Source organism: Sorex araneus, chromosome 4 (assembly GCF_027595985.1).
Source record: "Sorex araneus isolate mSorAra2 chromosome 4, mSorAra2.pri, whole genome shotgun sequence".
In the NCBI taxonomy this organism is placed as follows: Eukaryota; Metazoa; Chordata; class Mammalia; order Eulipotyphla; family Soricidae; genus Sorex; species Sorex araneus.
Window position 1 is genome coordinate 111934402 of NC_073305.1, and position 72089 is coordinate 112006490.

The 72089-nt window shown below is 38.9% G+C and overlaps 1 protein-coding gene across 1 annotated transcript; it reads right to left on the minus strand.

Moving 5' to 3' along the window:
• Window positions 1–13631: 13631 nt before the first annotated feature.
• On the minus strand, window positions 13632–41813 carry TBX18 (T-box transcription factor 18). Its single transcript, XM_004605636.2, has 8 exons — window positions 41493–41813; window positions 40137–40338; window positions 37837–37938; window positions 34706–34877; window positions 27167–27334; window positions 24449–24513; window positions 16678–16772; window positions 13632–14357 (listed from the first exon to the last, which is right to left on the minus strand). Exons 1-8 carry the CDS (start codon window positions 41791–41793, stop codon window positions 13633–13635), a joined length of 1830 nt encoding a protein of 609 aa, XP_004605693.2. The 5' UTR covers window positions 41794–41813; the 3' UTR covers window position 13632.
• Window positions 41814–72089: the final 30276 nt, after the last annotated feature.

Sequence of the window (72089 nt, forward strand, 5' to 3'; positions counted from 1 at the left end):
TTCTATGGATGAAAAACAATCAATCATAAATAGAACAATCAATATGTAATAGCCAATAAGACATTGATGCATTATTGAAAATGTATAAAATCTCTTAGCAAGCTAGGAGTAAACACCATTTCTTAATCTAGTAGAGGGTAATTATAAGCATTATGATAGAGCGCCTTACTCAATGCCATGTCCTGTCCTTTAAAGAAGGGGATGGTTTAATTTTTAGCAACAAATAGAGCTTTGCATCACCAGTCACGTTAAATGAATATTATGCAATTTCATCAGCCATCACAAGATACAAGTTTTAAGTAAGTAGAATTTTTCTTGACCCAATGTCAGTAAACTTTGACATGAGGTAAATTTTTACTTCAAGAAGAAAATTTATATTCTTTTCTTGATACTCACTATCTCAACAAACTGTCATTTCTATTAATAGTAGTGGAATATTTTTCTCAGCTAGAGAACTCATTATTAGAATGTATTTTTCATAGCTTTTTTAGGTTTACATACATATCTCCAGGGTAAGCATAAGAGAAAAAGCTTAGAGTTTCATTTCATAAACTCTATTAAATTAAATGAGGAAGTAATTCAACTGACTTGACTCTAACTCTGTGGCAACCCTATATAAGGAAACCAAGCATTTCAGCCTACAATTGCCTCAAGATACAAAGTCAAAGAACATCCGAACAATACCAGTTAATAGGAGGAATTGAGATAGTCAATCGATAATTTTGTTTACTTTGTCCACTTTCTCTATGTAAGTCTCTCCTAATGCTTGTAACCATTTCTGACTTGGTGCTTCTTAGTATGAATAATTTTTGTTCAAATAAACTAGTGAATATCTTTTTTAATTATTTTAAGAACATTTAATATAACCAAGGCATTTCCACTGATGGACTACAACTCTAAATCCTTTAGTTACGGTCCTGTTCACTCCTAGCTTTGTGCTCAGGGTTCAGTCCTGGTAGTACTGAGGGGCTATATGTGGTGCCAGAGACAAACTAGAGTTGGTCACATGGAAGGCCAGTGTGCTGTCTGATGTATTATCTCGCTGGCCCCCAGACAACCTTTAATCCAGCAAGTCAATAGCAGGTACTACAAAGAATGAAGGAGAAGTAAGACAAAGACAAGGGGGCCAGAGCAGAGCAAAGACAGAGTTTCTTCAGTTAGGAAGGTACTCACTGGTACTACAAGCATTCTTTCCTGTTTCAGAATAGTAACTATTGTTCTCAAAACAACCTTGTCAGAGGGAATTACAGTGTGTAAATTTCCCTTAAGATATGTTTGAGCCTCTAAACAGAGTAAAATTAAATGAAGGCCTGGCGCATCACTGAATGGTTGTATAAAAAGAAATACTGTGCAGGAAGAGTGTGCAATTGCTAAGTAAACTTATATATAATGTATCACCTGGAAGAGTCATATAGCACCAATCAACTTTCAATGACTACCAGTTCACTTATAACTATAATCCACACAGTGTGTAGGCTACCAGATAAGAAAGCTATTCTCATGGCTTTTGTTATTCATAACTCTCTCAGTAGAGTCATTATTCTTGCTTTACAAAAATTTCAAGAGCTTCACTGTCAAACACTATACATATGTGGATTTTTTTTTAATAAATGATACAATTAAGTAGCACTGCACTGTAGCACTGTTGTCCCATTGTTCATCAATTTGCTCGAGCGGGCACCAGTAATGTCTCCATTATGAGACTTGTTACTGTTTTTGGCATTTCAAATATGCCATGGGTAGCTTACCAGGCTCTGCGATGCAGGCAGGATATTCTCGGTAGCTTGCTGGGCTCTCTAAGAGGGATGGAGGAATTGAACCCGTGTCAGCCACGTGCAAGGCAAATGCCCTACCTGCTGGCTATAGCTCAAACCCCATATAATTTATTTCTTATCTTCACAACTTTCTTTGGTTGTTTCCCTCCTTCAATATAATGCTCCCATAGCTCTTGGTACTATCTATTTTAACATTTACTACGTTGGGCAATGACTATGTCTTTACAAAGATGATCCTCTGATGTGCTTCTGAAAGCTGCTTTAAAGGTTATCTCAACCTGGGGCTGGAGCAATAATACAGCGGGTAGGGCGTTTGCCCTGCACGCGGCTGATCCGGGTTCGATTCCCAGCATCCCATATGGTCCCCTGAGCACGGCCAGGGGTAATTTCTGATTGCAGAGCCAGGAGTGACCCCTGAGCATTGCTGGGTATGACCCAAAAGGCAAAAAAAAAAAGTTATCTCTACCTTTTCTGTAACAAAATTGAGCATATGGCTAGTGCTCAAAAAATGTTAAATGCAGTAATGAATGAATCATTGACTTTGTGTAAACAAGCAAACACATGCAATATTTGCTCTGATTATTATTAACACCATGACTCTGGGGTTTTGACAAATGCTATCAAACACATATGGAAAATTAAAATAAATAAAGAAAATACCATTGAATTCATTGCCAGATACTTGGTGCTGTTAAAGCAAAGTTATTGCAAAAGATATACTTTGTAGCATAATACCTTGAAGGGGGGGGAATAGAAAGAGAGAGACAGAGAGAGATAGACAGGCAGAAACAGAGACAGAAAGAAGGAGAGACAGACTTGGGGAAGGGTAGCAGGAAGGAAAATGGGACATTGATTTGGGAAATGTACACTGGTGGAGGAATAGGGCTGCAACATTGTATGACTGAAATCTGACATGATTAGTTTTGTAACTCTGTATCTTATGGTGACTCAAAAAATAATAACAATAAATAAATATTATAAAAAGAAAACATATATATATACATACTTTGTAAACTTGGTGGTTTCTTGCTTTCAATGTACACCCTTTTACCCAGTCTGTCTCTATTTTACCCCCAATCAAGGAAAGTATAGTCAAAGGTCTCCCCCATATTCTAGAAAAGAATGGACAGACACAAAGTGGATCACATGTGCCAAAAATGTATGTAAGCTTTATTGATTTATACTGCTCGTCACTAACATGGCACCAACTTCATGGTCAATGACCAATGGTACAATTTTTCTTAGATCAAATGAGAATTATTACAAAGTATTTTTGTCTCCACCAGAGAGAAAATAATTTTTCTTGGTAGATAAATAATCGTTCATGGAATTTAAAAAGATATCTCGGTCCTCTTCTGAGAAGCAGTAACTTCGTGCATCAATACCATAACCTTTAACAGTATTATAACAATGTTATCTAAACTTTAAAGAAAATTAATTTTTTTTTTGCTTTTTGGGTCACACCCAGCGATGCTCAGGGGTTACTCCTGGCTTTGCACTCAGGTATTGCTCCTGGCAGTGCTTGGGGGACCATAAGGGATGCCGGGGATTGAACCCGGGTCGGCCGCGTGCAAGGCAAACGCCCTACCCGCTGTGCTATCACTCCAGCCCCTAAAGAAAATTAATTTTTAAAAATAAAATAAGACCCTTTTTCAAGTGAGAAGACATTTAATGTAATATTAATTCAAAGAGATACAACTGATAATCTAGAAGTAGTCCTTTAAGTAACCGACATACAAAGATCTCTTTATGACCACTGGGCCCACCTAACCAAAAGGATATAATATACCTGCCTCTTATGACACTTAGGTTTCTTTATCATCCTAATGGCATCACTGCAATGACAACACATGCATGGTATTATGGATGTAGAATGTCCTGGAATGGGAAAGTCTCAGTTTCCTCCTATTATTGCTAGACTCTAGGGGGTGCCTGCAACAGAATGTCAATTCCTGAAATTACAGCTGAATTGGCTAAAATTCCCTACGATTGGAAGACTTCCAAATTGCATGTAATATGCTCTTCTCTTAGGAACATTTTCCCTCTAGATTTAGATAACATTCTGATAACTTTGGAAAATATTAATGATAAAATAGTTATAATTTTGGAAGGAACATCTTAGTTATTGGCCACAATCATACATTCTTTTTTTTTTATTTTATTAAATCACCAAGTGGAAAGTTACAAAGTTCTCAGGCTTATATCTCAGTTACAAAATGCTCAAACACCCATCCCTTCACCAGTGCCCATATTCTACCACCAATAAAAACAAAAACAAAAGCAAAAACAAAACAAACAAACAAACAAAAAAAAGGTATAGATCCCACCCTTCACCCCCAACCCACCCCATACTTGAGTGATAATTTCACTTCCTTTTCTTTTTACCTTGATTACATTCCAGATTTCAACACATAACTCACTATTGTTGTTAGAGTTTCAAAACAGACTCACTATTTTTGTTGGAATTTATCCCCTAAGAATACAGCTCTATTAACAGGGAAATATTTGATAATAAGTTTTCCACTGATGAGAATGAAGAGCGGCCGCGCGGTTTACAATTTCTGTATTATAGTAATTAAGTCCGCGAAGATTTAAGTTTGAAAATGAATCATTTCCCTTCCTGGAACAGCATGTAGCCAAAGTTAGTTCACAGTCTCCATACATGGGTGCAAGCACTTGCTGGAACCCCAATTCCTAAAGCTGTCTCTGGTTCCCGCTCGTTCCACATCCACCGGCTCTGCAGAGGCATGGGCCCCCCGGGCCGAAAACCCGGCCGGCCGGAGCCGAGCCACCGGCCCCGGCTGGGGCTGGCCCTGTATCCCCCACAATCATACATTCTTAAGACTCGATTTCACAGGGATGTGAGGGGAGGGAAAGAGATGAGTAAGAGAAAGATACCCTGTAAGGAAGCAATTGTATTTATTTCTCTACTGTTATTGTCAAATTAACAACTCAACTAGCGAAACCTCCAGATCTGGGTTGGAGCGATAGTACCGTGGGCAGGGAGTTTGCTTTGCATGCAGCCAACCTGGGTTCGATACCCTGAGCACCACCAGGAGTAATTCCTGAGTGCAGAGCTAGGAGTAACCCCATGTGCATGGCCGGGTATGACCCAGAAAGAAAGAAAAAAAACTCCAGATCTCCTCCTCACCCCCTTTTATGTGTCTGTTGGTGGCACTCAGGGCTATTCCCTGCTCTGAGTCAAGAGTAACCCAACAATGTTCAGGGGACCCCATGCACTACTTAGGAGTAAATGGTGGCTATGGAATCTGGGGGTCAGCAGGATGCAAGGCAGGTTTCATAACCCCTATCCTATTTCTTGTACCCATGATCAAAGAATTTTGAGATTTCATTTCTGGTCTAGAGAAAGTATCTTCAAAAAAAAGTTCATATATAAAATCCTTCCCTTCCGATCACTCTACCTTTTCTGTAGCAAAAATAAATGAGTGGCCAGGAAGCTATCTCAGAAAGCTAAAGTTCATGCCAGCATACATGAGGCCCCAGTTGATCCCTGGAACTGCATGAATTCCTAAGCATCTCCAGGTATAGCTCTGGAGGTCTCCACTGCATCGCCAGAGCTGAGCTTTAAATGGTCAAGTCCACCTAGCTGAGTGTAGCTAGGAGTGCCTGCCTGGCCATCCCTGAGAATTACTTGGGAGAAAATCCCTATCCCAAAAAAATTCAAATAAAAAATAAATGGCACACAACTCTCTTTCCTGTGCATCTTCTATTGTGGCTGGACTGGAATGACCTACAGAAAAAGCATATATTGAGATCTATTCCTTTAAGAGAAGTAACGCACAAGGTATTATGAAAAATGTTTAGAAGAAAAACTCCTTCTCCTGAGAATTGGTAGATAGAAAAAATTAAAAATCACAAAAGGCTTCCCTGAGGAAAGATTTGAGTAAGTTCTTGAGAAATGATCATAATTGACATAGGGATATAGGTGGAGGGTCTTTGGCACTTTGATGGGGCACGATGTAATAAGTGTGTCCATGAAAATCATAAAAATTAACATGATTGTAATTCTCCTACTACCTAAACTGTAACAATTAATTGAGAGAAAAAATGAAACTGTAGGCCATGCAGGATATTCAGGGCTAAAAGCAAAAAGACAAGCCAGCTTGTAATGAATACATTATGTCATTGGTGGCAGTTAACATGGAATTTGCTATATATTTGCCTAAAGCTTGTAGATGGGTCAATTTATTGCCTCTGAAGGTGACTTACTAAGCCACAAGTTCTCTTACTTGATCTCTGCCAACAGCATGGCTCTAAATTTTTATATTTCAGTATCCCCACCCTCTCCATATTCTCAAGGTAAAGCTGATTAGGTGGCAGACATTGAACATAGATACTTTTTAGTTCCTTTGTTTTCTACATACCAAAGTCATAAAATTCAAAATATAAAATGATCAGAAACCACAAAGAACAAGGTATTATTTTCATTTACTCTGTGCCAAACCTTCCTAAGGCAATGGATTTCTGGAACTTTGTGTCATTCCTTAATATAGGAGTCTCTAAGGGGGGGACTGGAGCGATAGCACAGTGGGTAGGGTGTTTGCCTAGCACGAGGCTGACCCAGGTTTAATGCCCAGCATCCCAAACACCATCAGGAGTAATTCCTGAGTGCATGAGCCAGGAGTAACCCCTGTGCAATGCCAGGTGTGACCCAAAAAGCAAAAGAAAAAAAAAAGAGTCCTTAAGGAATCTCATGACAGTTGCTAAGTGAGAGCTTCTATTTTCCTAAAATATATGGTTCAATTAATTTTCCCTTGAAATTTATGTTGACAAATTAAGAAAAAGGAATCTACAAATCTCTACAATCTATTTTACCAAATATCTTTAAGGAAAATGTTGAAGAGCTTTCCAAAACCCCTAAACAAGTAACATTTTCCCTTCCTGCTATTAATAGAGATATATCTTATTACAATTCTGTAAAAAGAGCCAAAGTGAAAAAAATGCATTTAAGTGATGTTAAAGTTTCCAAAGAAAACCACAAAACAAACTCAAACTTTAAGGCGATAATGCATCACTGTTGTACCTTGGCACAGAAGCAAGCATTTTGCAGTGACCATGTGGGATGTGTAACATCGAATAAGGGTGAGGGTACTAATTCATAGAGAAGTCAAGAGGCAACACTATTTTTCCTGCCAACATTAATATATTGTAGTATCAAGATTTGCCCCGCCCCAACTCAGGAAACCAACATTTCAGCTTTTACAAGGCATGAGAAGACACCAAGAGCTCCTTTTTTGTTGTTCCCCAAGTGTCTAAGTAATATATTTTCAGCAAACATTTATTAAGTAAATTAATATTTAATGTGGAAACCTTTTCCTACATCAATAAAAATTCATTCTTTGATATTCCTTTGGGCTGGAGTGATAGCACATCGAGTAGGGCATTTGCCTTGCACGACGTTGACCTAGGTTCGATTCCTCTGCCCCTTTCTGAGAGCCCAGCAAGCTACGGAGAGTATCTCGCTCCCATGGCAGAGCCTGGCAAGCTACCCATGGAGTATTCGGTATGCCAAAAACAGTAACAAGTCTCACAATGGAGACATTACTGGTGCCCACTCAAGCAAATCTATGAGCAAGGGGATGACAATGACAGTGATAGTGATATCCCTTTATCATACCGTTAGGAAACTGAAGGATGTATAATTATTTCCCCAGTAATTACATTTCAGGTCTGTTGGGAGAAAGGTAATTTATCAAGTATTGTTAAACTTACATATCCAAAAACACTTTTCAAGTGTACTTCTGTTATGGATGCTTCTACTAAGAAAGTAAAAAAACAGATTAAAGAAGTTTACCAAAAATTTTGTCTATATACCCAAAAAACATAAAGCACACACACAAGAAAACAGACCTCAAGAAATTGCAAATTTTGTGATGCAAAGATGGCAATATCAATAGTTAAAGAACTGTAAATAGCTGCACACAAAATGAAAGAACATTTTCATGTCACATGTCTAACAAGTTTCTTGTATCTAGAATATATAAAAAAACTATTAAGCCTGAACAATGAAAAAAAATTTAACTAAAAATAGGTGGAAGATAAAAATCATCTTCTCTTTATAAGAATACATAAGAGGTTAAGAAAGCATCGGTGTTCGACATCATCAGCAATCAAGAAAATTAAAATTAAAAAGCACATGAGATACCACTTCACACCTACTATAGTAGCTACCATTATCAAGTAACAACTATTAGGATATGGGGAAATCAGAATCGTCACATGTGGTTGGTAAGGATGCACAATGGAATAGCAAGTTTGAAAAACAGTCTGGAAGTTCCTCAAAACATAACAAGAGAATCCAGAAATTTCATTTTTAAGCTTATACGCGCAAGAAATAAAAATATTTCCACACACACTTTTACACCAATGTTTTTAGCCGCATCAGTCCTACTAGCCCCCAAATGGAAACATCTCAAATGTCTGTCTATTAATTAATGATAAATGCAATGTGGCAAATACCTGTAATAAAATACTATTTTTAATGAAATTCTAATGCATGCTACAACATGAACAAACCTTGAAAACATTACACTATATGAAAGAATCCAATTACAAAGTACCATGTATTTATAATTCCATTTGTACGAAATGTCCAGCCAGAATAGGCAAGCCTATAGACAAAAAATACATTAGTGGCTGCCAGGGTTTGGAGTAAAGAAGCAGTGAAAGAGAAATGGGTATGACTGTTAATGGGCATGGAGTATTTTTGCAGGCTAATGAAAACTTTCTAAAATGTATTGTGCTGACTTTTATTCAACCTGCAATACAACTATCCAATTGCTCACATAGATGAAAAGTATGCTAATTGAATTATATCTCAATAAAGTTATTTTCAGAAAAAATGCTTGGTCTTAATGTTATTCTAGTAGGCTGACTAATATCACATAAAACATGACCATATGATATTTATATTGATCCAGGCTTATATAAACTCAATGAACTCCATAATAATCAGCTGTTATATTTATTGTTTCTGAGTCTCACAATGAATAGCCCTTCAAAAAAAGTTGCAATGTTTTCATAATAAAAATTTTTATGTTTTGAATAGATTTTAAATTATATATTGATATTTTACAGAATTCATACTTAGTCCAAAAGGAAATAATTTTATTTCATAGTTAAGAGTACTGTGGAAAGGAAATTTTATGAATATATTTCATCTTTACTGTAAAGTAAAAACTTCATTTTAAGGAACTTCCTTCAAATACTTAAATACTAGTTCCACTTATAAGATAAGTTACAGGGCACAGACAGACAGCTCAGAGAGCTGGGTTTTATGTATCGTATGTCTCAAATTCAATTCGGCACAGCCAGGTGCAGCCCTGATGCTCTCTGAGCACAACTCCAGTATCAGGGGGTCACTCCCAGGTCCTTGAGCACCACAATAAAAGATAAGTTGTAAATAATCCAGTAAATTAACAGGGGTAGTGGTAGTGTTGTGCTCTTTATAAACATATAATTGTATAACTAAAAATATAGCTACATATGCTCTGGATATAATAATTTGATGCAAATACTTTTCTAAGTTTGAGCGTAATGATATTTATACATGAAGATCATGTAAATTCAAAACTAAAAGAAAGTCAAGATTATCAGTTTAGCTAACTCCTTTCAGATCTAACAACTAAACTGGGTGTGTTTTTGCAGAAAATTGTGATTAGGAAGTGCCTTGGTGAAACCAAGTTTTACATTAAAATCATGCTACCACCAGGCCAAAATTTTTTTAATTGAAAAAATTTGGGGATCAGGAAACAGTGGTTGTGTTTGACCCAGGCTGGATATCCAGCACCACATGGTGCCCGACCAACACTGGGTCTGGCCCCAAAGGCCTTGCAACTCAATCAGGGTCGCCCAAGTTCTGCAACACTGCCAGGCCAGAGCAGCACCACATCTTTGGTTCATGCACTGAACTACAAGTCAGGTGAGACAAGAATTGCCAGCTGGACCTCTGGATCTCTTGAGCAATGTTTGGGCCCCCTCACCAAATAATAAAAATAAAAAATTATTGGCTCACTATATGTGTAGGGATGCCAAGTTTGTTATATTTGATGTTTCCATTCTAGAATAAGTACTGTTTTTTACTTCTCTCTCTGTTAACGTTGGTCACTTTGAGCTTCTAAAATCTTCAATCATAAGCATCTACTATCTATTTACTGTTCACATAGGGAACCTCACTATCACTACCTGAGTACCTATTTCTAAGAACTGGGATCAATAAATTTGAAGCATAACATGAGGGGAAGGTGGGGATGTAGAAATGAGTAGCGTGCTTGCCTTGCACTCAGGTGATTCAAGTTTCATTCCAACATTCCATTTAGTCCCATGAGTTTCATCAGGAGTGATGCCTGAGCACAAAGCCAGGAGTAAATCCTGAGCACTGTCAGATATGGTCCAAATGCAAACAAAAAATTTGAAAAATGAAACACACCATGGTAATAGTTTTATTTTTTTTAAATGTGGTAGGGCTGAAAAGATAATACAGGGGTTAAGGCACTTGCCTTGTGCATGGCTGACCCAAGTTCAATCCTGTGATCACCATCAGAAAAGATCACTGAGCACAGATCTGGGAGTAAGCCCTAGGCACAGTTAGGTGTGGTCTAAAAATAAAATAAAATAACTTTTTAAAATAAAATACATCGTGGTCATAGTTCGCTAAAGTTAATTTCCAGTGGAAGATTTAAGAAAACTTTCATGTAGATGGAGCAATACATTTTCCATGAGGAAACCCAGCACTATTACAGTTTGAAATAAAGAGTACTTTGTAAATCTAATTAGAGATAACATCAGAAATAGCATCCACCAAAACTATACCATGATTCCTGAAAACTGCTCCTGAAATTTTTTGCAATTGACTTTGTACTGGCTTTGATGAGGGATATTTCCTCTTGCCATTCAAAGCTCCTTAAAGTCCCCACTCCAAAATTCATTCTTTCCTTCTAGTCATATTCCTAGCTATCTTCAAAGTTTCTCTGTCTGTTTCCTAATGTGTAAATTCTCAATAGATTAAGATCTTGGGCTGATGTCTTGAATCTTGTCACATTTTAAGTGAGGCTCTTTTTTGGCTCAGAAATTTACTTATTTATGTAGTGAAAGAGAGTGATCTTTTGCAATATCAGCAACACTGTGCTCCAACCTCATCTGAAGGCCACCAAGTCTCTTGACCCCCTACATTCCAGAAATCAGGGGTCAGCAACTGGGTGCCCCGCTTGTGAAAAGCTGTTGACCTCCAGGAGGGAGCTTGTATAGAAGCAAGTGTTAATTTTCAAAATGTGACTGGTTGTGTGATAGCAGCAACCTCATCCCATCACAATGTCCCTTGGAATGTTTTTGAGTCAAGGGGCCGAGAAGTGATCTGTCATCACTGCTCAGTGGTATGAGCAGCTCATTCTTATATCCTTGCCCTTCTCTAGACCCAAAACAAACTCTACCATTCCATCCTTCTCTTCTCACACTAGAATTTTCATATGTTCAACATTTGTCAGGGTTTCACCTCCAATGACGTGACTTGGGCACATAGAAATTATATTTGACACATGAAAAATGAACAATGGGCTCATTTCTCCTTGCTTAGTAATTGAATCTACAGAATTTACATTTGGTGTATGTATGTGAGTGCTTGTTCTTGAAATAGCATTTACAGACACTTTAAATGATTACCCTTCAAAGCCATAAAAGGGTTTAGTTACACACTTTAATATATAATTTCTTAAGCCATTTTTAATAAAATACAGATATATAATTATAATTATCAATGCATGTATGTAATTTAATAAAACAACAAAAGGCTAGCTTTTTAAGTGACTTCATGATTAATATTTACAGTAAAATCTAAGGGAAATAGCACTTGTATAATATTGCTAAATTAAAGAATAAAAGTTACTACTCATATTGTAGTGTCAATTCAAATCACCAACAGTGAAACGGAAAATGCGCTCCTTAATAATACATATTGATCTAAGTCTTTATTTCCCATGTTTTTCTCCAGATGAAAAAACTCTCATTTTTCTTCAATAAAACAAGACTGAGACTAGGATATACTCAAAAGGACTAGTCCCAAATCTTTGTCAAACTGTTAATTCCATAGTCAAATCTTACAAACATCTAATTATTAGAAGTGTTTCATGTCCCTTTATGCTAATCTTCAATTTTAAAATCTAATTTGGTGAACTGTTATATAAACCATGAGAAAATGTGTTAATATCTATAAAATTTCATTTTCTGTGCAAATAAAATTTAAATAGCAATCCTTCTAAATATCTAACAGCCATGCTGCTTTAAAGTTAAAGAATAAAATTGGCAGCTATACCCTTTGCCATCTGGAGATTAAAGAAATTATGTTTACTGATTTAAATGATAATACTACTCGTTTTAAAATATATTAAATAGTCAATGGGCAGACATATTATTTAGTGCCTCAATGGACATATGTCAATGTTCCTTAACCCTTCATAATCATCTCACAATATGCAATCAAAGTAATTGGTTTTGAAATCTCAAACTATGTATACATAGGTTAGGGACTTAAAAATAACACTGTTTTCATTTTTCTAGTTTTGAAACTAGAAATACTAAATTGAGGTTAAAAATTGTATAACTCCTTTATCATAATTAGTATCTTCCTTCTTAGGCTTTGCCCTTTGCTCTACAAGCCCCAAAAGACAGATTGCTGGAGATAACCTCTTGAAATTCCTTACAGCATTATTTAACACCAGAAAGACCTAGAATCTATCAGTTTGGGGAAAGACTTGGACAGAGGGACAAGGCTAAAGGGCAAGAGGTTTCAATTTGTAGGAGTCATGAGACATAAATAAGTAGCATCAATGCCCTCTTCCTTACAACTAGGGCAGGGATCTCAAAGCAAGACGGATAAAGTATATTGAATGAAACCCACACTACAGATATATAAGTGATGGCTAATAACATTATTCCTCTTAATTTAAATTGATGGATATTTTTTATTGGAAGAGAATTTGAGGTGGATATATTTAAATTTTGCCACTTCATTCCTATTGTATATTTCTTTCATTGTGAGAACTAGAATTTAAAGTGTTCATAGAACATCTTTATTTATTTGACAAACTAAATAAAATGAGTAAAAGTCCAGAATACTAGAAACTTATTCTCTTGCAAATGTATAAATATCTCTATCATACAAGGGAAAATGGGAAAATAAATCTTGAGCTCTCCTGTGCCTTTCTTTAGAAAAGAATCTTCATAAATTATGAATTTTTAAAGTCAATGTCATCTAATATATGAGAAAATAGGAATAAACAGGGACACAAAAGTCAATCTTTCATGATGAATACCTCAGAAATGATGTAAGATTTCAACAGGATTTTGCACTTGCGATCTTCACACTATGTCCAAGAATAACAAAACTCAGAAGAATATATGCTGATGCTGGTTACTGTTGGTCATCAGTATTCAAATATGAAACTATGTAGAGTTTTTCTGACAATTAAAATATGTTTTAGTCTGGGCAAAATTTTAATCTTATCATTTAGTTTTATAAAAAAAAATCTGAGAACTTTGGTTAAGCGTAGTACATTTACACCAAAACTCTGTGCAATTAAATGCACTGGTAGGGAAAGCAGAGGGAGAATATGGTTTTGCAAGCTGAAAAACTTCACATACTATAACAGCATCCATATATATCATCAATAATTACAGTCCCACCATAATAAAGCCAAAACATTCTGTGAGCCTTCATTTCCTTTGATATGTACACTTTACACACTACTGATAGTTTCTTTTCATATTGCTTTTTAAAAAAAGTAAGAAAACAAAGGAAAAATCGATTAGACTAATTCAAAGGTAGTTTCCCTTAAAGGCTTCATCAAACCATGTGTGCAGACACTTGAGATGATGACAGCGTTAAGCTTCCTAGGGTCCTAGAGTCAAAGAAACTCTGCTGACCCCCACTGCTAAGAAGGTGCACTCCTTCCACGGGGGGCAACATCTGACGATCCGTCATGGTCCCGCTTGGTGAGGACCCCAAGAAACTTCCTTGAGAAGAAACAATTTTCTCAGGGCTGGCGGCGAGTTTGGGAGATGTGGAGAAGTTATATCCGTACAAGGCACAGGGGCTGTGTAACCTGAAAGTGTTATAGGAACCCTGATGGGTCTGATTAGTGGCAAAGGCATTGCTGGAGGGTGAAGGCATGATGTATTGGAGCTGGGGCGACATCCCCGAAATCTGCATGGACAAGCTGGTCTGCGGGCAGCTGAAAGTGTCCCCATCGGTGGCACCCATGGACATGTTCACAGAGGCACTGCTGCTCACGCCCACATAGGAGGGAGTCCTGGGCGGGGCGAAGGTCTCGCTGGTCTGGCTGGTGAGTCTGTTATAAGTCTCGGCCAAAGAGGTGCTGTAACGGTTGAGGGCGAGGCCAGAACGGGCACAGGCAGAATAATCAGCTGGAGCCAGACTGCACAGCTGGGTGGTATTGGGCCCCAGATGGAAGGCGGGGGACGAGCAAGGGGAGCCAGACAAGAGGTGAGAGTGGGTAGCAGGAACACCATTCCCGGAACCTTGGAGTAAAGAAGAGGAGCTTGCGTTCCCTACAAAAAAAAGTTGAAATGTGAAACGTAATGGCTCCATGGCCACCTTTTCTCTATTTTGTAAACATGAGCTAGACACATCCTAAGACAGGTGAAGGAGAGGGGGTCCAAGATAAAAAAAAATTGTCTGGGCGCTTAATTAATTAGGATTTAACAGAATTCAGACTGGAACATTTTAAATAATAAATACTTTCTCAATATTTTCAAAGTTAAGTCCACATCCCCTCCTCTCCCATGCCCACTCCACCCCAGACTCAGGGAAAATAGTTTCCTTTTTGGCAGAAAATGAGGATACTGGGGCCTGGGGCTATAGTCCAGAGGGTAGAGCATTTGTCTTGCACACAGCTAACCCAGTTTCACCCCTGGCACCCCCTATGGTCCACCTGAGCCTGCCAGGGCTAATCCCTGAACAGAGAGCCAGAAGTAAGTCCTGAGCACCACTGGGTATGACCCCAAACAAGCAAATGAAAAATAAAAGGATATTTCCGTATAGAATTTACATGTTTTCTCCCTCCATCAGAGTCTCAAAGTTTTATTATTCACTATAATATTATTTCAAATACTGACTTTACTGACAACTTTATAAAATAAAAATTTTATCTTACGTGAGAGATAGATAATGAGAGAGAAAGATCTTATGTGGCCTAAGACCTCCGGAGCCTAGCCACAGCCATGCTCAAGGCCCCTCTCTACACATTCGGACAAGCCTCACGCATAAAGGTACTGGCAGAGGAACCCAGGTGTGTGGGACCCGGGGCTGAGACCTCCAAGCCTGCTCAAATCGGGACTGGGCAACCTCCGCCCAGATTTCCCATTTCCCAGTAGCTAGGCAGTCACACCCAGGGACTGCCCCCCATCAACGGCCAGCATCTAGAGACTTAAAAAACAAGCTCCCAGAAGCTTTTCGTATAGCGTACAATCATATATCCTACTTCTCCCTTTGGGAGAACCTGGCAAACCACCAGGAGTTTTCTGCCCACATGGGAGAGCCTCTCAAGGTCCCCATGGTGTATTAATATGCCAAAACCAGTAACAAGCTGGGTCTCATTCCCCTGACCCTGAAAGAGCCTCCAATGTGGCATTGTTGGGAAGAACGAGTAGAGAGAGGCTTCTAAAATCTCAGGGCTACGATGAACGGAGACATTACTGAGACCGCTCGAGAATTCACTGGGATGATGATCTTATGTTGTGTCTTGTTACTAAAATATGACCTTCACCTTTTACCCTTCATTTCTTTTGGGTAAGCTGGTAAGCAAAGCTTACTCAGGTCAATGTACTGATTTATATTGGTGGGGTGGGGGAGGAGCTGTTTATCAAAGTAACTGACCAAAGGAACATCTTGCCTCAACCTATCTGCAGCTCTCTACTGAAGGCCTGCATGTATCAATAACTAGGTTAAAGGGGGAAGGGGGGGCAGGGGCTTGGCTATTGCAATAAAGTGTCTGGAATCTTCTTTCCAATATGGAAACAAGTTGGCGAATTGCATGCCAAGGCGGGAGCAGAGGCCCCACAAATAAACAGTTCCTTGAAGCAGAGAGGGGAGTGGCTGACCCCCCTCTCTGGATTTGCTGGCAGATTGATGTTTGCAAACTTGACAGAACTTAAGGAAATTCCAAGGGGCTGGACAGGTTATAAAACCTTCATGACTCTAGCAACAGTGTTTTATATTGCTTCTCAAAATAATCTAAAAGCCCAATTCAACCAATGATAATTATCTAAAACCCAACAAACTAAATTCTCTCTGGGGAGCTGGGCAGGATCAGGCATAAAATTCTGTCGGTGGGAGTGGCTGAAAGTCCTACCATCCTATCAACAGAAAAGGAAATCGTCTTATCACAGGAGCTCACTTATCAGGAAACACTAGCCCTGGGCTTGTAGGAAGGAGAGGTAAATCCCAGGAAATCTTTCCAAGTGTGCTAACCTTCTCATCCTAAACTCACTGGGAGAAAACCTTGTGGTAGACCAATTCTGTTAAAGAGGGAAAGAATGAAGAAAGGCAAGGAAAGGCAAATTGGGACAGGTATCAGCAATGTGTTGTGAATTTTACCAGTACCAGAATCGATCGGTCCACTTCTACTTTTAATGAGATTTGAGGTAGGGAAAAAAAAGGTCATGAAATATATAAGTAGTCCCAAGCTTCCAAAACATAACTTATGGCCACAACAATCATTTTTTCCTGGTCTGTCCCAAATCCTCACAGAAAATGAAGTCTGTCAGAAGAAGCTGATGGTGATGAGGTTGTCATTTAAATACTTGTTTGTACAATTTTCAGTTAATTGGCAGGAATGGATTATACAGATGAAGCAGGAAACTTACTTACCTTGCTTGGGGATTCCAGGGATATCTTCAAAGGTGAGAGTCCGTAGTGAAGGTCTCCAAAAGGCATATGACTCCACAAGGGCTTCCAGACCCATTCTAAATGGGACATCAGATAAGGAGTGAACAGAAGAAGCCTCATTAGAAGAAGCTGGAGTAATAAGTAGTTCAAAGTAGTTCAGAAAATACTACTGTCATTTACAGGATGCCCCACAATTATTAGTTAAGATCATGAAACAGGTAAAATATGTTTTCGAGGGGCTGGAGCGATAGCACAGCAGGTAGTGCGTTTGCCCTCCATGCGGCCAACCCGGGTTCAATTTCCAGCATCCCTGAGCACCACCAGGAGTTAATTCCTGAGTGCATGATCCAAGAGTAGGCCCTGTGCATCACTAGGTGTGACCCAAAAGCAAAAAAAGAAAAAAAAGTTTCCGAAATGAATTACCATTCTGTTTCCAGGGTCACAGGAGAGTATAAACCAACAAAGACATTCTATTAACATTCTCAGAGAACTGAACTAACCTTGGAGGATGAAAAGTGATTCCCTTAGGCTAAGTACTTGAGCTGAAAAGCATCCCTTCTAACTGATTAGCTCTGCTCTGACCTGAAACCTGTCTTCTCCCCTATAATTACTCTCCCTCTGGTGACTATAGCTTTTTCTATGATGAGAAAGTGCAACTACAAAATATATGACCCTATAAAGCCACCTCTTTTTTTAAAAGTCATTCTGCTCCTTCCTTTGGTGCGTCAGTAGCCAGCTTAGAACACTCATGCAAGAACTGACTTCTCTCTTAGGAACACAATATCCTCCACACCCAGAGCAGGTAGGGGGAGACTCTCCTTCCAACAAAGGGTTTCTGGGAGTGGGGGATATCACTGACCTTTCAGTAAAATATGTGGGAGCATTACACAAAGCAATGTGGGAGCAACACAGGAAGGTAATGGGGCAGAGTAAAGTACATGGAGTTAGCATTAATATCCAACAGTATTTTGAAGTCCCTAAATACCTATAGCACTGTACCACTGTCATTCCATTGTTTATCGATTTGCTCTAGCGGGCACCAGTAACGTCTCCATTGTGAGACTTATTACTGTTTTTGGTATATCGAATACGTCACAGGTAGCTTGCCAGGCTCTGCTGTGGGGGCAGGATACCCTCGGTAGTTTGTTGGGCTCTCCGAGAGGGACAGAGGAATCAAACCCGGGTCAACCACGTGCAAGTCAAATGCCCTACCCCCTGTGCTATAGCTCTAGTCTGATAGAGTAATGGATAAATTAACTGGTTGGTAGATTGAAGGATATATTGAATCATAGGTAGATAGTAAGTGTGTCGATAGAGTAATAGATAAATTAATTGGTTGGTAGATTGAAGGATACATTGAATCAGGTAGATAGTAGGTGTGTCAATAGAGTTATAGATAAATTAACTGCTTGGTAGATTGAAAGATACTTTGAATCACAGGTAGATAGTAGGTGTTTCGACAAACTAATAGATAAATAAACTGGTTGGTAGATTGAAGGATGCATTGAACCAGGCATATAGTAGGTATGTCAATAGGGTAATAGATAAGTGAATCAATAGATTGGTTGATACATTGAATCAAATAGATCTGGAGGGTGTAGACAGATTGATAGACTAATTAATAGTAGATCAATAGTTAGGTTGTTACACTGATAGATACATAGGTTAAGCGATCCACAGAGTGACTGATCTATACTCAATAAATGTGTAGTTTAAGAGAGAATATAATGGTTATGGACAATTTATATAATATATATTAAATATATAACATGTATTTTATGTTATGCATCTTAACACATTATATATTTTAATATAAGGGCAATCAATTTCTATAACTAAGTTCTCTAGATTCTGCAAATGAGACCCTTCACTCAACTAAAGACGTTCTTAATAACTCATCACTCTTCTCTCAACTACCTTACAAACTTAACCAATTTCTTAACTTAGATAAGATGCTTTTCACAAGACAGCTCCATTGTAGGTATTATCCTGCTTCCTGAGTGTCAAATAATACTCAAAGATCTTTTGTGTTATTGAACATAGATAATTTATATTTAACACATATTTTAAAGATAGGGTCTATGCCAATGACTTAGATTCAGTGGTGACCTCCTCTAGTTTTTCTGTACCTCTAAGTCATGAACTGTGACCTATAAATAGAGGACATCACCCCAAATAGTCAGTACCTATGTGACACGATGAAAGCTCTCTAAATATCCATGGCAAATCATCTGTGCCAATAAATCTCTTCACTTGCCCTTCTATTCTATGACATTTGCTTCCTTAGGGTGTTCAGATTACTGTTTCCATCAATTTGATGATTTCTGTCCTGATGCCATGAAGAGCTTGACTTCACCATCTTAATGATAGAAGAAGCAGCTGTGTGTGGATAAGCTTTCATGGATGAACCTTACTCACATGACAATGTGACTAACTCATCTCTTAAATCGGATGTTAGTAAGTCCTGTATGCTTCAGAGATAGTCATTTTTGAAGTTTAGAGGATTGTAAATAAAAACAATGAGATATCATCTCATACCAGTGAGAATGGCATATATCAAAAAATATGGAAATAACTAGTTTTTTGTCTTGCTCAGCCTCTAAGGATAAAAATATGAAGATTTCTCAAAATAGTAAGAATATTAACTCCTATACAACCCAGAGATACCATTTCATGGCATCTACCACAAAAACATTAATTCAAAAGAATATATGCACACCAATATTCATTGCAGTGCTTACAAAGCTAGGATATGAAAACAACCCAAGAACTCAAGAACAGATAACTAGATTAATAAAAAATGGTGTATATATACACAATGCAGCTGTAAGAAATGATAAAATCAAGCAATTTGTCATCACATGGATAGGACGAGAGGGTATCATGGTGAGTAAAGTCAATCAGGAGTAAAGGGACAGATACAGAATGACTGCTGTAATATGAAGGATATAAAAATACACAGTAAGGGAGCAACAAATGCCCAAAGGCAAAAAAACTTAAGAGTTGGTCTACATAACTGGGTTGTTTGTGGTGGCAGGGAGAGATTGGAAGGGAAGGGCCTTTTGGACATGGGTAGAAAGAAACAGGCATTCTGGTGGTGGGTGTGATGTTGGAACACATGCATAAAACTGACTAACAATACTCTAAGTCACAGTACCTAGTAAAGATGGTGACAGAAAGAGAGACTGAGAGACAGCTCTGTAACAAGAACACAAAGATAGCCCCACACAGGTATTTGTACTGGACTGCCAAGGGCAAAGCAGGGGACAAAGAGGACCTGCACGTGTCTGAACTGAGCTTCACTTGAGAAAGAAGGGCAGAGTGTGGCTCATAGGTAGTATGACACGTGCCACAGAGAAGACTACTAGCCAGGCCCTGAAATCAGGGCCAAGAGAACTGAACCATAACCACTATTTGTTAAAACTCATTTTGTGACCTTCTATACCTTTTTTTTAACCTCATTGAACTTCAGTCTCCCACAAAGTAGAGATAAATGAATAGTCTAAAGTTCTGAATTATCTCCTAGTTTTAATCATTTCATAGTGATTTTTCCCAAGCCAGGCAGGGTGTCTGTGGATTATTATAAGCCCGATCCAAAATCACTCCACTCAGTAGTATTTTATTTACATTAAAATATTGATTTGGGAGATTTAGTCAATCTGAGCTCAAATCTCATGTAGCCTACAAGTTGCATATAATATTCAACAATGAATATTCAGAGTGCTAATGAATGCTGAGTGTGGTTTGTTTGATGACCTTATTTTTAGATTATACTAATATAATATTTAGAAACAAGTTTTTTAAATATTAAAGAATATTAGGTCACAGTTTTATGCAAAAACCTTTTTATTAGCACATGAGTAAGTTTTAGTCACTATAATTTCAAGTATTAATGATATAACGGTAGCCATGAAGTGACCTAAAAGGTAATTTACTAAGAACGCACATCTAGTGAACACAGAACCATATTAACTATAGAAATGAACAATACTGCATTATTTACTTTAGCAATGTAAACTTTAAACACAAATCCTTAAACAACTTCTTGGGGAGATATTATTCATGCTCTCACAAATAAATAAAACTGAACTTTAAAGGCATGATGTGAAGGTGACATGTATAAAGTGATCTGACTTAAGAGCTATTGATATTATTCTCGAGGCTGCAGTTTCACACTGCAAGTTCCAGAAAGGATTTCAGATATTTTGCAGGAAACAGTTATAAAATATTTATTAGCTGAATCTGGACTTTTTTAAAAAGCCTTCATTTTCCTCAGTAATGGAGACTTTTCCTGTCTAGTTAAAGAAAAGATAAAAGGCACCTCCTGCAGGAGTGTAGTAGAGGCGATAATTTATACAAGATGCCTTTGAACAATTTCCACATTTTATCACCACCCTAATTTATGCTATCAAATGGCCAAGTTTATTTAGTAAAATGGTTATGTTTTTCCTGAAGTATTTAAAGAGACGAAATTTTTGTACCTTCCTGAGTAAAAAATTTTATAGGGTCAAACCTAAGGCCTAACTGAAGAATGAAACTATTCTCAGCACATAAATTCTCTTTCACATAGCAAATGTCTTACAGGAGAGCTTTTAAGGGTTGAAGCTACTGATTCCTATATAATAGGCTGTAGAACCATAAATATCTAGGAACAGATGTTTTTTAATTAAAGCAAATTATCTAATAAAGTTTTTAAAAATCACAAATTTACATTTGTTTTTTATCCTACTCAATTATTTACTTCTTACATAGAAAAACAAAATTTGTTTTTAAAAAATAATTGCAATTCAGTACAAAAGAACCAAGTATAATAAATATAACAATTTTTCACATGGACTTTCTTCTCTATTAATGATTTAAATCGTATCACCCTCCACCAAGACATTATACCTCGGGTTGCTTTTGAGGGAAATAATATATAAGTTAAATATCATTAAGGCTAACAAACTTTTCTCCTTCATTATAAGTACTTTTTGCATTTATCAATGGAAAATACTAGAATGGGACTTTTTAAACAGGGAATATTTGTATATATATATATATATATCTGTATATGTGTATATATATACATATCTGTATATGTGTATATATACATATGTGTATGTGTATATATATACAAAACATGCTAAAGAGAGAACTAAAGAATATATCTGAAAGACATACATGTAATTTTTAAGAGCCTAAAAATTAGAGTACTCATTTTACTAGCAAAAGCTATGTACAGGTTCGCCATGTTTCACCCTTATAGAAATGCATAAATATTTTGGGTAAAATCAAAAGGTTAAACTTTAACAAAATTTAAGTGCTAAAATTTAATTATTTTCAGTTCAATAAAAATTCAATTAAACCAAGAATTTTCACCATTCTCAACCAAATAGGAGACTTTGTAACTGATTTTCACCATTATCGCTGAATTATTTCACTAATAAACTTTTTAAAACCCAATGCCATTTCTTTATGCGCAATGCCTAAATGCCATATGCCTTTTTTTTTCTTTTTGGGTCACACCCGGCGATGCACAGGGATTATTCCTGGCTCTGCACTCAGGAATTATACCTGGTGGTGCTTGGGGGACCATATGGGATGCTGGGAATCGAACCCGGGTCAGCCGCGTGCAGGGCAAATGCCCTACCCACTGTGCTATTGCTCCAGCCCCCAAAATGCCATATGTCTTATCCTCTAGCTTCTTCTCAGGGAAGGTTTATTCACTATTAAATCTATTCAAAATACATTTTCACAATATATTAATTGTTCCAAAATTGAATGGACAGGGTAAAGGATGTGTGATACTCCAGTATCAAGGGCTGAGGATCTCTGCTAGAACAATCCTCTAGGATGGCTTGCCTGGCTATATGGGTCTAAGTCTTAGTGCTACTCTCAGCTTCAGAGATGTTTGGTACATGCCTTCCCTGCTTGGAAAATAAAGAAAGAACTGAAATTCTTTATGTGAAATAAATGAATGTGAAATAAATACCAGCCTGCAACAATCAAAAACTGCAAAAAGATTCCACCAAAGTATTTGTCAAAGTAGATGAGACATCATTCCCCAAATTCCCCTTCAATCCCTTGATCAGGGACCATCTCAGTTAATACATTATTTAATTTTCAGAAATTTTTCTAGAAAGCAATGTTAACCAGAAGCAAGAACAATGAAGTTCAAACAATGTTTTTCTGAACATTGAAACAGACAACTAGGATGAGACAGATTAATTTCAGAACATCAGACAATAGAGAATCAGAATATCTCAAATTTCCCTGTAGAATGAGGGATTTCAGAGGAAATTCAGGTTACTATTAGTAGCGCAGATCATACATGTGCTAAATTAAAAGCTGTTCTGCTCTCACAACATATTAGTTGCATCATGTAGAATGTAACAATGCTATATCAAGATAAAACTTTCTGAGAAAGGTCTCTGTCTACATCTACCTTGTCCAATTAGTCTATTGAAAACATGAAATATCATGATTGTTTTCACTCTAAAATTCTTCATAAGATTGTTCCTGGGTTGGAGGGACAGTACTGTGAGTAAGGTGCTTGCCTTGCATGCAGCTGACCTGGGTTTGATATGCAGTACCAAATATTGCCCCCTGAGACCTGAGTAGAGAACCAGGAGTAAGCCTTGAGCACACAGCCAGGTGTAGCCCCCAAACAACAAAATGATAATAATAAAATAGTTTCTAAAATAACTGGCAATTGTAATTTCATGTCAATACAGCCTATATCAAGTTTTCAAGGAATCTTTGAAAAATATCTCAATAGCAAAAAAAAAAATATCTCAATAGCAATTGCTTAAATGCTTCTTTTTAAAAACAGAAACGATTTTATAACATTTAAACCAGAAAGTCCTAAAAAGGCATTTCTGAAGCATTAAGTCTATGATTACCCTATGTTACTGTCAACAGTTATTTTAGAAAATGTTACTCTTCTGCACTGGAACTTTGGGGAGTGACAATTACACACACCACCGATGTAGAAAGCTAGACCTATGAAATTATGTAACTATTGAAATACTAATAATAAGGTCAATGAAAAATAAGGAAATTGTTGTTGTAAACTGTATTAAAATAGAAACACATCAATAACCCCCAAAACTTGGCCCACCAACTACTAGGTAATCTGTTTTTTGAAGGCAGATAGGGTAGTTCTCACACTTATTGTAGCTCTCTCACTTCGAACAAACAGCATAAAGCACAAAACAGAAGAAATAAACAAATATGTGGCTGTCCGCAGACCCAAGACAAATTTGGAAACCAAGGAACATTATTTCTTTTGACAATGGGTAATAGTTTTATATTTTAGCTAAAAGACTGCGGAAAAAAAGATACCTGTCCTATTTCAAAGGCAGCATCAACAGTTATGTTCTCCTAAAGCAAATTCTAACCCAAGAATAGGAAAAATAGAATCTAGGGATTTTGAAGCTTTTGGACTCTAAGGACTGGTTTCCTTACGGTGTTTTCTGAAGTACTATGAACTGTACTTCCTCACAACTTCCATTTCCCACACCAACGAAGAAACTCCACTTTAGAAATAAGAAGGCCACACTGAGATATTCCAAATAAGTTAACTCCATAGCCCAAAAGTATTAACAAATTTATTTAGCCATTTTTGTTTTCTTTAGTACTTCCAAACTTAAATCCTTATCAGAAAGTATTTCAATACCATGCTGGCAAATTTAACTACTTATAACAAAATTCACAATAATAAAAATCAAGTATATTTAGCACAGTAAGAATGTTCTCCCGTAAGACTTACCTGTTACGGCCAGAGTCTCGGAAGCCTTTGGCAAATGGATTCCTATCTATCTTCAGGCGAGTAATCTGAATAAAATGAAAATCATATGTAAGTGCTATGATCTCACATCAGATCATATGTAAGTGCTAAATTAAATGGGTTTTAAAAATACAAATTTGGTTTTTGAGGAACTGAAGAAATCCCAGAGCAGAGAGCCAGAAGCTAACCACTGAGCTTCGCTACATGTGGCCCCAAATCCCCCAAAATACTAATTTTAGAACATATACAGAATTAAATAATGCTTCCTTCTTCAAAAATTAGTATCTTATAATTACTCACATCATTATTTTATTACTAATACCACACCAATACTTTGTTATGCTTGTATTCTCATAACCTCATTTAATCCTCATAACAATTTAAGTGTTGCTGTTAATTTATTTTATGTTTTTTTCTTTTAGGCTAAGGCTTAAATTTCCTACAATCATGAAGTTATTAAGTAGTGTAGCTGGGCTAAGACCCCAATCTTCAGAGCCAATACTTGCTAATTATAAGCTGCTTGCCAATTTTTCACAAGATACTCAAAATAGTGGTGGGAAAATTACAGAAATGAGCATAATTTGATTGTATCATTACCATTTCCCTTCAACTAATATTCCATTGTCTAAATTGCTAATATTTGCTAATTGATGTTATTCACCACTATAAGAGCTAAAGCTCCCAATGCATTTCATTGCTGGGAGAAAATTCAGATATAACACAATTACATAATATAGTTATTTGTGCAGGAGGAAAGAGGGGGCAAAAGGGAGAGAAAAGAGAGGGAGAAGGAGAGAAGAGGCAAAGGAGAAGAAAGAAAAGGAAGAAGAGAAAGGAAGAAAAAGCAAAGAAAGAGTAAGGTTCATTAAAAGAAGTAAATGCCTCTACTCTTTTTCCTCATGCATTACTTTTCACTGAATCAATCGTATGCACCTATATTTTAAAACATTTTCATTTCTCCAATGCCTGTAAAAGTTAATTTCATGGTCCTTTCTAAAAGCCAGTAAGGCATGTGAGAGGACAGGATGGCTTCAACTCCAGGGCTTGTGTCTCTGGGACAAAAAAAAGGAACCAGCCTGTCAGCACTAAAGAATAAAACAGAGGTCATGATCCAAAACACCTATATGCTCTAAGACAACAGAAACCACAACAGAAAATTTATAAAGTCTTAAACTTGGGGGCCAGAGCATGAGCACAGTAGCTAAGGCATTTGCCTTGTGCAACTCATCAGGGTTTGAATCCCAGCACCCATATGGTTCCCCTGAGTCTGCCAGGAATAATTCCTGAGTGCAAAGCCAGAAGTAATTCCTGAGCACCTCTGGGTATGGCCCACCAAACAAACAAACTAATAAAAATAATGTCATAAAATTTTAACTAAGATGTATACAAAATATAAAGGAAATTAAAGAAATAATAATTCTGCTGACCAACAAAATAATTTTTTTTATCTGAGATAATGCAGTTATGTAACCTAACATTATCTCAGAGTATGATTTCACAGCTCCTCAAAGTGTATGTTTTGATAATTATCACCAAAGGACAATTACGGCTACTGAAGTATAAAATATTTTATTTGAAATTAAATTTCTACTTTAAATTTAACTAAAAATTGAAAATCAGAGACATATCAGTATCAATTTCAGGCTCTTTCTTATGAAAATTAGCTGAAATTATAGAAATTAATTATTTGCTTCTAAATTAATTCTCTGCTTAATTGATAACATCTCATAGACTAAAATTGGGAGTAAATTAGCAATAATAAATCTATTAAACAAAAATGAAAGACATAACATTATCCATATAGAAGAGACATTTTTTACTTCTTATACTATTTCTAGTCTTTTCCGAAGCAAAATAAGTTTTCATTAAAAGAAAATTACTCAAAGATGTGGAAGAAGAGGAAGAGAGGAACCCATATTCAAGAGAGTACATGGGCTTTTCCAGAGTCGGAAAAAGCAGAGGAGAAAAATACCTGGTCAAGAGAGAATATAGGTTTGAAAAAACAAGCAACCCCAATTTCTCCTTTATGAAAGTATTACTCTAAAGCTGCTGATCTCTCATGTTATATACATAGGCATCATCATCTATCACAATTAAAGCATATCATCAAAGAAATGTTTCTTTTGAATATAGAGCAAATACGCCAAAAACAGCAACAATGAGTCTCACAATGGAGACATTACTGGTGCGCTTGAGCAAATCGATGAGCAACAGGATGACAATGTGGGTGTGAAATATTCCTCATGATACCTCAACTGTAATTCAAAAACAAAGTCAGCTGCCAAATCCCATGCTCTGTGAAGCAATTCACTTTTCATATTTTAAATGTCCTAGAAAATAGACTTGATTTCTAATTTTTATCATAACTCAACTTTTTGGAATAGAAAATAAACCCATGCTGCCAGCTGAGAGATAATTCTTGTCTAAGTCCTTACTAGAATAGCCCTATTGGCAAATCAGTGATCAAGAATTGTTATGAATGTGTGTTATTAATGTGTATATTAATGTTATTGATTGTTATTAATTTATAGATGCATATACACATTAATAACAATTAGTATATACACATATATATATACCCTAGAAATCATGTATGGTTTTATGATTAAATATTTAGGTACCATGTAAAGGATATCTGGTTTTCTTTTCGAGCCTGAAAAGTCTAGAAAAATACCGATTCTGAAAACAGTTTCTACCTACCTGTTGATTCTGATAAGCTGTAACAGTCGTGAACACAGTTTCTGGAAAGGAAAATGCCTTCACTCCCTCCCCAGAGGGGACAGGTTTAATAGGAGAAAGATCATCCCCACAGTCTTTGCGGATGACGTGAACTCGAGGTTGGTATTTGTGCATAGAATGAAGAATAATCTAGGTAAAGAGAAATAAAACCAAAAATATCAGAAATATCTCCTCTGCCCAATCTCAAAAATATGACTAAATTTTTTAATGTGTAGAAGAAATCCTAATTTGGAAATGAACATTTCCAAGATTTTGTGTCAATTTGATAAAATATATAAAAATCGAAGAACAAAGGTTAGTCACTTAATTTTCAAATATATTTATAATGGAAAAGAAAAATAATTTGGTGAGATGCTATATAAAACTTATATCAGGTACCAGAGGGATACTATAGAGGCTAAGTTGTTTATATTCAGTGAACCCCAGTTCAATCCCCACTACCACATTGTCACTTATACTTATACACCATCAGGCACCCCCAACCACCCCCAAGCACAGAACCAGGGATAGTCCTTGAATATCACTGGATATGGCCCCCAAATCATTAAAATTATAAAGCCTTAATATCAAAAGTTTGTGCTGAAAATGAAACAATAAATCAAAGAGCATTTTATTTAAAATGATCTGAGTTAAACAGAGCCAATAAAATTAAAAATGAAGTTGAAATGAATAAATTCCACCAAATTCCATCATCAAAAAGTATTTCTTCATATAGTGTTTTTGTCCACACAGTTTTTTTTTCTTGGTAACTGCTGCAAGTCTACTGGAGGGCAAAAAGAACTTACAGGGTTGCCTAGGCTGTGGTTTCTTAAAAACTAGCTTGTTGGGAGAGCCCCATGCCCATGCCTTCATCCTGGGTTTCTATAACACAGATGCCCAGGAAAAAGAAAGCTGACACTCTCATACTTTACTACTGGCATCTGAAAATATGGTTCAACTCTCTCCTGCCCACTTCTAAGAATTTATCCTCAGGAAATACTTCAATTCCAGAAAAGTGTTTCATGTACAAAGATGTGCCTCGCACAATTTGTAACAGTGGAAAATCTATTAATCATTTAAATGAGTGGACTGGTTAAGTAAGTGAAAATTCACACAATGAAATACAGTTTTATACAGCCATTACTAATGCTGTTTAGGACATTTTTAACCACATAATGAAATGCTGCTTTTTAAATATTCAACCATAAAAATGATGTTTATAAACTTGTGACAACTACATAAAAATAGATGTAAAAAGAACCTATGCAAATATATACAGAGAGGACCTATACAAAGACTCATCTCTGGATGATGAGTGGTCAAAGAATTTAACATATTTACTATTTTTTTAAAGCTCTATCTCTTCACATCTGAGGGAGTAAAGAGCTAGTCTTTAAACTGGGATTTTCTATGTGCTGCCAGGATTCACATTCACATTTTATTAGCAAGTTAACAAACCTATATCTTACCTCAGCTACAAGATTTGAATTCTGATTTGAAGATATTGGAAGTGTAAAAAGAAAAATTTTTATATAAAAGTAATAGGAAAACACAATGATGGCAATCCTCCTGATTTTTAAGGACTATGTTCATTACAGAAACTCAAATAATTACACAAGATTTATACGGTAAATCTCTGCTAATATATATTTTTTCTCTTTTATATCTCCTATTAATACAGATAGTTCCATAGTCCCATTCTATAAACAAAACAGTTTTCTCATGTTCAGATAAATACATATTTTTGATACTAAAGGCACCTAAATTTGCACCAAAAGAAGCATAATTTTATTTTTGTTTTTGATAGATCCAAAATGTCTGCAGTTCACCATGCATTGCTGCTGCTACAGTTATTATTACAAAATAAATTCAACAGGTAAACTGTTTTCTAAATTTGAAAATTTTCTAGATCAGTAGTTTTTGACCTTTATACATCTGAAAACCAAATCTAAGTACCTGTAGTGAAAACAAGTATTTTAGATCGCCCCAGTGCTTGAGTTGGAACAAGTAGAGCACAGGACAAAAAGCAGATTTAAAAAAAAAAACAACAATAACCTGATTCCCTGCATTTTTTGTGATGATATATAGTGACTAAATAGGAGGGCCATTGAAGTAACATCCAGTTTGTAATCTCTGAAGGTGACCTTGATTTTGTTTAAGGTGACACAGTGTAAACATTCCTTAGAGGTGCTGGTGTCTACTTATATACACTGAAACACATTAGCTGCTCATTTGATGACTCACAATTCTCTGATTTCAATATTACCCATAAGAAAGTCAAGCCTCAGGAGCTGATTAGATTTGCCCATGATTATTAACTATTAACGAGATTATATACCTCTAAGCTATTGTACGTTCCTTCTGTCACAGATATCAGCAATCTCCCCTGGATAATTTGATTTCCTATCTGATTCACAAGAATAAAATGGGAGTAAAACGTTAAGAACATGGGGCTGGAGCAATAGCACAGCGGGTAGGGCATTTGCTTTGCATGCCGCCAACCCGGGATTCCCAGCATCCCATATGATCCCCTGAGGACCACCACGGGTGATTCCTGAGTGCAGAGCCAGGAGTAACCCCTGTGCATCGCCGGGTGTGACCCCAAAAGCAGTAGAGCTAAACTCTTACCACTAATCTCTCAGGAGCTGAGAGAACATACCCTCCCCCTGAGTTCTGGTTGTGACTGCCTTTCTTCCAAAGTATCCTAGCATTGTGAGTCACAGTGTACTTAGACACCATTACTTTTTTTAAATGTTTCTAATTTTTCAGATAACTGCTGATCTAAATATTTCCCTTTAGCAGAAAACTCTGGATGAGTAAGGAAATAAGTGCTTTGAAGGAAATGTCCTACTCAAATACAGTACATGCATGCAGTGTACAAAACCCAAACCAGGGCGCTGGAGTGACAGCATAGCGGGTAGGGCTTTTGCCTTGTATGCGGCTGACACAGGTTCGATTCTCAGCTTCCCAGATGGTCCCAGGGGTAACTCCTGAGTGCATGAGCCAGGAGTAACTTCTGTGCATGGCCGGGTGTGACCCCAAAGCAAAATAAATAAAAAATAAAAAACAAAGAAAAACAAAAAAACCCAAACCAAATCTGGCTACAGATTTCTCGAGGAGGGAAAAAAAAAAGATACAATTCTTTTCTATATTTTTACCAATATTCCTCTCCCTAATATCACTGGTATCTGAAAAGCTGAAAGCCATTTTGGAGAAAATATATGGCACATGTATTTATGTATCATACTGTGCTTGGTGTGATCATAGCCTCATGAATATCTGACTTCTATAATCATTCTGTGTTAATAACAGTCTTCAGTTTGGGTCTGGAGAGTAAGTACAGCAGGGAAGACACTTGCCTTACTTGCAGCCAATCCCAGTTCTGTCCCAGGCATCACATTTGGTCCCTAAGTTTCCCACTAGGAGTGATTCTTGGGCCCAGAACTAGGAATAAGCTCTGAGCACAGTTAAGTATGGCTTCAGAATCAAAACCCAAACAACAAAAGTTCCTGTTCCACCAAGAATTTTCCCATTTCTTTTAACACCCATACATCATTAGCAGAATAAACTGAAAACTTAGAGGACAGAAAAATTACAGAGAAATTTAGAGTGCAACCTCTTCGATAGCTTGATAGGTTGGAGGCCAGTACCACATCCTTTAGAACTGAGAGGACCCCTCAATCCAATGAGGGCAAAGGGTGAGTTTCTTCCCATTAAAAAATGAACTGTTGAGGGGCTGGAGTGATAGCACAGCGGGTAGGGCATTTGCCTTGCACACGGCCAACCCGGGTTCGAATCCCAGCATCCCATATGGTCCCCTGAGCACCGCCAGGGGTAATTCCTGAGTGCAGAGCCAGGAGTAACCCCTGTGCATCGCCAGGTGTGACCCAAAAAGCAAAAAAAAAAAAAAAAATGAACTGTTGAGTCACAAAGTCATTCCATAATGGTACTACTTTCTTTTTAGACCCAGAGTCACAAGAGAAATGAAGCTTCACCTCTGATCCAGGCTAATTTGGGGCCATTAAAAATAAATAAACACAATACACATTTTCATGAAGTTTTCCTCCTCACTCCTGCTGGAACACTAGGCATTTATATGTCTCTGAGTTGATACCACACTATCTGTTGTTTTTTTTTTTCTCTCCATCTAGTCCAAAATAGCATCAAAGGCAGAGACCAATGCTTTTTATCTTTTACTACATTCTACAAAGTTTTCAAAAAGATGCTTTTTTAATAAAGAAAAAAAACATTTTCCTCCAACATTCTCTCCTAGTATTAAATTCTATATGTAGCTACATTTACCATTTTCAAAGATAATTTCCTTGCTTCCAAAGTACACAAATACATCTTCCTCTCCTATCTCTTCATATGCATTAGTTACTTCCTTTACTTAAGTCGTGTTCTGCTATAACTCTAAAAGAAATATTTTAATGGTAGATGGCATACTTCCCTATATTTTATCAGCTTTCTTCTAATGTTTCTATTTTCCTAATAGTGAAATAATTAATAAGGTTTAAGAAAAAAATTTAATTTTTTATCTCTTCTTTTGTGGCTTAGTTTGTTGCTTTTAGGTCACACCCAGTTAAACCCAGGCTTACTCCTGGCTCTGTACTCAGGGATCACTCTTAGCTGTGTTAGGAGATTACATGTGGTACCTGAGATCAACCTTGGGTCAGTTTGCAAGGCAACTATCTTACCCCTGTACTATATCTCTGGCTCCTCTTTTGAGTTTTAAACAAATGCTAAATTGCTAATTAATTGTATGTATCAACTGGGCTTGACCATCATAGCTATACATTTGGTAAAATTGTATTAGTGTAGATGTTGTGGTATTTTTCAGCTAATATTAACATTAAAAGTAGACTCTGAGACTAGACATAGCTCAGAAATAGAGAGCATGTTTCATGAGTTTGAGGGCCTATCTATCATTGGCACAATATGCAGATAGGCAGACAGACAGATAAATAAATAAAGCAATAGTCTCGGAACAAAGCAAATTCTCCCCAAAATTTTGATAGGCCTTATCCAATCAGCTGAAAGTCTCATAAGAAAGATGTAGGACCCATAAGGAATTGAATATAGTTTCTACTATACAGCCTCCAGGCTTGAACTGCAAATTTTGCTCCCCACTAGATCTTCAATCTCACCCTGCCAAGATTTCAAAGCTGCCAGTCCCACAATTACATGAGACAATTCCTTACAAATTTCTCCCTCTTTATATATTCCACTGTAGCACTGTAGCACTGTCGCACTGTTGCACTGTTGCACTGTTGCACTGTAGTCCCATTGTTCATTGATTTGCTCAAGAAGGCACCAGTAACATCTCCATTGTGAGATTTGTTGTTACTTTTTTTGGCATATCAAATACGCCACAGGTAGCTTGCCAGGCTCTGCCGTGCAGGCGGGATACTCTCGGTAGTTTGCTGGGCTCTCCAAGAGGGACAGAGGAATCAAACCTGGCTCCGCCAGTGCAAGGCAAATGCTCTACCCACTGTGCTATTGCTCTAGTCCATATTTATACATATATATACAAATACACACATATGTTATACATAATAAACATCTATTATTTGTTCCTCTGGAGAACACAAAATAAAGTTTAGAGAAATGATGTTATAATAATACAAACTACTAGATATCTAAAATTACACATGCTAATATTATATGTAAAACCCACAATGTGAATTAGATTAGAATTATAAAATTATTAGATTTATTTAAATTATTAAAAAGTGCTTGTACCTCATACAGGACAATGTAGTTTCAGACACAATTATCTATGTTTATTTGGGCTTGGGGCTACACCTGGCAGAGCTCAGTATTTCCTCCTAACTCAGTGCTCAGGGACCACTCCTATCAGTGCTGAGAGGATCATTTGCAGTCCCAGGGATTGAATTAGGATTGCACGCAAGGCACCTTACCCACTGTAATAATTTCCAGCTCCATATCTTCAAATGATATTATATCTAACTTTAGAACTCATAAAGACATAAAGATAGAATATATTTAAGGCTATGAAAACATTTAAAATCTATTGGAATTAGTATAAAATTTTCAACTAAAAAAACAAAAACAAAGAAACAATCCTTAATATACAAGGTGAGGATGATTCAGTCAACTAACTCCCTCAATGAAGCAGAAGAACCAAAAGTATTTCACTGCAGTCAAATGAAAAATAATTGTTACAACTTGATTATAAATAGGAAATTTAAAAAAAGAGAAAGTAATATACTAACTTATGGAGCAAGAAGTTGGATTCAAAAATCAAATCTATTAGCTACTTTTCTGATATTGTTTTAAGTCATAAGGGACAACAAGCAAACAAAAGTGTTAGCAGTGTGAGTGAGATCTTTCTTGATATTTCTTAAAAATCTAGATACTGGATTTGGACCACAACAAAATGTATACTTGAATAATTATAGGTTCAATTGCTTAAGATGTTGTGTAGTAACTTGGCTGATCATATTATCACTATCATGATTTTATAACAGTTTGCATTAAAATTTTTCCACAATATTCTATACTTCTATCACCCCTTTTAGAAATAAAGTAGCTGGTATCCTATTAATACGTGATACACTCTTCAAAGGGATTTCAAAGGCCAGAACAGTAATCTAGTAGATAGGCAGTTTGCCTGTAGAGAGTTCGCTTTGCATGAGGCCCACCAGTTCTATTTCCCAGAACCACATATGGTCCCTCAAGCCTCACCAGGAGTGATCCCTGAGTACAGAACCAGAAGTAAGACCGGAGCACTGTGAGTATGCTCTAAAAACAAAATCAAATGAACAAAAGTAATTTCAATCCTGTCCTCAAATAAAACCACCTCAAATAAGATAAACCTAAAAAGATAATATAGCTTTGAACAGAAATCAGCATGTGTCCATATTACTTACCAATTAAAACGATAATGTAAAAATCTTGCCTAGGAATAATACTGCATAAAATGTTCAAAATGACTATATTACTAGAATGACTTACTTGGACTTATGTACTGTATTTCAGCATTTTAAGACTAAAGGAATTATTACTGTAACATATTTGACACATTAAATGTCATTACTAAACAATTAGGAACTTGCAGATGAAAAACACAAACAGCCTTAGCTGTGACCATTACTGAGAATCAGTGAGCCTCAGCTAGGAAAAGAGCTGGATGCAGACAAGACACAATAAATCACAATTAGTTAACCAAACTCTCGAGAGTTCATACTAAAAAAAATAATGGCTACACCTCTTGGGATGATTTCAAGCAAATGTTTTGGCGAAAAGTGACTGTTTTAAGTTCCTTTATTTCAGTACAATTGTCGTTATCTAGCTTTAACCTTCTAAAAGCTTCACAGGATAGTGAGGCCACAGGCATCACCTCTAGCGCAAAGAGAACCTTGGTTTCACGTAGAGTTTATGCATATGCTCATCAATCGAAAAAAAGAAATATTATGACCTTAAAAATAAATCTTCAGTAAGGCACAGATGACACTGCTGTGCTATTCAAGCAGTGTCTTGGGTTGACTGCCTACTTACATGGCCTTGATCATCCAGTTCATTGTTGGTGAGCTTCAGCTTGTCAAAGCTGATCACTTGTCTCATCCAAGTCTCTCCCGAAGCAGGCGAGTCTGGATGAATGTATACCCGAGGGGGTACAGGGGAGTCAGCATTTCCTGCCACCATCCATTTAGAACTATGGTACACATACCTAGTAGACAAGAACAAGGCTCAGTATGCTGACTATTGCTTAATCTTGAAGCAGAAAAAAAATCAGATAAAGTCTTTATTCCATGTTTTAACTCTAAAAACAATTTTTTCTTTACACCAAGAGCATATTAAATAAAATTTCATAAACTTTTCAAAAACTCTGAGACAACAATGGCCTGTGACACAAAATAATCAATATGTCGAGGGTTTAGCAAAACATACGTATACTATCACCACCATAAACACCAGTATTTCTATTCGCACAATTTACTTTTTTCATGCTATACATTTGCATGTTTTCAGATATTTTCCTTCCTTCATCTGGATATTCGATTGATATGAAGAAACTACTAAGTTGTCAACCTCACATTTAAGTAAATTTCATGGATATTTGAGAAGAAAATCATATAGTATCCCACTTCCTCTAAGATTACCTCCCATTTTCGGCTTATGTATGATAGAGATTTCAGAAGTTCCAACTTTTATACAAGAAAAGGTTTTATCACTAATCACTTAGGATTATTTTTCTATTACATTCTAAATTGGGGCTAATTTAGTTTAACTCAATAATTTTGTGTAATTATAAAACACTGCCCTTTAGTTACAATATTGCTCATTTACATTTGTAAACAAATTCTTATATTTTAAAATGCCACTAAACTAAATATTTATCACTAATTTAAAATTTTCAAACTTTTTAAATGGTTGTAGATTTAATTAACATAAATTTCCTGGTACTATTTTTATACAAAAACCTATTTTTTTCCTAAATGCCCAACATACTCCATAAAAATATTTTTTAATAAAATATCTAAAGTAATACATAGTCATCATATTTAATCCCATATACAGACTATATCCCATTAATTCAAAATATGATTCAACTTAAAACCAGTCTATGTAAATCAGTTAGAAAATATTATAAGACAAAATTTTCTTAGCAATTTTTCAACCATTTATATTTTTCTACCACTGTTAACACAAATGTCACACAATTAAAGCAACACTTTGCTACACTCTGAGTGAATTCTCCCTGATTGCTATGCAAATTTCTTATAAAAATACATGAAACATTTTTATTGGGACTTTCTATTTCAACTAAGACTTGATATTTTATTCTCTTTTGAACTCAATATGGCATCTATTCCTTAATTCCTTTCTTTGTGGGAATACATAATCACAAAACGAGGAGCAATTTTTTATAAACTTCCCTTAATATAGTATATACAATTTAAAAAGATAAGTTCCTAGTTGTCTAAACATTTGTGAATATTTAGTAACTTATAATTATTTTAATTATACTACCCCTTTCTAGCGAGAGAATAACCAAAAAACTTTCCAATACTGTCTGAAAAGTTGAAAATATATGCAAATTTTAAAAATGCAAAATAAAAACAAATTCTTTATACAATGTAGTTATTACTAAAATACAAGATCAGTAAACTCTACCAAAGTCTTGAAAACATTAATATTGAATAATTTAAGTAGTTGAAAAGTCTACAAGCACAGAGGGAAAAAATACTTTATGTTACACTTTCTTCATGAAATATTTAAATATGGACGCTAAAACAATTTCCGCTTAGGTAGCAATATAAGTGAAGGCAAAGTTATGGTTTATAATTCAGTTTTTTAAAATATGGCATTTTAACACTAATACTTGAAATTGCTTTTGCTTTATGTGAGGATAATAAGATACCACCAAATAAAATAATCATGCAAAACATGTAGGAAGAGATTGGGGACAGAAATAGATAAACTTAGAAAGGATTAATTTCTAAATTCATTAAGAATTATATTATCTTCCTCAGAACAAGACCCAAATCGAGAAGATGAATTTTAAAATGTATTTTTAAAATGAATTTCAATGCCATGTATAGCTAATTCATACAGTAGATGTTAGCAAAAGTCCGAGTTAATTAAAACAAATAATGCAACTTATACACAAAAAACTGTCCTTTTGTTACCCATTTTTTACTATTTACTGTGCACTTGTAGTAAAATCTCTATTCTGTTGACACCCTAAAAATCTCTATACTGTTGACACCCTAAAAATGCAAATCAAAATAATGCTTTAATTTTTAAAAATCACAAAGTTATATCATTCAAAAATTTACTTAATTTTAAGCTGTTTCTGAAAATTTTGATAAGGAAACTTAAATATCAAAATTTAAAGCTTCATCTCTTGGCATTTTTTTTTTAAAACTCTTCAGGAAACTAAAGAACATCATCAATAAAAATTGCAGATTTTCTTCCCTGTAGAAGAAAATAAGTAAATATTGCTTTGAAGCTGAAGAATATATTTTTTTCTAAATTTACTGGGCATCTAGACAAATATATTACATTCAAAACCCAAACACTGTCTGTGCTTATTTTTTAAATTACTATTAACTACCAATCAAAGCACAGTAAGGGAACAAATTCACTACCTGTTTAACGGTATCTACATATCATTTGAATTATGAGATTTTAATTTTATCTAATCATAAAAAATTAATTTCTCCAATTAAAGGGAATAGCTTATAAGCAGTTGACTTTTAGTTTTAATGTAACAAGATAAAGGACATTTATTTAAAGATCAAAATATCACAAAAGAACGTGAAACACTTTGTTTCCTATGAAATTTACCTACAAATTTAGCATTTCCTCTGAAAACTCTATAATCAAAATGCAAATTAATATAAAAAGCACACTACATAAAGCAATACTAAGCTGGCCCAAATTTAAAGTCCTTAATACTTAGAGACCTTTATGACTCTTAAAAGCAAAAATAAATGAAATCCCACATTAACTGTAAGAGAGGGCACACCACTTGGAGAACTAGAAGGATAAGAAGGGTTGGGTTATGCAACTGGGAGTGCTGTAGGCTTCTGGAAACAAACACCATAATCTTTACAGATCAAACAGATACTATCCTTTAAGTCTTAGCATTTTCTTTTTCTGTACCCATCTGTTCACTCTACCTGTATCTTTTATTGTCCACTGGCACAATATCCATAGCAATATAATACTGCTGATGAGGATCTAATCCTGACATCTTGACTCTCATTGCTGGAAACATGCGCCTAAGTATAAAGGAAGGGAGGAAAAAGGAAGGGTGGGGGAAAGGGGAGAGGGAAAAAAGGAGGGAAAAATTTTGTTTGTCTCTGCTTATGCATAAAGGACAAATACGCAAATAAAACCCCTCTGGATTCTCAATTTTTCATATGAATAAGTTCACAGCACTTACTTTAGTCAAAGAATCAAAGCACAGCCCATAATATTTTTTTTTCTTTTAATGTAATTCGTCCTACCCTGTGGATGCATTCATTGTTTACTGAAATGTCAGTAAAGTTAAAAAAACAAAAAAGAGTTGTGCATTAATAGAGTAATGACACCAAAAAAGACCCCTTATTTTTAAAACAAAAATCAATAAATGTATCTATAAGAATACAAATGATAAAATGTTCCGAATGGGAGAAATATAAAATTTGAATTTCTGAAAGTGATAAAATATAATGTGAAATTTTAAAAGGGCTATAAAAAAAACCACAAGGAGCCAATGTGCCATGCCATAACCAAACAATATGTTCTTTATTGAGACAGGACTTCCTGTCTGCAGTGTGGTAAAGGTGAAGTGCAAAAGTTGCTCTAAATTTGAAAGGTATAGTAAAACTTCTTTATTAAAAGCAGAAACTAAACACAACGTATATTTACCAATTCAGTCTTGCTCCATTGTACCCTGAAAATACGTTCTTGTTTAGCCATGAGTACTTAAAATTTTGCTACTTTTTAAAAAATGAAAAATTACATTTCTCCTGGCTTCTTAGATATGCTTATCAAAGGAGAAGCTCAAGCAAATGCACCCATCATTTTAAAAGGGAGCAGTAGCAGAGAATACAACAGCAAATTAATACTTTTGAAACACAACTATAGCCATTCTTCCTTTTTTTAAAAGCACTTCTCTGAAGATTTATATGAAGAACTCTCCCAGTTAATTTTATTTTTTTGCTAACTTGACCTTATAAATAAGTTTCAATATTGTTATTCAACAAAAACTGTTTTCTACAACAGTTATATCATAAAAAGCTGTTTCCAAAGAAAGAAAGTCCATTATTTCTAACCAGGCATGAAAACAGTTTAATATGTTGCCTGTTTTAGTGTTATTTCAGTGCACCTGTAAGATAAAGAGTAAAGGTCTTTAACTACATCCTTTATAAGACAACTATTGCTTTGTGTTTTTGAAGACTGAATTTGGATCATTAATAAAAGCTCTGTGAAAATGTAGAAGGTACCATATGGGTTTAATAAAATATGTTTTTGTTATTTCTAATAAGTTTGGATACTTTTTATGCTATCCAGGTTTTTGCCATGTGTACTCCCTAAAAGAGTCTTGTGTGCTTTTTAGAATTTCTTTTAAGGGAAATATTATTTTAGATTTCACTGCATTACATAAAATGAACATTTTAAATTACAAATACTTCGATGCCTGTCCCAAATTAATATGATATGGATAGCAAATCCATGTATTCTACTAACATAGATGTGCAAATTTCACACTTTCCAAATTTAATTTAACATCTTATACGATTTTAGATTCTTCAGCAAATCTAGGTAAAATGTGCTAAATTTTCTTTAGAAATAGTTTTCAGCTATGTAACAGTTGATCCACAAACGTTTTTTTAATCAGTAATTGATTTTGCAGGGATTAACACTCTAATAAGCGATTCTAAAAATTTCTATACCTATTCTAATATCAAAATAGTATAACACATCGCGTTCTCATCTTCCATAAAATCTTTAGACAAAGAACCAACCTGAAAGTTCCAATCAGAAGAAGCAATGCAGTTTGCTGAACTACTTTTCAAAGGGGACAATAGTAGTGGGAGGGGATCAACTCTCCCAGCGATCCAGAAGTAGTAACTAAATCGAGCCACAATAAGTGACTTCATGACTTTAATGCCCGGGCAGCCATCAATAGGATCACGAATCTATAAAGTACCCTGAGCGAAAAATAAGCGAAGGCTACGGATCCGATCGGAGACGATAGCCATTGTCCCTCCAGCATCCAAGCAGAGATGGACAGTCAGGCCCTGGCCCGCAAGGACTGCACTGGGGACTAGGGAGGCAAAGCCAACCTCAATGTTAGCCACTATAGAAGGCCTATCACCGAACGTGGACAAACATTCACTGCAGAACCTCTTCCTAACCCATTCAGGGAAAGCGAGACCAGCAGCTGGCCAGCACGGGAGAAGGTCTAAGTGGGGGTGCCCTCGCGCGTTACCTGCCCGCCTTGGTGATGATCATCTCGGTGCCAATCTCGTGAAATCGCTTCCAGAGCTCCGCTCCTTGCAGATCCACCCGCGGGGCCGGCGGCGAGGGCAGCGGGCTCCCTGGCCGAGCCAGGGCAGGGGCCGGAGACCCCTTTGGGGAGCCCCCAGGGCTCGCCAGTGGGGATGCACCCTGCGGGAAACCGTCCTCGCAGCCTGCTGGGCAGCAAACAGCAAAGAGAGGTAACCAGAGAGCGCTCGCAGAGAGGAGTTGGTAGGACTCCGCGGTCCCCAGGGTACTGCTAGAGAAAGATGGAGTTACCTGGAGAAAGGGTGCGGGTCTTCTAGCTAACCAATGACACAGATAAATCCTCGTTCTGCCCGACGAGGGCAGACTGGGCCACTCAGTGCCGAGCTCGATAAATGAGAACGAGTGCGCCCACCCCACAATCCCGGGCCTCCGCTAAGGCCCCCAGATAAGTTTTACTCCGCTTCTTAGGTCTGGGACAAATGTACCCACGGAATCAGCGACCGGTCCCTAGTGCATATACCCCGGGCCGACCCGCGTGCGCCCCATGAGCCCCTGGGGTCATACCCAGACCCCCAACTCCGGGACCCAGAGCGCTCCGGCCTCTTTTCGAGATCTGAATCCGAGGTGCCTGACTTTGGGGGCCAGCTAGTGTTATCTTCTGGAAAGCACTTCAATTTCTGCTCCCGCCAAACTTCCAGTTGCCTTGGGTCTTCAACCAAACAACCAAAGGACGAGACGGACGCGACAGACAAGCCTCTCGGTGGCCAAGGGCGTTGCAGCGGGCTTGACGCCGGGGACAGCTGGGCGAGCCCCGGGAAAACCACGGTTGCAACTACGCGGCCCTCTTCCTGCTCTGCCTCCCGGGTTTAGGGCGTTCGTTCCGATTTCCGGGGTTTAACACGAAAACTCACGGGCTTTGAAAAGTTTGGAAAGAAAAAAAAAGTGCACCCATTGGCTGAAACCCGCAGGGAGGCAGCTGCGGCACACGCCTTCGCCCAGATCCGCGCGGCCAACTGCGCCTTAGGGCGCGGCTCCGGGATGGGGCCGCCGCAGAGCGCAGGGCCGGGGTAGCAACTGAGTCTTAAAGGCCCGCGGTGCGCGGTGACAGGCTCCGGGGCAGTGGCGAGCTGGGCGCACTGACACCCAAGATCGCCGCGCTGGTGGGGGCTGGTGGGCTGAGCGGCCTGGGACACCGGTGGCGGGGGGGTGAGCTGCGGCGCGCGTGGGCGCGCCGACCGCTTCTGAAGGTTCCGGAGCTCGGAGGCCGTGCGGGCCCGCGAGGGGACGTGGCGCGGGAAAGAACCAGGCAACGCAGGGGCCAACTCACCCGAGGTTTCGCCCGAACCGCAACTCGGTTCCAAGTTGGCGCCGCTGCGGGCCGGCCCAGATGCGGCCCCCGGCGGTGGCGGGTGCGCGGCGGCTTCGTCTCCCTTCATAGAGCTTCGCTCGCCCTCGCCGCCGCCGCTCCGGCCGCAGCCGCCTCCGTCCTCCAGGGCCGCTCCCACCTCTTCTGCCACCAGCTTTCGCCGCTTCTTCTGAAGCTGTTGCTGCTTCTCGGCGCCGATGAGCGCCTCCACGGAGAAGGCGTGCGCCCTGAGGCTCAGCATGCTGCACGGGGAGCCCCTCCGCTTCTCCGCCATCCCCGCCGCCCTGCGCCCGCGCGCCCCAGGCTCATAGACACCCCGGCCGGCACGCGCGCACACACGCTCTCCGTCCCCACCCCCGCCACCGAATCGGAACCGGGACGCGGGCCTTCTCCAGGCCAAGCTCTGCTCCCCCTTCCCCTCCGCGGGCCAAAGCAACTCGGGGCTTTCCCTCGTTCTGGCTCGCGTTTGCGATCCGAGGAACTTAGCGACGCGCCCGCCAAGTTTCCTTCTCTCGGTCTCCGGCGCCCGCTCCTCTCACTTCTGCGCGCCTTCGCTCCCACCCACTCCACCTCCTCCTGCCGCTCCAAGATCTGCCTCGACTGATGCGCCAGAGAGGACTAACATGGGTAAAAAACACTCTGCGGACACAAATTAGGGATTGTAATTGAAATTTGTTGCCTTGATCTGTCAGCACTTCCAGGCAGGAGAGCGGTGGGAAGAACTTGCTCATTAGTGTCAATAAAGCGGCCTGGGCGGAGTCTGAGGCCTTGTCAATCAAGGGGATGATCAGCCAATGAGGAAGCGGCGACCCCGCGCAGCCCGCGCCCACTTCCTTACAAGGTTGGGGCGGGAGGGGGAGTAGAAAAAGAAAAAAAAAAAAGAGTGGAAGGCGCCGCCGTCTGGCTTGGAAGTGCCAGCCCCGGACTCTGACTCGGTCAGTCTAGCTGCCTCCCAGACCCCATTGCAATCTCAGGAGTCCCCAGCTTTCCTCATCAGGACTTGGAAAGACCCAGACTACTGGCTTTAAACCAAGACGATGGCCAGTTAGAAAAGAATCAAGATTCTTTCAAGAAACTCTAAATTCTCCCCTACTCCCTTATCATTGTCTCTTATTGGGACTCAATGTTTTGGGAATTGGGAATACTCACAACATAGACCAACTCTTCTCATTTAAATGATATTCTTGTATTTAGAAGCACCCAATACACTCTTGTGCCGGCTTACCACTGGGCTCATTCGTTGTTGAACTCGTATTTTTCTTGGGAGAACGAGAAATACACAATATATTTATGTTCTATTTAGAAGAACATGTTTTTACATTTTCGCTTAGTCCCTCACAGTCAGAAACAGCGCGCTCCTTCCAGAGCTTTTCTCTTCTTTCAAAGCAGGAGAATTAATTTAAAACGTAGGTCGTGAGATCTTAATTTGGCATGTCTTTAATGTTCAGGGCTTAGCTTTAAAACCTCTTAAAACTTCGCAAAGTAAAATAAGTTTAAAGATGCCATAAAATTCCCCCTGCAGTTAAAAAAAAGTCTGTTATTCTTATAATAACTGCCACTTTTTTCTTGCGCTTTTAAAGACGTAACTATTTTTAAGAAACTTTTAAAAATAATTATTTAATCTCAAATTAAAATAATTTTAGTAATACAAAATGTGTTATACTTTCAACTCTACTTCTTGTCAGTTTTAATCCCCAAATGGGCATGGTGTAAACAGAGGGGAAAAACCCTCCTACGCAATGAAACTCATAATTCATATTTTGTTCTTTAATTTTTGATATAAAGTACAGCAAAATGTTGTTTTTCTCTACCCTGTTCAAGTCAGCCTACACAACTGCTGACAATCCTATGCACTGACTTGTCTCTCGATTTCAGTAGAACAGTTCGTCCGAAGAGCAGCTTCACCACCGCGATCTTTGAGCATTAGAAGTGGCCACGCGCGGGACCCCCTAGGCCACCAGGCCAGCCAGAACCTAATCAGATGGTGCCCCAGAGCACCCGAGTATTCCCTGCAAGGTCGACCGGTCAGTTCAGGATCAAAGCCGAACTGGTAAACGCCTGGAGCAGGGGGCCTCTTTCAAATTCTTGAAAAACTTATACCATCCAAAAGGGTTGCTTTGCATTTGTGAAAGAAAGGCACTGGCAAAAGTCTGGAGCTGTCCACAGCCGGGAGGGTCGCTCAAAGCCGCTCAAAGACCAGGCGGGAAATACTGCCAGCAAAATCAGCGCAAACCCGGCTTCGGAAGCCTGGCGGCGGGCAGAAGCAGGCCTGGAATTACAAGACGGCCACCCACCCCAAGGACCTGGACCAGAATGAGGAAGGACGAAGTAAGGGGAGCAAGATTAGGATGTGGCTGGAGTTCAGAGCTCTGCACCGTTAGGGTTTAGGAATCCCGAGGTAGCAACGTGCAAGGACCCGGCTGCAGGCCCAAACTCCCGTTGACCTAGAGGAGTTCCGGCGCCTTTGAGGCAGTCGCAGAAACTTGGGGACGCTGAGATCCAGGAGTAAGAAGGCCGAAGTCCTCCGCAGGACTTCGTGAGAAAGGAGGAGCTGCTTGTCCCAAGAAACTGGGGCCTCCAGAGGACCAGAACGGTTTCCAGACAGATGCCTGCTTTGAAGTTGTGGTTTTTTTTTTTTTTTTAAAGTCCCGAGCCTATACTGATTTAGAAAAGACTACCAAGTCTCAAGGCTCCCTTTATCCCACCCACGTATCTCTCGCCTTCATCCGGTACTGCAAAAGCCACAGTCCCCAGGAGCCAGGTGCTACCTGCTGGCTCCTGTTCACACTGAAGATGGGCTGAAAATCCGGGTCTCACTGATACCAGAAGGCCAAATAGTACGTGGTCCCTAGAAATCATCCGCGTCGGCACAGGAAGCTCAGGACTGGGCTGAAGACAAAAGCGCTAATCCCTTCTGTTCAGGTCCCTACCGGGGGTGGGAATTTTAGCTCTAAGGCCAGAGTGCTGCGAATGCCTTGGATTGGAAATGCTTTGGATTGCCTTCACCTCGGATTCCGCATCCGGATCGCGCTTGCAACAACTGAAGTATCAACGCCCTAGAGCACTGCAAAAGGAGGGAAGGCGCCAGGATCTGCCCAGCGGAGGAGTGGAAGAAGAACTTCCACTTTGGAGTGATAGCCAAGACGTGGCCCTTATTGAGATGTTTTTCTGGATCCTCAAACCCGCGTGCCAGAATCAATCCCGTACTTTGCGCCTTGGGAGGGGGGTGAGGGATGCACAATCTAACTGGACTGGGCACAAAGAAGCGGGAGAAAAAAATCAGGCCCCGGAGCCTTGCCGCATGCGCACGTGTCTGCGGATGCATCTCTAGGTAGGTGCGCCTAGCGCGCACCTGCGGGCCTGCAAAAGTGTGTATTTGCCGGTGGGGAGGAAGTGGGTTGTTCGGACTAGGAGCTGGGGGATTTTGGAGTCTAGTCTCTCCTCTCTTTAGAGGACAAAATGTCTTTGTCCAATACATTGAACTCGGAATAAAACGATGATGCTAAACCATCTGGCCTGGAAAAACGGTTCCTAGTAAAATGCAGGTCCAGTCAGAGAGCAAAACTATTGGATGAGCTTTTGAAACTTGCATGTAGTTTATCTTTACTTTTTTCTCGTGAAGCTTTAAATTAGACAGTCCCCAGAGGCTGGTTTTCAAAAACGCCTGCTCACCACTCTCACCTTTCGCTGTTAGAGCTTAAATGAATAGTTTTTTGGGTTTTTTGAGGGTTTTTTTGTTTTGTTTTGTTTTGTTTCAGTGTACACACGAATTTGTGTAGAGAGACTTATCTGGCATAAGATATTTGACTGGGTATTTCTTTGCTTTTTTTTTTGAGGTTGGGTATCAGTTTGTCTTTCAATTCTAAATCTAAACCTCCTGTGAGTACAAAGGAAAAAAATCCCGTGAATTAGAATAAGAATTGTATTCCTCAGAGACTTTTTACTTTTCACTTGACAATCACTGCAAGTTTCTGAACCCATTTGTTTCCCAAGATTCAAAAGTTGACACCAAGAGGTGAGTCCTGGCATCTATGAGAAGTTTGGGTTTTTCTTTTCTTTTCGTCTTCTTTCCTTTTTTTTCTTTTTTTCTTTTCTCTTCTTTTCTGTTTTTGCCCTGGAACAACAAAAGCATTGGGTAGGTCCAAATTTTCAAACAGGTAGGATCTGAACTTCCTTTGCAAATTAAAAAGGGAAAAAAAGGAATGTTTATTATTAGCTAAAAACAAATTATTTAAGGGGGAGAGAAATTGAAGCACAAAAATGTGGTGAGCAAGCCCCCAGCCTGCTAGTGTATGAGCTGCAGTGCTGATCTGGGGAGGGCAGCAGGCCCTTCAAACACCTGTTAGAAGTGCCAGAAATAAGCAGAGCCACAAGAAGTCTGTGCCTCCCTCTCCACTCCTTTCTTCTCCTACCCTTTCCTGCTCTCTTCCTTCTCATTACACATGCTTTTTACACCTCTCCCTCAGATCTCAGTTAATAATAATAAATTATAATCTAGAAAATTTTGCTGAGGCTATGGGAGTAAATACTGGTGGTCAGGGTCTAAATGGGGTGGGGAAAAGGCACTATTCAAAGCGCCTGGGCTTCTTTCTTGCTGATCTTTGCAGGCAGCTGCAAACCCAGACCAGTGCAGAAAGCCATCCAGAACCACACTTCCTTGCTGCCTGCTTCTGTTGTGGATTTGTACACACAGACAGCACCTCCCCCACATGTTGGCAACTGTGAATAATATTCTCTTCAAATGTTTCCTATTCCAATCAGCTGAGACCAAATCCTACTGGGAGAAATTTTTAGAAATAAAAAAATAATATTTTAAAATTAGTACAGCCCAACGAAGAGTTGTTGGAGTCTCTACAAACCCCCGGTCCTGTTCTCAGACCTGAAAATTACATTTCTAGAAAATTACATTTTTTTTTAAAGGAAGGCCCAGATCTGCTTAGAGGTGTGAGACTTTGAATCCACAGAGTGCATTCTGGCTGTATGCTGTTTTTTTCCCCTTCCCCTTCCTTCCTGGTTCTCCAGATTATCCAGTTTGGAGAGTAGAAAGAAAGGAACCTCTGACAAGCCAATCATAAGGTATTAAAGGAAACAATGAACCTGAGACTGTCCAACAGAAAACTCAAGGGAGCAGAACCACTTTTTCAGGGTATCTGCTTTGCCCACAGAGAATATTGCAATTGTTTCACATCCTTCGGGTGATACAACACAGCCTTCACATTCTTTATTTCACACCCATCCACAACCCTACACCTACAGATTAGTAACAGAAATGTCCAATAGGGTCCATCCCTAATACCTGATCCAAATAAAAGACGGCTTCAGGTAGGCAATGAATTTACTATCAAAGATGGTAGTTTAACAGTGCTGGTATCAGTATTGCCACTGATGGACTTAGACAAATCAGGCTAAGATAATGAATAGGGAAAATAAATAACATTCTCCAAATAGTGGATATTTATGTCTGTTCTGTGTTAAGTTATACTGATAACAAAAATATGCAGTGTCATATTATTTGAATTAAATATTTAATGATGTTTTTGTGCATAAAGATTATGTTGATTCTGCTTTTTAAAAAGTATTGAAAATGGAACAATGGGGCCAACCTGGGTTTGATCACAAGCAGCCCATATGGTTTCCTAAGCATTGCCAAGAGTAATTCCTGAGCAGTGGTGGAGATTAAAACAAACAAAAAAAGAAAAAATGGAATGGAAAGAAGGAAGGAAGGAGGGAAGGAAGGAAGGAAGGACGGAAGGAAGGAAGGAAGGAAGGAAGGAAGGAAGGAAGGAAGGAAGGAAGGAAGGAAGGAAGGAAGGAAGGAAGGAAGGGAGGGAGGGAGGGAGGGAGGGAGGGAGGAAGTGAGAGAGGGAGGGAGGGAGGGAGGGAGGGAGGGAGGGAAGGAGGAATTAAGGTTCCTGTATAGGTGTTGTTTAAGAATCACTAAGAATATTTTGTATTTAACCCTTAATAATGATTATACCCTAATTGGCTGTAAATTGGGCCCTGCTCTCCTATTTCACATATGAAAATTGTAGATACTGATAGTTTCTTAAACAATGAAAACTTGATACACATTTATATAATCTACTGAAAATATAAACAATGAAGAATGTGTTTGGAATTTGTTCATATTTGTGTACTATAGATAAGGTACTTCAGTTTCAACAGAAAAAACTTTTACTAAATTAATTTAAAGCTAGCACTGGTACTGCATAAAGAGGGGTGAGTTACTAGAAAAGATAATTGAAAATCACCCTGATTCAAACAATAACAACAAATAAAATATTGGCAACAAATTTCTACATGACTGTTAATTTAATCTTTCTATTTTAATTATCTAAAATCTCCCACTTTTAAAAAAGTATACCATGAACAATTAAGATAGATCAAAGAGATTAGAATAAACATATAAAACTTTGTCTTAAATAAAATAATTTTACTGGAATATATTTTCAAATTTGATTTTCAGGAAGGATCAAATGTAAAATGTAAAATGCTAAATAGATACCAATAATAAAAACCTTTCTACCAAAATATTGAAATGTTTTGGAACTGTTTCTTATAAATTTCCTCAGCGTATACAGCACTGCATTTCCAAATTAATGCATTTCCAAATTCAGTCTCTAAAGGAAGGGGGAGGGGTGAAAAAGCTATCTCAGGTCATTCATAATAGTAATATAAATTTAGTATAACTAGCATTTCTAGAAAGACTTGTATTTTTTTAAATGTTAACCTTTAGTCTTTGGTGGGGGTTCTTTCTCAAATTACTTAAAATGTACTTTAAGAAGCACTCACTACCTGCTACAGATGTCCAGGAAAAACTGAATTATGAAAGTCGGAAACATATGGCGGTTGCCTATTGCACAAGGAAGGTACATATGAAAGTTATAAATTTCTTTCTTTAAGTCAGCATTGTAAACGCATTTTATAGGGTTTGCAGTATGTATTACATCTGTAGGTTTAATTTTTGAAATATACATTTTTGGAGATATTTGTGGTTTGGAATTCTAAGAGAAAGAACTCATCTTGATATATTAGAAAGAAACAACAAATAAAACCAGATATGTGGAGACGAAAACATTTTTCTTTCAGTTTCCTTGCTGGCTAGACTAAAAGGGACATCACACCATCCATTTTGGCAAAGGATTACTCAAGCACAGGAGTTGCCCATGAGCAGAGCAGGCAGCTTTTATTGAGTCCCTGCTTGTGAAGCAGCAGAGATGCCTGAGCAGAGCCAGGTTGGGACTATGGCATAAAAACTGATAGATTACAAACTTTTTGCACAAGTGTCAAAATGGCACCAATGCAAATTGTTCTTGAGAGAAAAATTCCAACTATGCAAGAATCATTTCCCCATCAAAATATTAGATTTAACCTTGTTCTATTTAATGCCCTTGAAACCACATGTTTTGATTGCGATCAGAAGATCAAAATTTGCATTATATCTTCGGTATTATGAATGGATATCAAATACTAATGATTACTAAGATATCTTCCACTTAACCCTCCAGAGTTATTTAACAGTAATCCCTCTAATTTCCACTTGAAGTCCCCTGTGGTATCTTTAAATTTAATTTTAATTTGTGGATTTTAAGAGCCACAGCTCTCTTGTTACAGTTTATTTGGAGAAATGTTAGAAGCAAATTATATGAATGGCTTTGGCTTTTAAACAGGTGGAGGCAGGGGTTAAACAAATATATACTTGTTTAAATGCCCTAAGAACTGGACAGGTGCCTACAGGTATTGAAGGTCATGGTGGGTTCAATTCCAAAAAAGTCATCTTCAGATTTAAGTAGTCCAAGCAAATAGTATGGGGACCTGACCTGATCTCAGCACTGCTGTGCTAGAGTGAAATTTACTTGGGATGAGGTGTGAAGTGCAGATAGAACACTTCCTCAGGCAGAAGTTTTAATCCTCTGTTTTTTCTTCCCCCCCCCCCACCCCATTCTTAGACTTACTGAAGGCACGTGTCTTGGTTAGACTTTGAACAACTCCGGTGGTGGGAGGCGGCAGAGAGCTTAAGAAATAATTTAAAATAGGCGAGGAGAAAGATTCCCTAAGGTGCTCTAAGGACTATTTGATAGCCATTTCTTTTGTTTTAAACAAGATTTTGGCCATCTCTCGATTTCCTGAACTATCTGCGCCGTTCATTAATATTCATAATTAGAGAGTTTTTCAAGGGAACCCCCCAAAGCACTTACTGTTTAATAACAAAACAGCTATAGCAGTGAAAAAGAAATCTGTATAATTTCCAAGGGTACCCAACAATCCGTGGGCAAATCCAGCTGGTAAAACATTCAGGAATTCACATTCTCGAAGTTTGCTCGCCTAAAATTAATATAGGGTGGAATTTTGAGTTTCATTTTGCTTTGGTCAATATCTGCGTTTTGTTTCATTTTGTTTCCGTTCCCTTCTGGAATTGATACTCTTTTTTTTTTTTCCGTTACCGAAGACAACCTGATTTACAGTTTGACTGAGAATTGCATTTCTGTTTAGAAGGTGAAACGTCTAAGTCACTTAGCCAAATTATTCCCGGACGGCTCCAATATTGCGCCAGAGTCCCGGAGTCAGTTATTTTTATGTCGGACCGTATTTCAAGTGTGCAGGGTGATAAATAAAACCCGCTTCGTGCTACAAACTATCTCAGTGTGAGGAGGAACAATTGACAAAAATTAACCCAGCCAAATCACTAGGGTTCTCGCAAGCGGCCTGAGCATAAATCAGCATCGTTGCGGCTTCGGGAAACAGAGCTCGGAGCCACCCCGCGCCCGGCTGCAGCTGGGCTCGCTGGGCTGCAGTAAGTGGGGCTCGGCCTCGCGGATCCGGACAAGTTCAAAGTCATCAGAGGAAGCGGCTGGTTGCATCACGAAAAATTCAGTCTCGTGCGCGTGCTTGTGTGTGCGCGCGCGCGTGAGAAAGGGGGGGGCGGTGGAGTGGGGGGCTGGAGAAGGGACGAGGGAGGGAGGAGAGAGGGAGGGAGAGAGAGAGATCAGAAGACCGGGGAGACATACTTGGAGTGGTGAGGGGTGGGGTGTAAGAGAAGAGTAACAACCAGCAACTCTTCGTGCGTCCTCCGGGAGGTTCCCTGACTGATTGCTCAAGTCACTTGAAAGAGATTCGTCTCAGTTATTAACAATTAAACTCTGTGTTACGGGAAATCAACGAAGGCGCCCCGAGAAGCTCTCTGCGGCGGCGCGCTCTTTGCTCGGAGCCGTCAGAGCCCGCCTGCACATTTACTTCCCCAGAGCACCGCCCCCTTCGGGCACTCGCGCCCCCTACCCTGGACCTGGTGGGCGGCCCTGGCGCGGGGCTAGGATGGGGACGTCCAGATCGGTCGCCGCAGCCCCCGCGCACAGTGACAGGCAGACTCACATCTCTCGGTCAGGGAGAAGCCGGGTCAAGGACATCAGCTCATAAACACAGCACCGCTCCCCGGTGCACCAAGTGCTCGGTGTCCCGGGTTGCCGGCGGGGAAAGGGTGGCCCCTGCAAATCGCCTGAGATTATTGATTAGCGTCCGCGCCTGCGTCTGCGCCTCCCGAGCGGGCCGAGAAACCTGCACCGCGCCAGTGGCTCGCAGCTCTCGGAACCGCTGCTCGCCGGTTCCGGCCAAATACCTGATAATAAAGATCCGTCAAACTGGCAGAAACCCCCACAGCCCTCTGAGACTGCAAACAGCTTCTCGGCCTCACCCCCTGCCCGCCGGGTCTTTTATGGGGATCGCGCAATTGCCCCGCTCTGAGCGTGCGGCTGTGAGGAACTGCAGTCTCCGTGCGCGTTTGCGCTGGGCGAGCAAAGGCTTTCCCTTTTTTTGGGGGGGAGGGGGGCGCTTACTCCTAACTCTAAGCTCATGGATCACTCTAGGCGTGTCTTGGGGAACCCTATATGATGTTGGGGATCGAACCCGGGTCGACCGCGGGCAAAACAAGCGCCCTACTACTCGCTGTGGGTGCCCTAGGACCGGCGCCCTAGGGCTCCGGCCCCATCAGCATTGCCTTTAAAGAGCGAAGTGAATGCCAGCCAAGGCCGCCTTCCAGTCCCGCATCTCCCCCTGCTCCCACCCTGGGTGAGTTTCAGGAGTCGGGCGCGGGCCCCAATTTTCTCAAACAGCACCACCGAGGCTGCGGAGGTCCCCCTGGCCGTCCACTCTGAGACGCCTGGCTCTCCGGGTGACTCCGGGCTCCGGTCCCGGGCCCTCACTGACCTCGGAAGCCACTTTACCGGCGGGCGCTGGACCTTCTTGATCTCCCGCTTCTGGCCCCCGCCCCAGCCGGGGGCTCAGGAGGGCGCCAATTGGGCTGTTGTTTGTAACAATTCTGTTTATGCACATCATTTGTTTTCCTGTGCTAGTCCCCGTAACCTCCTCCGCTTTACAATTGGGGCGATAATCCCTGTCAGGCTCACCCGCTGGGTCGTGGTTGAAAGGTGTATTCTGGGATGGGTGGGAAGCGGTGGCTTAGAGATACCCCTCAGTGCGTCCCTGCTTAGTTTGCCACCAGATTTGGGGGTCTTTCAGGCCCCGGACCTGGGAACATCTCAAAGAACGGGGTCCCCAAAGACGTCATAGCGCTCATGCGCATGGGTGTAGATAACATGCCACACGGTTGGAAGTAGGGTGCAAAGCGCGGGATCAAAACTCCCTCTTCTTTGGGATGTTCCCAGGCCCGGGGCTTCCCCCCCACCCCCACCCCGCGCATGCCACAGCTCGGCCTGGGCTCGTGCCCCGCCAGCAATCCGGGTCGAGCCGAAGCCAGAATCAATCCGAGCTGTGAGCTAGGCAGCCTAGGACGAAAGCCCAAAAGTGGTTCTGATCTGCGGACTCAGTGGGTCCCTAGTCTCCCAGGAGAGCCAGAGCAGAGATGGCCTTGTGTGCGAGCCCCACGCTGCAGGCCTGGAGGAAAGTTTCTAAAGGGAAGTAGTTGCCCAAAATGGACAAACATTGGAAACGGATGCATCCTCATAAATAGGGAGGCAATAAATAAAGGGGTAATTAGAAAGAGGAATCTAACAGGAATTTTAAATAATAGACATTTTCTGTGAACTTGATTGCAGGTTAAGCCCAGACTTTGGTTTAAACTAACCAACTCTCAGATAAAAAATTCAAATTTCCCCAAGCCCTGACAGGCTGGCGTTTATTTCCCGGTTAAGTTCCCAGGACCTGTTACCATTACCATTGGCCCAGAGAGTGGGCGATGAATGAGCTTCTCCTCCAGTTGCCATTTCCATTTAAAATCCCAAGACACGCCACCTAGTAACTTTCTTGACTATTAGCAAAGTTCTCTTTGATTTGTTTTGTTGTTTAGAAAGGCACATTTCCCAAGTTTTTTAAGTAGGTCAACTGTCTCAAACGGTTCTCATCTTGAACCATAGCATACGGGAAAAAAGCAAAATAACCTGTGTATGGGGCAGTGATCTAAGATGATGATGAGCTCTCAGTTGTGTAGTTATTTCTAAAAAGACTTCATTTAAAAACATGAAAAACATTTTGGGGCAGTTACAGTTACATTAGTGCATGTTGTGGAAATAAGCTTGGAGTTAGAGAAAAATTATTAGAAACAGCTGTGATGTTAATGTTTCAAAACCCTAAGCACTCTGTATGCACAGTATCTACTTTTCATCATACTTTTTTCTTGTGCGTTCACATAATGCACCACTCTCTGTGTGTAATACAAGACACTTGTTTAATAAACCAAATGATTGTCTGTGTCAGGGAGATTTGGTCCTCTCTCCCTCTCTCTGCCCATGTGCCCAGCAGATCAAAGACCTGAATTATTCTGTCTTTCCAAAGGCAGCCAGATGGTGTCTTGACGTTTCTTCAGATTTCTCAGCAATAGAATTCAAAGTACTCAAGAACCTCTGTGATACAGTAGATGAGAGCTCTATCAAGGTGAATATTTTCATTTTTTAAAATTAATGTCAGGCCTACCATACCTAATTCCACTAAAGTTTTGAGGAATCTCATGAGACTTCCTATTATAGGTAGATTTGTAAATGGCAAATAAATGAAAGAGAACAGGATACAATATGTAACAATTACAACTCAGGGTCAAGATTGGAAGTAAGAATTCTGGTATACAGGTTAAGTACATGATCATTAAAGAGAGACTTAAGAGGGAGCAGGGGGAGGGGGGAGGGGGATGAAAAATTATTAGAATTTTTTCTAATTTTAATTTCATTTTTTCTAATAAAAATTATTGGAATTATTAATTTCCCCCCTCCTCCAGCTTTCTAGTAGCAAAAGTTTTAAAAAAAAAGAGAAAAAAAAAAAGCTGCTCCTCATCCACCACAAGGTGGTGATGATGGTGTCATTGACAGTAGAAGCAATGGTGTCTTACATGCTGGTCTCTTTGAGATCAGCTGCTCTTGCCAAAGCTTAAACACACTCAGACACTCTTCCTGGATTATATTCACTTGGTTACAACCAAACTAAAGCTGCTTCATTATATAAAGGCAGTTTTGTTTCTGAAAAGATCTTTGAAATCAAGGAACTGCATTTCGTTGCTGGCCTCTGCTGTAAGGATCTACTTTTTGGAGACTAGCTGGATTATAGGTTTATAAAAAAGGATAGTTCTGGGTCAAAGATAAAGTGCAAGGGTGCAAGGGTGATGTATTTGCCTGCATGGAACTGACCCAGGTCTGATCCCCAGCATTGTATCTGGTCCCTCAGATATCTCTAGGAGATCCCTGAGTGTAGAACCAGGAGTTAACCCTGAACCCAGCTAGGTATGGCCCTAGTCCCCTCACACTCCCCCCTAAATAATGCAATGTCATCCCATTGTTCATTGATTTGCTAGAGTGGGCACCAGTAATGTCCTCATTGTGAGACTTGTTGTTACTATTTTTGGCATATCAAATACTCCACGGGTAGCTTGCCAGGCTCTGCCATGAGGGCAGGATACTCTTGGTAGGTTGCCAGGCTCTCCGTGAGGAATGGAGGAATCAAACCTGGGTTGGCTGTGTGCAAGGCAAACTCCCTACCCACTGTGCTATTCCTGAGTGCAGAGCCAGGAGTACTGTGCATTGCGAGATGTGACCCCCTAAATAAGAGAAATAATGTATCAGAGACTGTCATTGTCACCGTCAGCCCATTGCTCATAAATTTGCTTGAGGGGGCACCAGTAACATCTCCATTGTGAGACTTGTTACTATTTTTGGCATATCGAATAGGCCAAATCACAGACTAACACTGACATTTTATAAGGTTTGCATTTCAATTTTTATAATTATTAACACATTTTTTGTTTCCTTTCTCCTTTACCGTAGCTAGATAGTATTGATGGAATTCTTGCATTTGGGGAGCTCAGAGCAGATGAGAATGCCATGGTTTACCAGTACAGTCAGAGGGAATGGTATCTGAACGCCTTCCCTTCCCTACATGCCTACAGTGGTTACATTTCTAGAGAGACATGGGCCTATTAGTACTGAGCCTTGTCAGAACTTGAAAGAATAGGAATTATGTCCCTAAGATATCAAGTACTGTGGTAGATTTTGTAAAGCTTCACTTCTGATTATCAGTAGATGTGTCAATTTTCCAGATCATCTTGATATCAGGTTGAATTTCAGTACTATTGCATTCCTTGGAGAGGTAGAAGTTTCTTTAGTATCATTTTGGAGGTGAAATAGGACAACTGAGTTTTTTTACTGTAGTCTAGTAAGTCTGTATTCTTGTCAGTGTTGGAGATTTGGGCAGGAGTATAATAAAATTTAGGACTCATTTTGTCTGTCCTCCACTTCCTGCTGCAAATTTACCTTTTCCTGCCTCTTACAATGTGGAGTTTTTATTTTATTATTTTTTATATTATTTATTTAATTGGGTTTCGGTCACACCTGGCAGTGCTCAAGGATTACTCCTGACTCTGAGCTCAGAGATAACTTCTGGCAGGCTTGGAGGACCATGTGGGATATTAGGGATTGAATCCAGGTGGGTCATGTGCAAGGTGAAATACCACATCTGACCCCTATTTATTTATTTGTTTATTTATTTCACTATCATCCCATTTATTGTTGTCGATTTGCTCGAAGCAGGCCCACTAACATCTCCATTCATCCTAGCCCTGAGATTTTAGCAGCCTCTTTTTACTTGTCCTTCCCAACGGTGCCACATTAGAGGCTCTTTCAGGGTCAGGAGAATGAAACCCATCATTGTTACTGTATTTGGCATATAAACATGCCACCAGGAGCTTGCCAGGCTCTCCCATGTGGGCAGGAAACTCTCAGTAGCCTGCCAGGTTCTCTGAGAGGGAGAACTAGGCTATAAGATGCTCTGGGAGTTTGGCTTTATAGTCTCTGGATGTTGGCCGTTGATGGGTATGACTAGCTAGCTACTGGAAAATGGGGGATCTGGGTGGAAGAGGCCCAGTCCTGATCCAAGCAGGCTTGGTGATCTCGGTTCTATTCAGGGCGGGGCGGGGAGGGAGACTCAACCCACCCCCTCTGAGGGGCCCGGGTGAAGACAGCCAGGCGCGGGAGCAATTTATTTATTTATTTATTTATTTATTTATTTATTTATTTATTTATTTATTTATTTATTATTTATGCTTCTTTGGTAGTGTTCGGAGTTTATTCCTTGATTTGCACTCAGGAACAACAACTAGCAGTGCTGGAGGGGGCGGGGTTGGATAGAGAGGAGGGGTAACCATATGGGATGCCTGGGATGCAACCAGGATCAGGCATGTAAAAAGCTATACTACTAGCTGCATTGTCACTCCAGCATCCCAGTGAAAAGCTTTTAAAATAAGTAATGGGGCTGGAGCAATATTACAGAGGGTAGGGCGTTTGCCTTGCATGCAACCGACCTGGGTTCGATTCCCAGCATCCCATGTGGTTCCCGGAGCACCACCAGGAGTGATTCCTGAGTGCATGAGCCAGGAGTAAACCCTGTGCATTGCTGGGTGTGACCCAAAAATCAAAACTAACATAAAAACTAAAATAAAATGAAATAAAATAAGTAATTATTGAAAAAATAGTCAGAGGGCTAGGATTCTGACTTTAATGGAAGATGTTCCCTGCCCAGGATCTATCATCCAAGACTATTCAGGAAATTGATGCCAGAAATTTCTCTTTCGTACCTCTTTCTTCATCTCTCTTTTCTGTTTAGTAGCTTCTGTATTATCTTGTGATTTAGATGAGATTAAGCATCAATTTATTGTATCTATCATTCTGTACTATATTTTCAAAGCCTATTTGTATCTTATAAAAGTATGTAGATGTATATATGTATGTTTATACTCAACTTTTAAACTTCCCAAGGTTATAGAACTCCTGTTTATGCATTGATTGACTTAATCTAGAACAGCATTTAATCTGTTTCAGGTTAAGATAGCTCTAAAACTGTGTTGCCAAGAAGCAGCTTATCCAATAATCTAATATCTGTTGCTTCTGTCTGAAAAATTTTGGTGAAATAACCTCAAAAGTGCTTTATACTACCATTTTTTAAATGAATCTAAATCTAATTTCCAGCAAAGAATAATCCATCCTCCTCAAAATTAACAAGACAATATTTTTTTCCTTTGTTCTGGCAAATAATATATTGTACCTTACAGAAAAATTGCTGGGAATTATATCTTGCCTCCTCAATCAGATTATAAAGTCCTTGAGTGCAGGAATGGAGAGTGTCTACATCACTGTTTCTAAAAGAGATATGGCGGTGTTTTGCACAGCTCTACTCTCTCTCTCTCTCTCTCTCTCTCTCTCTCTCTCTTTCTCTTTTTATATATTTATTTATAAATATATAAATATTTATATATTTATATATAAATATTTATATATATATATAAATATATATATATATATTTATAAAGCACCGTAGCACTGTCGTCCTGTTGCTCATCAATTTGTTCGAGTGGGCATCAGTAATGTCTCCATTGTGAGACTTATTGTTACTGTTTTTGGCATATCAAATATCCATACCACAGGTAGCTTGCCAGGCTCTGCTGTGCAGACGGGATACTCTCGGTAGCTTGCTAGGCTCTCCGACATGGGTGGAGGAACCAAACCCTGCTCAGCCACATGCAAAGCAAATGCCCTACCTGCTGTGATAGACACATACACACACACACACACACACACACACATATACTTAAATAAAATCATACCGTTTTTCCCACAATGCTCATTAATTGGGCATACAAAGTGGGCAGGCTAAGACTCTGTCATCATGTCGCAGGAGCTGCTGACTTTTGGCGGATTGGTATATCTAAGGTTGCCCTCTCTGTCTAGATGTACTGTTTTGTCTCCAGATCAGCCTGGGTTCACTTCTTTGTTAAGTCTCGGCCGAAGAATCCGGAACAAATATCCAACTCCTTTGCTTCACAAGTGGGTACAACTTGACATAGTTCATCATAGCAGATGAGATAGGTGCCTGGAGAAGAATTGTTGCTTCTTCTGGAGTGTGGATCATAATAAGCACTGAACAGAATGAGTCACAACCAGCAGTGGACTATCCACTTGCTCCAGGCCAGGCTTGGAGGCCTGTCCATTGTTATGCCATGATTTTCTCGATCACTTTGGGCTATTCCTTAATGCTGTCCCAGAGAAAGGGAGGTGAAAAAGAAGTGAGGATATGTATCTGACACATCTTAATGGATTTTCATGATTTAAAGTCATTAGAAACTCTGGTTTTAATGGATATCAGAAAGCTGCAGACAGATCTTGGAGACTTCTCTAGAACAGGCTTTGTGGCAGAAGGATACAGTAAATCTTCATAGAGACTCTTTTCCTTGCTGTCTTTAAAGAACTCCAACAACTCTAACCCCTTCCTCGGTCCTGCTGTAGAACTTAATGTGAGGCCTTTCTAGAATCTTAGCCTGGGCCAACAGGCTAAGCATTCCTGTATTTCCTTCCTGCAACATTGGTGCTTCTTGGGCTTCTATTGCTTGCTGCCATTGCTAGCTGCTAATTTGCTGAACCTCCTGATTATACTCATTACTGATACTCTCTTCATAGCCACCTCAACTTCTTATTGCTGGGCCTGGGCCATGCTTTGGTTTTATATGGTGGAGGCTACACTCAAGTGCTGCTTGGCTGCCTGGTAGCGGTGAGCTGGGTTGGTCAGATAACTTGACTCTCCACTTGCTTCACAGCAGTGAAAATAATGAGGTAATACACTCTGGCCATGCTTTCTGCAAGTAACCTCTTTCCTGTGCATGTTGAAAGAGGTGGAGTGATGATACTTCCTTTGAGTTTTTAAGTGATAGATTTATGAGCTTCCCGCTCTCTGAGCTGTTGGAAGTTGCAGTTGGTGGATGCAGTTGGAGGATGTTCTCTTCTACAGTTCAAGCTGGTTGGGTTTCCTTGAGTTCAGTTAGATCCATATCCATGTCTGTCTGTGTATGATATACTCATATACCATAAATGAGACTATATAAGTCTCAATTATTAGAGAAATTTCAATGTTATAGTCAATACATATGTCATCTAAATTAACATTAGATACAGTACCAAAGAGTTCCTGAGTAGCATGAAAAAATCAGTATTAGTTTACTTCTTTCTTACATTAGATTCTGTGTAGTTCTATAATTGGTAACTCAGAGGCCCAGATGACTTTCTTTCAGGTATGCCACTTGGAACATGACTTCCAAGGTCAATTTTTGTGGAAAGGAAAGAGATTGGTATAGAGAAAATAACCTAATTCTTAACTACTCCAACCTGTAAGTGAGACTTGTGAATTCAGTTCACATTCTATTGACCAGAAATCATTTTCAAAGCCATATGTACCTGTAGAGACATGTGAGATAAGTATCTAATATTCTTTGCCCAGAAAAATGGAAATAAAATAGTTTGATGATTACTTAGCCTTTTCTCTGTCACAAATTTGAGAGGAAACTCTTCTATTTTCTCTAACAAAGGAACTTCTGAAGTTAATATGCCTCTGGCTTCAAAACTCAGAGAAAGTTGACTTTACCATTTAATCTCATATAAACACTGGGTTGAATATTATAGGCCAATCTTTGGTTTTGTTCTTATGGAGCTGGTTCAAGGACAAAGTTCTCTTGGAGGTCAGAATACCATGGGATTGAAATGAGGTATCTGGAGGAAGACGTGTATGTGAGGAGTCAGGATATTAAGTTATTGTGGAAATAGCCATATCAGTGTTAAAAGCTCTAAATCCATTTGCTATAGATTTCCATAGCTTTTTTATTGCTAGAGTAGTTTCCAGTGACTTGACATTTCAGAAGACTTAGCCAATGAGCAATAACGATATTTCAAAACCCAGGAATTAATCATGCCTTTTCTGGTCTTTTACTTTTAGTCCTTGTACAGCCTATCAGCACTCTCCCTTCCTTCTTCATCTTGGTTAACATTTTATTTGTATCTTTAATGCTTTAACAGATGTCAAAATTTGTTATGGGTTTGACAAGGGCTGACACTGCTCCAATTTATTTGCCTAAGTCTGGTTCCTTTATGAGGGAATGGCAGACACTGATGTCATTTTCATGTGCTCTGATGGAAGTTTTAGTGTCCCAACTCCCCTGTGTAAGGAGTTTTACATTTTTAAAGTGGTTGCAGCCTCCTTATTAAGTTCTTTTTTCTTCCCTAAGATGCGCTTGCATTTTATTTTCTCACAGAAAAGTATTTTTTAATGCCATTTAGGTTAGTTGGTTCAATACCCAAAGGCTCAAATTTTCCAGATGAGAGGTCTAGTTAAGAAAGAAAACTTGAACTTTCTTGTTTCTTCAATAGATGACATACATGATAAGTTAATCCATATTTTTAGTCTTAAAAATAAGAAAAGACACTGTGTTGTCTCTTCTTAGTTGCATTATGATTTAAAATGCACAAATATGCCATCTTTAATGCTGAATGTGTGAATGAAAAATCCTGCTGATGGATATTAGGATCTTAGAAACTGCTTGACTAGGCTAATGCTCAGTGATCATAGTCAAAGCTCATAGAGAAGGTACTGGAGAGATGGTCTTTTGTGTAAGGCTCTTGCAAGTGTCAAAACAAAACCGTGAACAATAATGAGTGTAATAAAAACATGGCATTCATGTTCAAGAGTTGATAGCTGAATAAATTGTACAAAACTTTGAAAATAACTTTATTAATATGACAGGATAAGCATGGACAATGGTAAACCAGTAATGATACCAAGGGAAACATAGGCAAAAATATTTAGCTGGTATTGGATATGCCAAAAACAGTAACAATAAGTCTCTCAATGAGAGACGTTACTGGTGCCCGCTCGAACAAATCGATGAGCAACGGGATGACAGTGACAGTGACAGGACTGAAGCAATAGCATAGTGGGTAGGGCATTTGCCTTGCATGCAGCCAATCCAGGTTCAATTCCTTCATCCCTCTAGGAGAGCCCAGCAAGTTACCAAGAGTATCCCGCCCACACAGCAGAGCCTGGCAAGCTACCTGTGGTGTATTCAATATGCCAAAAACAGTAACAGTAAGTCTCACAATGGAGACATTACTGGTGCCTGCCTGAGTGAATCAATGAGCAATGGGATGACAATGCTAAAGTGCAAATATAAAGGCAAAAATATTAAAAATATTTAAGTAGGATACAGGACAAAGGATAGTTGTAAGAACTGAGGGATTGTTTGTGATGCAGATCTTTCACTTACTGCCTATATGACTTTGGGGAAGGCTTTGTTTGTTTTTAGCTTTAATGTTTTTAAAAAAATTGTTTGCTTTTGGGCCACATCAAAAACAAATGCAGTTAAGTTACATTGCCATTCACAAGATTATTTTAGGTGCTGGAAGCAAATGTTTTTTTTTTTTTGTGAAGAAAGCAGTCCCCAGCAAAGTACCTATTTTACACATATATTATGTAGTGCCAAATACCAAACAAAAAAAGAATCACTTACATACCAACTCCACTTAAATGTTTGCCCAGTTGGGTCCTTACCTTGCATTGTAATGAAGAATCTTGCTGATTTGTGTGTGGGTATAATGAGAAAAGTATACTGACTTCCCATCTATTGAGACTATCATGGTATTTTATTTTTTGATAAGGCATATTGAATAAAATTATTTGCATATATTTTATTTGCATAAACCAAACTGCATCCCTGGGATAAATCCTACTTGATTATGGTAAAATCTTTTTGATATATTGTTGGATTTGTTTCACTAAAGTTTTTTGAATATCCCTGCATTAGTTCACTATAAATGTCATAAATGTCACTATAAATGTCAGTCTACAGTTTTTCTTTTTTTAGTAATAGCTATGTATACTTTAATTTTGAAGGTAATAGTTTGCTTCAAAAAAGCTGCTAGGAATTATTCTGTTTCTTCAATATTTTGGAGGAGCTTGAGTAGTATAGGTAGTAAGTCATTAAAGTTTTTATAGAATTCACTAGTGATTCTATCTGGATCTAGAATTTTGTTCTTGGGGATATTTTAATATAATTTTATTTTTGCTTTTGATTCCACATTTGGCTGTGGTCAAGGCCTATTCCTGGCTCTGTGCTCAGGGATAACTCAGGGATAAATCCCATGAATGTCTCAATAGTTTCTGACAAGAAAGTTTCTGACAAGAGTCAATATTTATCATGTAAAAATCCTCAACAAAATAGGAACAAGGAACAAGGAGGGTTTGGGGGACCATATGGTGTGATGGGATCAAATCCAGGTTGGTTGCATGCAAGTCAAATGCCCTACTCATAGAACTATTGTTCCAGGAGGCTGGAGCGATAACACAGCGGGCTGTCTTGAATGCAGCCGATCCAGGTTTGATTCCCAGCATCTCATATGGTCTCTTGAGCACCACCAGGAGTAGTTTCTGAAAGCATGAACCAGGAGTAACCCTTGTGATTCCCCCCACACACACACACAAAAAAAAAAGCAAAAAAAGAATATCAAAGAAGGGCCTGAGGGATAGTACAGGGGATGGGGGATTTGCCTTGCACCTCATCTACCCTCTACCCTGGTTTAATACCTGGCATCTCATATAGTCCCCCAAGCACTGCCAGGAGTAATTCCTGAGTACAGAGGCAATAACCCCTTAGGATCACAAAAAGCTTGAAAAAACCACTATTGTTCTAGGACAAGGGATCTTTAATTCTTATTTGATTTCTTCTTTGTTCCAATAGGTACCTAACATTATATTGTTCAATCTCCAAATCTTAGTTTTACATGGCTTTCTTTTTTATACTTAATTTCTAGCTACACGGCACTGTGGAATAAAAAAATGCTTGATATGTTACTTTCTTTTTTTTTTTTTTTTTTTTTTGCTTTTTGGGTCACACCTGGCGATGCACAGGGGTTACTCCTGGCTCTGCACTCAGGAATTACCCCTGGCCGTGCTCAGGGGACCATATGGGATGCTGGGATTTGAACCCGGGTCGGCCGCGTGCAAGGCAAACGCCCTACCTGCTGTGCTATCTCTCCAGCCCCGATATGTTACTTTCTTTAACAAAACTTTTATTGATTGCAATTCTGTTTTACAATATTCTTCATAGTTTCTCATGCACATAATTTCAACATCACACCCATAACTTATGTCCCACTTCATTCTCCAATGAGTCTCACATCCTTCCCTTTCAACTGCCTCCCCACAAATAAGTTGTGTAGCTCAGTTCTCCCATTGTGTTGCCTTTGTCTTTCTTTGTTGTATCTTGCTGTGTATCTTTAAGTCCCACATATGAAAGAAAATTGTGCATCTATCTCTTTCATACTGACTGACTTTTCTCAATATTATGTCCTTTAGTTCCATCCATGTTGCTGAAAATTGCATGATTTTTTCTCCTTAGAACTGCATAGTATTTAATTTTTGCACATATTGTTCTTTATTAATTTATCCATATTTGGAATTGGGAATCTTTCTATAACTTTGTTATTGTTTTAAGTGCTGTGATGTACATAGGTGTCCATATGCTTTAAAATTAATGTTTTTGTGTTTTGTGGATAGATGCTAAGATGTGGTGATATATGTATCTATATATCTATATAGCTATATAGCTATCATCTTTGACTTCATTATAGAATAATGATTACCCTATAACTTCAATGATAAATTAAAAATTATAGCTCTAACTAGTTTTCCTTTCAAGTTTTCAATTGCTATGTACTGAAGGAGTCTCCCTAAAATTAATTTGTTGAAGGCCTAACATCCAATTTGACTATATTGGAAAACTAACTTTGAGGAGATAATGAAGGGCAATTGAGATTATAAATGCAGAGCCTTAATTTAAAGTGAGTGTTATCCACTGGAGAAGAACTGAGTGCTAAAAGTAGGTAAAGGGATACAACTGATAACTTTTCAGTATCTGTATTGCAAACCACAATACTTAAAAGGAAGAGAGAGAGAGAAAGAGAGAGAGGTCAGGGGTGGAAGGTGATGGGAGGGAAACTGGGGACACTGGTGCTGGGAAATGTACACTGGTGGAGGAATGAGTGTTGGAACACTGGATGACTGAAACCTAATCATGAACAACATTGCAATGGTCTACCTCACAATGATTCAATGAAAAAAAAAACATTAAAAATTAAAGTTAAATGCTGGCTGATTTCGACCATGAATGTGGAAAGGTCGGATTGCAGCTGAATCTCAACAAGACAATGCTCAAGAAAAACGAACTAGTCCCTGAAGCTCCATTTGCTCTCAATGGAATGAACATCTCTGAATGCATCAGCTATGTGTACCTGGGTTGAGAAATCAACATGAGGAACGACTTGGCGCCAGAACTGCGCAGGAGAAAGAGAGCAGCATGGAATGCCATCAAGAGCGTCGAATAAGTGGTTAAGAGGATGAAGAACCTCCAAATCCGGGCACATCTTTTCGATTCCACCCTTCTTCCTCCTCTAGCATGTGCCTCAGAGACCTGGGCCCTATGCAAACAGGATGAGAACGCTATGCGGGTATCCCAGAGAGGAATCGAAAGAGCTATGCTAGGAGTATCACATCTCACTCAAGTGAGAGAAGGAATCTGGAGTTCTGACCTCCATCAATGGTCAAGAATCAGGGATGCTGTCTCCTTTGCCACGGCATCAAAAACCAGATAGGCCAGTCATGTAATGCGATTCAGAGCTGATCGTTGGGCTAGAGCTATTACCGACTGGATTCCACGGGATGTCAGAAGACCGTGTGGCCGCCCACCAACTAGATGGTCAGATTTCTTCAACAAATCCCTGAATGAACGATTTGAGGCTCTTCATGTTCCTGGAGCAAGCAGATATCATTGGGCTGCACTAGCACGCGACAGGGAAAAATGACTATGTTACTGGTGCCCGCTCGAGCAAATCGAAGATCAATAGGACAACAAGTGATACAAGTGAAAGTTAAATAAAATGAGTGTTATCATAACACTTAGAATAACCTAACAGCTCATATTCTCTTGCTGACATACAAGATACAAGAAGTTTGCTATCTGCACACCAGGGAGACAGCTCTCACTGGAACTGAGTCAATCAGAACTCTGATCTTAGAATTCAGTCTACAAAACTGGGAGATAAATTTGTTGTTTAAACATCCAATCTGCCAATGGCCAGATTCCACCACCTTAAGACTGAGCTCTGCAGAGATGCCAAGCTGCCAAAAATTCCAGGCACACTGTTTATTTTGGCTGAGAACTCTGGGGTCCTCTTAGAAGGGGAGTGGCCGGTCTTCCCCACCCTCTGTATTCACAGAAGCCCAGAAGTCACACTCACGTGCAACAACTACTGCCGTGTAAGCTCACTTCACAGTTAAATATTCTAGAGTTGCTAGACAAATTCTCAATAGTAGGAACACACCAAATTTGATGGGAAAGTAATATGGAAACCAACCAAGCTCAATAAGCAAAAACATTAACACAGAATGGTCAACTAGCAACAACAGTTTAGTAAATCCTTAGACAAGGACTTAATGGACCCAGGGTGAGTTGTAACAATTTTCTTTTTTTTTAAAAATTTTTTTATTGAGTCACCATGTGGAAAGTTACAAAGTTTTCAGGTTTAAGTCTCAGTTAAACAATGCTCGAACACCCATCCCTTCACCAGTTCACATATTCCACCACCAAGAATCACAGTATAGCTCCACCCTGTCCCCCCACACCCCTAGCCCCCCCACACCCCTAGCCCCCCCACACCCCTAGCCCTCCCCACCACCCCTAGCCCCCCCTTGCCTGTGTAACTGATAAATTTCACTTTACTTTCACTTTGATTGCATTCAATATTTCAACAAAACTCACTATTATTGTTTGGAGAGTCTCCCCCCTAAAGTCAGACCTGCTGAAAAGGAAGCATTTGACAATTTGTTTTCCATTGCTGAGAATGAAGAGGTATGAGGTCCAGTGACCGCAGCACCTAGTGGCCTCACAGTTTTGGGTTTATTTTAGTAACTAAGTCCAGAGAAATATCTGCCAGGAATTGCATCACTGCAAACTTGCACTTCTCAATTATATTATATTCCACATATGAGTACAATCTTTCTATGTCTGTCTCTTTCTTTCTGACTCATTTCACTCAACATGATACTTTCCATGTTGATCCATTTATATGCAAATTTCATGACTTCGTGTTTTTTGAAAGCTACATAGTATTCCATTGTGTATACGTACCAGAGTTTCTTTAACCAGTCATCTGTTTTGGGGCACTCTGTTTTTTTCCAGATTCTGGCTATTGTAAACAGTGCTGCAATGAACATAGAAATGCAGATGCCGTCTCTACTATACCTTTTTGCCTCTCCGGGATATATTCCCAAGAGTGGTATTGCTGGGTCAAATGGAAACTCAATTTCTAATTTTTTTAGAATTGTCCATATTGTTTTCCAAAAGGGCTGAACGAGTCGGCATTCCCACTAGCAGTGAAGAAGAGTTCCTTTCTCCCCACATCCATGCCAACACCAGTTGAATTTTCACAAATTTTATTTTACAGAAGTATTTTTTGATCTGTTTGCATTTAGTTGTAACAGAAATATAAGTTATTTGGGGGCTGCTAAGGGTGCAGGCTTGGGAGGTGATTGGGAAAAAGGGGACAATGGTGTAGGAAAAGTCACACTTGTGGTGAGATTGATGTTTAATTGAATGCCTGTAACAAACATGTCACAAACAATTTTGTAGGTCATAGTGTTTAAATAAAATGGGAGAAAATCAAATATTATTCTATTTTGTCATATGAACAAATGTGGCATATTTGTAATAGTTTTTCTGAAGTGTCTGGTGATCCTTTATTTCTTTAGCACTGAATTCCAGGATGGTTTCAAGGAGGAGTCTGTTGATACATCAAGAAGTGTTGGGAAGTTAACACCTCTTGGGGAAGACTTTAGCCAATGAAAGATGAGAAATAAAAATTTTCCAGCAAATAAATATATCACTTTGCCTCCTCCAACTTCTTAACAACAGATTATATTACTTCAAGTTATGGTTCCATGTGGGCTTCCTAGTGGACAGAAGTTGTGATTAATTGTCAAAAAAACCTCTGCCTGTTTCCTTATCCCCTTTCATTTGGGATTCTAGTCTCCAAAAACGTGGCATCATATTAATTTTGCTTCATACTCTGTCAAGAGAGTAAGCTTATTATATATGAATGTTAATAAGATTTACATAGGAAGTTCAATAAAATATAGAATCTGATCTAGTACTATTGGATTGAGTTTTGAATTCTGTAACTCTAACTCCCAAGATTGCCAATAATTCTGGTGCACAGGCCATATTTTGAGTCATAAAAGTACTAGAAAATACAGAATAATGTAACTAGTATAAGAAGGGTTGTGTTAATAATCCCTAGTATTCTTAGGCATTACAATTATAAAAGCTTTTCCTCTTGTTAATTGAGATTAACCTCAGGTGGATGACACAACAGTATGTCTCCTGTGCCTGAGTATTATGGGAACAATGATAATTATAAGGCTTGTGTTATTGAGTGGCTGCCTTTGACATCATGAGAAGCCTTGCAAAAAATTATAGTCTCTAGACAACTTTTAACCTATGTTATGCTTGAAAGACAGAGGAACTTATAGAAGTTTTAGAGAAACTTTCATCTCCTGCAGCTGCAAAAATGACTGACTAAACTAAAATTCAGTCCTTTGATCTGAATTTAAGGGTGGCAAGTATAAAAAAAAACAATCTGAATGTGCAGCCTCAATAAAATCTATGCTTAAGTCATGACTTCTATAGAGAAAAATACCTTTTTCTTTTTTGGGTCACACCCGGCGATGCACAGGGGTTACTCCTGGATTTGCATTCAGGAATTACTCCTTGCGGTCCTAGGGGACTATATGGGATGCTGGGAATCGAACCTGGGTTGGCCGCATGCAAGTCAAACGCCCTACCCACTGTGCTATTGCTCCAGGCCCCAGAGAAAAATATCTTGGAGAACATTTGTGGAGTCACCTGTGGGCCACTCAACAACAATTTCTCTTAATCTCCTAGCCATTATAAACAATTCCTTACCAGAGACCAGTAGACTTCCCTTAGTTGAAGATTATTTAAGTAGGTATCTCAGAGATGCTTGTTCTCAACAAGGTCTGCAATCCTACACCATTTTGTCTCCAGACAAAAACCCGGGACAATTGTCAGCACAGCCAAACAAAGAATTACAAAAACATTTTAAGAAGAACATAAATAAAATAATTACAATTGAACCTGTAAATAATTAATAATTATACAAGTTTGAATAATAATTACTCCAAAATAATTATAGAATCAAGATATAATAATATACCAGTAAGGACCTGGAGATGAATATAGCATACTATGGGAATGAAATAGGTGCAGGTGAAGTACATTAGTAGGTAATCAAGGATTATTTTCATGGAAAGCTCATACACAGCACACAAGTCAGTGTTCTGGTAAGAGTATCATGAAGCTTCTGGTCTGGATCCATAGCACAGTGGGTAGGGTGTTTTTCTTGCACGTGGCCAACCCAGGTTCGAATCCCAGCATCCTATATGGTCCCCCAAGCACCGCCAGGGGTAACTCCTGAGTGCAGAGCCAGGAGCAACCCATATGCATTGCCAGCAAAAAGAAAAAAAAAGAATATCACAAAACTTCTTAGAATTGTCTGAGATGGTTCCTGGATTCTTGAATATAGGAATGGTTTATAGTAAAATAGAAGTAGAGGGATGAAGAAATGTTCTGAAGGCTCAATGTGTTGAGAATCTTAAAATAGATTTATTACATGTAACACCTGACTATATTTCATGAGGGACAACAGAGAAATCTCTAAAGCAATAAAAAATGCTCTGAAAAGAGAAACCAAAATATCTTGGAGGAACTTTTCTATGGTTTTTCTCTGACAGCTATTGGAGATGTTCACATTTAGAGATTATTCCTTGGAATATAAAATCTCCTATAAATAGGAATAGTGGGATTTCATAATTATAGAGACTGGTGATGCTATTAATCACCAGAAGTAAGGGGACATAATAATTGTAATGGAGAGTAAATTAATAGTGGAAGCCAATGAGCCCTGATCACAAATCTATGGTGATAAATAATAAATTACAGATATCTTAGGTCAGAGATAAAGCTAACTTAGATACTGTTTGAGTTGTACAATACAGTTGATACTTAGCAATCAGAGGGAAGACCCAAGTTGCAACAAAACATGGCAACCGGCCTGTTTAAGAGCTTAGTTCAGAGAATCGGTGATCATTGAAGTAGAGAAAAATCTTCTTGAAAAGAAAGCATACAAGTTTTTCTCTTTGCACCACTTGATTAAGATGACTGTGATCTATGGAAAATCCAGACTTTTGGTTAGTGAAAACATGAGGGATGAGCTGATTCTAAAATTAGGAGGCTTGGAATATCATGTCCTCTGGGTTGAGAAGAAATATATGTAGGTCAGATAACATATGGACTTTCAGCATATGGACTTTTGTCACCCTGGTTCCAGGGGATTCATATATATTTATGGTTTTACTCCCAAATACATACTTAGGAGTTAATATAATTCCCAAATAGAAGGGCCTATAAAAAGCCCCTAAAATTATCTATTGTTGGCTAGCACAAGATATAAGAAACAATGTAGCATAACTTAGAGGTATTCAAAAAACACCAATTCCAGACGCTCAAAGATGCAAAGTGAGCCCCATCATGTCTCATTAAATGCACCTAACTAGCCTCTCCAAAAACAAGATGGGACATTGTTTTATGAATTTTGTCTATTGTAAATATAATATGTCTGTGTGGTAGGACTAGAGATATTGACACCCTTTCTTGCTGCCACAAAATAAGCAGTGTCGCACTGTTGTAGCATTGTCATCCCGTTGTTCATTGATTTGCTTGAGCGGGCACCAGTAACGTCTCCATTGTGAGACTTGTTACTGTTTTTTGGCATATTGAATAGCAGCAGGTAGCTTGCCAGGCTCTGCTGTGTGGGCGGGATATTCTCGGTAGCTTGCTGGGCTCTCTGAGAGGGACGGAAGAATAGAACATGGGTCAGCTTCGTGCAAGGCAAACATGCCCTACCCACTGTGCTATCGCTCCAGTCCCAGTCCACAGAACAAATAAGACTGATACACAGATATTCACTGTCACTGTCACTGTCATCCCATTGTTCATCCATTTGCTTGAGCGGGCACCAGTAAAGGCTCCATCATGAGACTTGTTGTTACTGTTTTTGGCATATCGAATACGCCATGGGTAGCTTGCCAGGCTCTCTGAGAGGGGCGGAGGAATCAAACCCGGGTCGGCTGCGTGCAAGCAAACACCTTACCTGTTGCACTATCGCTCCAGCCCATATGCAGATATTAATTTGGGAAATACTTTGCTTTGCTCTCTATCAGTAGATAGTATCAAAAGTGATTTTCTTGTGTATAGTAAGAAAAGCCTCATGCTTCCCTATCTCTCCTTTCTTAGATATACCTACATTGTATTATCTCATTGCCTGATCCTATCCCTTCATCCATCATAGTCATATTCTCCCAAATAAAGGAATTGTACAAATCTATTCTGGGAAAGTTATTACTTGGATGAGCCAAACAGAGCATGGAGGTAGAATTGAACTTATTTGTCATCAACCACAATTACTCTTTTATGGAATTTATAGTTTCCCTTCTTACAGCCTTAGGCTTAGTTAACTCAAAGTTGCTTGGCCATTGATAGTAGGGTTCATTTTCTGGAAGACAAGGTAAGATATATTGAACTGGAATCTGTGATTACTGCATGTCTGTTTTTGTATTAAGTATAACAAGTGAGTTAACAGAACCTAGGATAATTTACCCTGATTACCATCAGAAATTTGGATTGAAACAGCAAAGTGAGAATATAGAATAACATTTCTGATAATAAATGAATTTCCTGAATTTTCTAGTGATGCTTCTTTGACCAGTAATAATTATAATTTGGCAATTCACTCAAACATAATAAAACAATTAAGGCTAAGGTCACTTGAATGATAATTTACCTAATTCTATGTTTGCTCAACATCTTTTATCCTCTGATTTTCAGGTGTGATCTCATCCTCCAGTCTGAGGAGGCAAGGTGATGATTCCCAAAAACTCTTCAGTTCACTTTGTCTTCATCACTTTGTCTTGGCTTCCCCAACGGATGTTGAGATGATGCTTCAAACAGCCTCTTTGGGAACATCCTGAGCAATTTACAACCAAAGGTTTTCTTTAGAAACTGACCACTTTAGTAATCTATGATTTAGTATTCACTTCCTCTTTTTTCCTTGCCTTACTTTTATTTTCTTCTCGTGCTTGCTTACCTAAGATTGAACTTGCTCATCAAGTGTTAGCATATAAAATTTTATATGCTAAAAGTTTACATTTTCTAGCGAACCAAACTAAAGTAGCTCTGTGTAATAGGAAGCTTTAAATTGTATTTTAGTTGTTTTCCTGTTTCTTTTCCATTTTAGATTGATATATCCAATAGCAAAGATCAGGTCTTAGAATGGGGTTTGGCAAACGTTATGTAGATAGGCCAGATAAAAAAATTTTAGCCTTGTAGATCATATTATTTCTGTTGCATCTGCTTAATTAATTATGTTACTGTACTTAAAAAGTACTCACAGATAATACATAAACAAATCAACATGTCTGGTGTCCAGAAAAGCTTTATTTATAAAAGCAAATATAGGCTGAAATTTGAGCATAGATCTTAGTGTACCAATCCTAAGGTTTAAATTTAAAATAGTAGCATGTGAAGGAAGCAGAGTTTTGCAGAAAAATAGATTTGAATTTGATTTCTATTCCTATCACTTGCTACTCTGTGCAGATTTTTTTGTTCACTGAGCCTCAATATCCTCCTTATTTGAGAGGAGACTTATAACTTCCAAGCTTTTGCAATAATTGAGATAATGGATCAGTTTTTCAATATATTGACATAGTATAAAATTTCATAAATTAAAATAATTATTTTTTTCATTTTATTTTTTTTTCTAAACAGAAGCTACGTAACATTATCACGACATATTAGGTGTTTTTAACAAGCTTATTAATAGTAATTAAAGATTCCATAAAATCTGTAGGACTGCTTTTGCTCATGAAGGATTTTTTAGGTCATGCCTTCCCTTTCCTTTGTACAATAACTTCAATCATCTTCAGGTTAAGAAGTGAACAGTACTACTAACAATAAATTAGTGAATTGAGATTTTGCTTTAAATAAATATTGTGAATTTCATTCATGTGAGTTTTCTATAACTGATACAACCAGACAAGTTGTAAATTATTGATCCAACTTAAACCTGTGACCAATCA

What these genes read in the sequence shown, in the direction of transcription:
- TBX18 (XM_004605636.2), bottom strand. Translation starts at nt 41,793, where the DNA reads ATGGCGGAGAAGCGGAGGGGCTCCCCGTGCAGCATGCTGAGCCTCAGG. An exon ending in ATCATCACCAAGGCGGGCAG is followed by an intron (nt 37,939 to 40,136) that starts GTAACGCGCGAG and finishes CTTTATACTTAG; the next exon opens with GCGCATGTTTCCAGCAATGA. An exon ending in AACTGGATGATCAAGGCCAT is followed by an intron (nt 27,335 to 34,705) that starts GTAAGTAGGCAG and finishes CTCTTTACCTAG; the next exon opens with ATTATTCTTCATTCTATGCA.